The sequence below is a fragment of the Melanotaenia boesemani genome, chromosome 1 (genome assembly GCF_017639745.1).
Source record: "Melanotaenia boesemani isolate fMelBoe1 chromosome 1, fMelBoe1.pri, whole genome shotgun sequence".
Classification (NCBI taxonomy): Eukaryota; Metazoa; Chordata; class Actinopteri; order Atheriniformes; family Melanotaeniidae; genus Melanotaenia; species Melanotaenia boesemani.
In genome coordinates, this window is record NC_055682.1 from 43,717,728 (window position 1) to 43,789,816 (window position 72,089).

The 72,089-nt window shown below is 40.6% G+C and overlaps 1 protein-coding gene and 3 long non-coding RNA genes across 4 annotated transcripts; all 4 read left to right on the forward strand.

Moving 5' to 3' along the window:
• The first annotated feature begins 2,364 nt into the window (after positions 1-2,364).
• Positions 2,365-16,510, forward strand: LOC121639391. The gene is made up of 4 exons (XR_006010155.1): positions 2,365-2,598; positions 4,728-4,735; positions 12,273-12,274; positions 16,498-16,510. It is a non-coding gene; the product is annotated as an uncharacterized LOC121639391 (long non-coding RNA).
• A 2,944-nt stretch (positions 16,511-19,454) lies between these two features.
• Positions 19,455-22,162, forward strand: LOC121652911. The gene is made up of 5 exons (XM_042006079.1): positions 19,455-19,542; positions 20,360-20,507; positions 20,816-20,952; positions 21,210-21,303; positions 21,797-22,162. The coding sequence occupies exons 2-5, from the start codon at positions 20,466-20,468 to the stop codon at positions 22,160-22,162; spliced, it is 639 nt and encodes a 212-aa protein (XP_041862013.1). The 5' UTR covers positions 19,455-19,542; positions 20,360-20,465.
• Positions 22,163-22,270: 108 nt separating this feature from the next.
• LOC121643596 lies at positions 22,271-22,919 on the forward strand. The gene is made up of 3 exons (XR_006011132.1): positions 22,271-22,404; positions 22,644-22,768; positions 22,874-22,919. It is a non-coding gene; the product is annotated as an uncharacterized LOC121643596 (long non-coding RNA).
• Positions 22,920-37,347: 14,428 nt separating this feature from the next.
• Positions 37,348-42,096, forward strand: LOC121643606. The gene is made up of 3 exons (XR_006011139.1): positions 37,348-37,358; positions 39,845-39,849; positions 41,789-42,096. It is a non-coding gene; the product is annotated as an uncharacterized LOC121643606 (long non-coding RNA).
• Positions 42,097-72,089: the final 29,993 nt, after the last annotated feature.

The window sequence follows — 72,089 nt, forward strand, 5'->3', positions numbered from 1 at the left end:
GACCAGCAGCAGAACTTTAAAGTCTATCCTCTGACGGACCGGCAGCCAGTGTAAAGACCTCAGAGCTGGACTGATGTGGTCCACTTTCTTGGTCTTAGTGAGGACTGGAGCAGCAGAGTTCTGGATCAGCAGCAGGTGTTTGACTGATGTTTTAGGTAGAACCTGTAAAAACACTGTTACAATAATCAAGCCGACTAAAGATGGAAGCTGGACTAGTTTTTCCAGGACCTGCTGAGACATCAGATCTTTTACCCTTGATATGTTCTTAAGCTGATAGTAGTCTGACTTTGTGATTCCCAGGTAAGTGACGCTAATGCTGTAGGTGACGTAGTTCCGGGGAGACGGCAGATTCAAACATTTATTCTTTCATTCAATTGTATTTTGTGCCAGCCTAATCAAAATATTCTTTAAAGTAGTAAAATAGTGTCTTTATAAGGTTAACTCTGGAGCACAGCGGGGAGGATTTGGCCAACCTGACAGATTTTATAGATCGCTGTTATGACAGAATCGTCATGGGGAAACCAAACAACACCTCCACCCCCTCCACCTCATCTAAGTCCAAGAGACAGCGAAATGAGGATTCACCTGGAGCTGTTTCACCACCGAGGAATGACTCAACAGATGTTCTGATCTCTATAGATAAGAAACTCAGTAGTTTTGATGCACGTTTGAGCCTGGTAGAAATTCTCCACAAGGAGTTCCAGGCGCTATGTGAATCATTAGAATTCATCCAGAAGCAGGTGGAAACTCTGGCTGTAGAAAATGCTGGTCTCAGAGAGTCGGTAAAATCCCTCACCAAGGGCTTGACCCGTGTCTCGGAGGAAAATAAGAAGATGAAGGAAACGGTGATCGATCTGCAGGGACGGAGCATGAGAGAGAATCCCTCCTTCTTTCACTCCCTCTTCGCCTCTATGGTCACTCAGATAACACATTAATTATAGGAGGTGATTTTAACATTATACTGGACAAACAAAGCACCACAGGAGCTCATCGAGTCTGGAAATCCTCAGAAACTGTTAAACATGAAGGATTTTGGTCTTTGTGATGCTTGGCGCTCTCACCATCCCACACTAAGAGAATACACCTTCTTCTCTTCAGTTCACCATTCCTATTCTAGATTAGATTATTTCTTAACTAGCAGCTCGCTGATGAATGACATGTCAGAAATCAGAATCCATCCTATTAGCATTAGTGATCACGCACCAGTATCATTCACTCTGAGAAGTAAGAGCAATAAACCAGCAACTAGAAACTGGAGATTTAATACGTCATTACTTAAAGATCCTGAGTTTATCAGCTACTTTAAAAGAGAATGGTCCTTATATCTAGAAAATAACGACTTGCCAGAAACTTCAGCGTGTGTTCTTTGGGAAGCAGGAAAAGCAGTAATGAGAGGGAAAATAATTTCCTTCTCTTCTCATAAGAAAAGAAGGAAACTTTGAGAATTTCAAAGTTAGAACTCAGAATTAAATCCTTAGAGGAGCTTACCATGTCTCCCCAGAAGATCACACACTAAATGCTATAAGGAAAGCTAAACTTGAACTTAATGAAATAATAGATAAAAAGACGCAATTCTTGGTGCAAAGACTTCGCTTGGAGAATTTTGAGCATGGAAACAAATCCGGAAGGTTCCTGGCTAATCAGTTAAAAACAAATAAGGAGAAAACAACCATCTCCTCTGTCAGAGATCCAGAAGGAAACATCAGCCACGACCCTGACAAGATAAATAACACTTTCAAAGAATTCTATACAACATTATATACATCACATCTAACTACAACAGATGACAATATTGATAAATTTCTTAGTAACATTAATCTTCCACAATTTAGATGAGGAAATATTGTTGGCACATAGTCTGGACTTAGTGGGTTCTGGCTTTCTGCTCCTGATGAGACAGAGGTTTCAGTTAATATTACTCCACCTGTTTTCCAGGCAGCTACAATGAAGTAACCAGATGAATGAAATATCTTAAGTTGATCTAAGCACAATAAACTATCAACATTGACCTTCCACCCGAAGTTAACAGAAACTGAAAACTGTAAATGCTGCTAGTGCACAGAAGTGGCCATAAATAAAACAACAGGGAAACGATTAAAATATCCGCTGCTGTTTTACTGATCGTCAGTTATTATTAAGACAGCACAGACTGCAGAGGAGCGTCCTTTAGCAGCTTAGCTTGTTGTGGTGTAAGCTAACTTTTGTTGCTGTAGACCGATATGTAAGCTAAGCTAACAACTGCTATCTCTGTGGAAAGATCTTCATATGAAATGCTAATCAAATGCATTTGTTGCACAAAGGGTCTAATTGGATTTAATCTAATCACTTACTTCTCTAAAAAGTTTGTTTATCAAACCCCGCTAGCTAAAGCTAGCTCTCCTAGCTAGCATTGAAACTCACCTGATATGAAATGTACACTGCACAGACGGCTACTTGCAGTCGGCGTCCAGTTAACCCTCCTGATCGCTGAAAGCCATCTGTGACGACGTTCTTCTTCCTTTGGTAATCTATAAAAAGCTATATCTCAGTCTCCTTTCTTTTTGTCACACCCAACTGCACAGCATTTTGACGGCATCTCCGACTACCTGTGTGGTTCAGGTACTCAGCGCAGGTACTCAATATGGCGGCGGCAAGCATTCGAACGCAGTGGAACGCGTCTGTGACGTCAGCTCAAATGTATCAATACTTTGATGTTACATGTTCACTAGTGAGACTAAAAACCATGAACTAATTAACAAGTGAGGATCTAAATGGTTACTAGTTAAACAAGATAGTATCTTGTTTGATATTACTTGTTAACAAGTAACATAAACTGTCTTTTACTTGTAAACTAGTTCAGTGGAAAAAAAGTATCTACTTTACCAGTGAACCCAATGTGTGTCTTACTTGTTAACTAGTGCAGGGCATTTTTATCACTAGTCTGATTATTTTCAAACATGTAGGGCCTTAGGCTGAACATGTTGCTAATTGTTCTGACATGTTGGACTTTTACTTCAACTTGTTGCCTCTCATTAAGCACAAGTACACAACTATAACGACTAGTGAGAGTTTGTTTTCAACATGTGGGTTTTTTGTCTCACTAGTTGATTTTATAGATGAACTGGTTAACATGCATACCTTACTACTTCAATAAAACTGCTAACTAGTCAGCATGTACCAACAACTAGTCAACTAGCAAAGTGCTGCATGTGTTGCACATGTTAACAAGTGAAATGCTTGTACTTAAACTAGTTAACTGGTTGCAGCACATGTTGACTAGTGTGCACTTTTCTTTGACTGAGAAGATTTAAATATAAACTAGTGCAAAGGAAATGTTAAGAAGTGCAAAAAAAAATGCTAACATGTAAAAGAAATGTCTTACTAGTAGCATATACTTATCCACAAGTAACAAGAAATGAATAACTAGTTAATGCACAGATCTAACATGTAAGAAAAATGACCAACATGTCATGCCAGAGGCTTTACATGTTTGCCAAATAGTCTGGCTGGTAGGAGACAACACTCTCTACTTGTTTACGTGTGCAAAACAGAATAGGTGTCACTAGCTTACTAGTAACTGTTTTGGTAGCTTACGAGTTCACTAGTAAAATTGTAATTTTGTTACTTGTTAAAGAGTGAAATAACAAAAGTGGAACTCAAACAATTTGTGCCTCACAAGCTAACAAGTAAATCTTTATGTCTTACTTGTTAACTTGTAAAATAAAAAGTAAACCTTAGCTAGTCATCTAGTTGGCATTTTTGTCTTGATAAGTTGGCATGTAATGTCTTAAAACCTTATCATAATGCTAGATCAGTAAGAAAAGACCGTAGCTAGTGCAACTAGTAAGGATTTGGACCTATAGTTAACATGTAAACTGAAATTAGCTGCCCCTAGTTAACTTGCATAATCTTAAGGTCAGCAGGTTCACGTGTATATTGTATGTAAATTAAAGAGGTGGGAGAAGGATTCTGATTGGTCAGGGATCAAACTGTGTGCTTCAGAAACTTAAAGGGCCCTTTTCTAATAATGTGATATAATAATAATAATAATAATAATAATATTAATAATAATGATAATAATCATCATCATCATCATTATAACCAGTTGTTGTTTGTGTGCACTGTGACAGTGTGTGAGGGAGACTATCATTAATTTATTTTTTAAATGGCTACGTATGTATTTATGTGAAGGTTTCTTTTATTTTAATATGCATGAATTGCTTTTGTTCTTTATCTGTGAAGCACTTTGTGTTGCCTTCGCTGTGAAAAGCACTTTATAAGTAGAGCCTTGATTTGATCTGATTTGATTTGATTACAGGACCACACCTTGAGTAAGAAGCAGCTCACTTTGCTCCGTTGTTATGTCAAGATGGGGTCTTGCAATAGGCAGATGACTCAGTTATGAAATATTAAGATACCAAAAATAAATTAATCTCAATTTATTGCTGTGTTGTGATAGGACAGTTAACTTTTGCATTCACACTTGAAACCACTCTACCCATTGACCATAGAAAACATCTCCACAAAAACTGCACAGATTATGACAGGATGGGGTCCACACCATGACCATAGGAATGCAGTATGGTATCGGCCATGTCTGCCTTCAACTTCAACACTTGCTGTAGTTTACAAAAAAACAACAACTTTAACGCTGCATCAACGAGTAATGAAAAAAGTGGTTTCTTTCCTTGAACTCCGCTATTCCCACCTCTTGATGAACAAGTGCAGGAAATTTGAAACTGAACTAGTGTTACTAGTCATACTAGTGTTACTAGTTGCACTAGTGTGACTAGTTGCACTAGTTAAATTTAACAGGAAAAAGTTCTTACTAGTTTGCTCATAGGAAATTTATGCAGTTTTAACTGCACTAGTGTTATTAGTATACTAGTTTAAATTAAAGTAAATTCTTCACTTGTAAACTAGTAAAATGTTAAAACTTCACTGGTATTACTGATGTTATTTGTGGACAGCAGATGAATGACGTAAGGTGCTGTAACAAGTGTTTTGATTGGTCAAAACACAATTATTTAACAGTTTTCTGAGAACCTGCTTTTAACAGTTGGTCAAGACTGAAGCAATATGTTTGATAACATAATGAATAGACATCATTGTGAAGAACAACAGCCTGTCCGAAACATCACATCGAAACACACAGTTGAACCCTGCAAAGGTCTGTGATCATGGCCGGTCTGATCAGATCACGTGACATCTTTACAGCAAAGAATAAGGAAAAGAAAAAAAAAATAAATAAGAAAAATTGGTCACCTTGAAGCTGCTCTCAGTTGCACAAGAAAGTACAAATATGAAACTTATTCAGTTTTTTTTTTTTTTTTTTTAGATATGATGGACCAGTGTTGCATTTCTCTCTATATTAGTAATTTTTGCTATTTAACTTAACAAAATAAAATGATCTTTGAGTATTTTAATTGTAATAAGTAGTACATTTATTTTTAATTCAGATTTGATGATTTTCTACATTTTGAGACTAATGTTAGTAAAGAAAAGGACACCAAACATGTGTTTGTTAAACTTTTTTGGTAGTATAAAAATGTAAAGTCAACAGTATTCACAAAACCAAAATACAAATCAATATATATAAAAAACTATCTTGATTATGTGAACTTGGCTGTTTTTTTTCTGTTTCTTTTTTTATGTTTACATATGTAAATAAGAGATTACTTTGCCTTTGCCTGGTGATCTGTTAAGGTTGAACTCTTGCTCAGTGATAGCTGGGATAGTGATAGCACCATCATCTCTGCGGATGGATGGATGCATGGATGGTACTTTGCTAATATATTTCTAGTACAGACATCAGAACACCAGAGATGGTCAGGTTCAAAGATTTTATTTCTTGTTAACATGCTAGAGTCAAAGGTTTTGTTTTTGTTTTGTTTTGTTTTGTTTTGTTTTGTTTTGTTTTGTTTTTGTTTTGTTTTGTTTTGTTTTGTTTTGTTTTGTTTTGTTTTTTGTTTTGTTTTGTTTTTTTTTGTTTTTGTTTTTGTTTTTGTTTTTGTTTTGTTTTGTATTTGTATTTGTTTTTGTTTTTGTTTTGTTTTGTTTTGTTTTGTTTTGTTTTTGTTTTTGTTTTGTTTTGTTTTGTTTTGTTTTGTTTTTGTTTTTGTTTTGTTTTTGTTTTGTTTTTGTTTTGTTTTGTTTTGTTTTGGTTTGTTTTTGGTTTGGTTTGGTTTGGTTTTTGGTTTTGGTTTTGTTTTTGTTTTTGTTTTTGTTTTGTTTTGTTTTGTTTTGTTTTGTTTTTGGTTTTGTTTTGTTTTGTTTTGTTTTGTTTTGTTTTGTTTTGTTTTTGGTTTTGTTTTGTTTTGTTTTGTTTTGTTTTGTTTTGTTTTGTTTTGTTTTTGGTTTTGTCTTTGTTTTTGTTTTGTTTTGTTTTGTTTTGGTTTTGTTTTGTTTTGTTTTGTTTTGTTTTGTTTTGTTTTGTTTTTGTTTTTGTTTTGTTTTGTTTTGTCAATGTTAATGCAATTTTTGTTTATTCAGTTTTACAGAGAAAACTTGTTAAATAACATAAACATAACATGTTACCATCCTTTTTTTTAGTTATTAATCACATTGTGAATGAGAAATGACCAAGCTCCTTTCCAAAAGCTACTAGAACATAGACAATAAATTAAAACTAGAAAGATTTATGTGTGTAATAAAACTGAGTTTTTGATATATATGACGAAAGAATTCATTTAAAGAAAAGGGGTTTAAAGATTTGGATTGTCACATGACAGTTCCTGCTAATCATATTTGACTAAATTAATGAATAAATTAATAAGTAAATATAAAGTCTGAAATACATTTTAAAGTGACCAAACCAGCTAATTGAAGACTATTAATGCTGTTTGTAAGTGGATACAGTATGTTTTCAGGTAATGATGAATTAAGGGGCAACACTGCAGGTAGCAGAGTAAAAGTCCTACTAAAAGACAACACCCATAAACATCTCCAGTAAAACAGCTTTTTCTGCATTAAATTTGTAGATTTATCATTAGAAATTTAAATGATGTGAACACAGTCTTTGTTGTACGTTATGAACAAAGAAGCACAGCAAGCCATCATTACTTCACAAACTTTGTAAGTAGTATGTGATTATTGTTATTTGTGTTCTTACTTTGAATTAGACTATCATTATTTCCTTTCTAGATATTTTCATTGACAACATGTTTTTTGACCAAGTTAAAAGGGAACAAAGGGAAACTTATAGATGGTGAGCTGTTGTGTTTTTTCTGCTTATATCAGAAAACGATAAAACTGCTTTGTGTTTCAGTGTTTAAAACAACTAAAAATAACAACACAACAGTAACCCTTTTAAAGCCAAAAACCCTGTGACATGTTTTATTTGGCTGTGCTGAATAAAATAACGTTTTTTTTGTTCTACATGTTCCGTCAGACTTTCCTCTGCAAACACAGTGAAAATGTGTCGGGCTTTAACGGGTTAAATATCCACTGGGTGGAGCTCCAGCTGGAGATCCAATCAAATCATTCTGCTTACACTTCTTCCCGCCTCCTGATTAGCATTCAGTGCAACTAGTGTAACTAGTGACAGCTTAGATCTTTACTTGTCAACTAGTAAACATTTATGGTACATTCAAATAACTAGTAAGATCAAACCATGCTTTAACTAGATAACTAGTAAACATGTTGGACCTCTCTAGTTGACTAGTAGTGTTAGATTTTTATTTAACTTGTGTAACAAGTAGACATTTTGGATTTTACTAGTTAACAAGTAAGCATTTTTGTCACAACAAATAACTAGCTAGACCAAATAGGCTTTATCTAGTTAACTAGTAAACATTTTAACATCTACTAGTTGACAAGTAAGCTCCTATAACTTTACTTGTTAACTAGTAGGCATTGTCATGCTCACTAGTTAACTATCCCAGGAAATTATAAGTTAGTAGTTAACAAGTAAACAATTTTTTTTCTTGACCTGTGCACATGTTAGAGTTTTTGTATCTCACTAGTTAACAAGTATGACACACAAAGTTAATAGTTCAGCTCATGGGGCCACTAGTGCATAAAAAAGGCAACTAGTTTGTTTTTTTTAAGGAGCTTGTATGGAGCTTTGTTTTACTAGTACAGCTTCTGTTGTAACTAGTAAAACAAAGTGTCACTAGTTGTTGAAAAATTGTTACTTGTCAGATTTTGAGTTCCACTAGTCTATTAAAAATACCCATAAAATGTGAGCACATGTTAACTAGTTTATGCATAATGCAAACTAGTGAAGGAAACTGATGTTTGATATCAAGCATATGGAATAAATGCTCAAACGGCTTGCGATAGATTTCTGACATGTCATTCATCAGCGAGCTGCTAGGTAAGAAATAATCTAATCTAGAATAGGAATGGTGAACTGAAGAGAAGAAGGTGTATTCTCTTAGTGTGGGATGGTGAGAGCGCCAAGCATCACAGAGACCAAAATCCTTCATGTTTTACAGTTTCTGAGGATTTCCAGACTCGATGAGCTCCTGTGGTTCCATGTTTGTCCAAAATAATGTTAAAGTCACCTCCTATAATTAGTGTGTTATCTGAGTGACCACAGAGTGAGGTGAAGAGGGAGTGCCTGTTCTTACGTAAATGTATGACGTGAAGAATTTACACAATTTGCATTCGGCTTGCTGAGCCACCCAGAAGAACCACCCCACCTCCAGTTAGAAAGTTTCTAACTTTCAGATCAGTTGTTTGTTGATCCACTAAGTGCACTGAATGAATTATATGTGTATTAAAATATAATCTTGAACACTATCTGCACCGTCAGATCTCTAGAGCTCTATTTAGCTCCATACTGTCTACTTTTATCCTATAAAGTCTCGGGCGTCACTCTGTGGTGGACATGAGCACGTTGCAACCAAGAAAAATGTGAAATATCTGAATTTGGGCATGTTTCCGCCATAGAAGATATAAACCACTAGACTTGCTTCATGAACAGGGCAAACAGGAGCCACATTAGCAAAGCCCCACAGTTGGAATTTTAAAAATCAGAAGTCCAGGAGGAAAATTATGGCTGCTGCTTTTACACCAGGGGCCAATGTGGACCTCTGCCCAGCAAGCGAGGCTCATTTCAGGATGAAAATCATCACACCGGTGAACCACGGCTTCTCATGATGAAGACAACCAGGGGGGTGGGTGGACCACCTAATCGTCCTCATTTATGATGTATGAACGTTTTCTTCACCCCAAGTTCAGGTGACAGAGTGAGATAAAAAAAAAAAAAACATGAATTCAAATAGAAAACCTGATATTCGTTTAGATTTATCTTCCAACTTGATCATCAAGCTTTATTCAGGCTTTACTCAAGCTTTATGTGTGAATATACCAAGACAAAGAGGGCAAAGTTACAGATATATTTGCATGTCACAACCCATCCATTGTTAGGATGGGCACAAAATCAACTTTTCATCCTCATGGTTGTGCAATCTTTTGTAAAGTGAAGCAGCAAATCTATGAATGTGTATGATTGCTGTGGGTGGGAGCCAGAGTGATGCTTTGAACTATTTGGATAAATGCAGACACAGACATGTTGAGCAGACTGGACAATGTCTGCTGCACATTTACACAACACGCTCTCTCCTCAGGAGGCTTTAGCACTGCTGCAGGCCATGGATGAATGGGATTCTGATGGTGGAGAAGAAGTCACATTCATTCTTGAAGAGGACAGCTCAGATACAGAGGTATCCACGGATGATGACGCTGTGAGTGACACAGAGAAAAGCATGCGCCCCCTCAAAAGAAACCTCAGAAATCTGAGAGGTCCAAACCGACCGGACCAATTGTTGCCTGCTAAAGATGTTTGGACTGTTTGGATCCAGCAAGAAGTTGAGCATCTTCCTACATGTGGCTCAAAAGATCCAACGTTTAGCGACAGAGAAGAGCCTACGGAGTACGGCAAGCGTAAAATCACAAGCTGTCTCCAGAGTTTCTTGTGCTTGATCGACATCAAAATGAAACACCTGCAGTTTGATGACAAAGACAGGAGTGTGTGAAAAAGGACAAGTTTGCTGCTATCTTGACATTTGGCAATGTTTTATCAGGATCTGCATGTTGTCTTACAAGCCAGGATGACACATTACCGTCACCGAGGAGCTTTTCCCAACAAAGGTTCTCTGTCCTTTTACCCAATATACTGCATCCAAGCCTGACAAATTTGGAATCAAATTTTGGATCGCAGCAGATTTGGAGACCAAATTTATGTGTAATGCCATTCCATACTTAGGAAAAGACCCCACTCGTCCCACAGGAGAGCGACTGTCAGAGAAACTGGTCATGAAACTAATGGAGCCATTTCTGGATGTGGTCATGACTCTTACAACTGACAACTTTTTTACATCGCTGCCACTGGCTGACAGGCTCCTGCAAAGAAACACAACCATGAACAAGATGAGACAGGAAGTTCCACCCCCAGCCAAAGCTGCTTCACGATGGACGGAATCCTTCACGCAGGTGTTCACATCTGACAGTGTATGCACCCAAAAAGAGCAAATCTGTCTGTATTCTCAGCACCATGCACCAGAAAGTGAAGATTGAAGAAACACACAAAAGAAAAAAAAATAACAAAAGCGGCGAACACACATTCTTTGTACAAAGCATGTACAGGCAAATTTCTTCACCTTTTTTGAGGTTTTTGCAAGACAAGGCCCTGAAGGAAGAAACGAAGTTGCAGTTTCAACAAACCCCTAGACATTCCCTCAGAAAAAGCAGTGTCAGGTGCTGAAGAAGTGCAACAGGAAGCATGGTGCTGGAAAGTGTTCACAATGTGATAAATACACATGCCGCAAATGTAGGAAAGATAAACCATGGGTTTGTGTAGACTGCTGCTGAACTCACCTACTGATTCACCCTGCTTCATCCAGGACCCGCACAGCCGAACACCTGGACGCTACAGTCATCATCAGAGAACTCATCCTCTCTTTGTATACATTCTAAACTCACTCAAAATTACAAATTTTAATCCACAACCACTGTCAAATAAAAAAAGTCAGATATGGTTCAGTACATTGTGATGAAAAATATAAAAAATATATAAAAAATTAAAAATGGCACAGTAACAGATAGGTAGATAGATATATACTTTATTAATCCAGAGGGAAATTCAAGTGTGCAGCAGCTACATAAATAACTAGAAGGAATAAAAACCTTACAAAAACAAGTCATAATGGCACAAACCTGCATGGTATAGTGTGGTAAAATGTAGCACCTATGAGGAAATGTTTCTGGCTGGTGCATCTGCTCAATAACCTGTATATTTAGTTTTGCTGTGCATTCAAATATATTTGTGGTTATACAGTTTACTGTTGTCACCTGTAGGGGTCAGAGCAAAGCTTTTGTGACTCAGAGTATCAGACAGACCAAGAGAAAAAGAAAAAAGTAAGAGAAAAATGTTGTAGAGCCATGTTCCAGTGAAAAAAAGTGTGAGAATGTCTGCTCGCTATGCCAGTCTCCGTTGGTGAAAAATAAATGAAGTTTTCCGACATCCACCAGTCTGAGTGATGTAACAGTTTGGAGGTCCCACCGAGATTTAATCGCTGTCTATTAACGAGGAGAGGGGAAAAGAAGACCGGTGTGTGTCAGGAGCTAAGCAAGTAGCAATTAGCTAAGCGTCTGTAGCTAGCACGACACTGAATCGTTTTGTTGCCCCCCCCCCCCAAGAGTTGATCAGTGGAGATAGTCGGAAACAAGATGTCAGAGCACCGAGAAGACTGTCTTCTGGAGATTGAAAAGAAGTTGTTCAAACTGACAGTGGAAGAACTGCACGGTGTTTGTGAGTTCTGCAGAATTTCCGGAGATGACTGTGAGAACATTGAAAACAAAACTCGCCGTGCCCTCGTTAAGCACGTAATAAAGTTTTGTGAACATCAGGAACTGTTAGAGAAAGAGGATGAAGGCATGCCTCTGCTTATGGAACTTAATGACAAACTTGAGGATGTACTGCAGAGTCGGTCGACGGATAGCGACGCGGTCAGCAGCACGCGCAGGCGGAGGACAGCAGAAAGACCGCAAAGCATCGCTGCCATCGCTGGAGCAACTAATACCATGGGAAACCCCACAATCAATCAATCAATCAATCTTTATTTATAGAGCACTTTTCATACATGAATGCAGCACAAAGTGCTTTCCATGGTTAAAACAATCCCCCAAATCCCCCCCCCCACCCCCCACCCCCACACATAACCCCCTCTCTCCCCGCTTGTGTACAAGCAAGCATACACATACACACACACATACTTGCACATATTAAAAGACTAATGTGAGGTTGAGCACAGATGAGCCAGGTAAGGAAACACTATCACAGGGAGCCGTCTGCACCGGGAGCCGCCCACCGGCCACGACTGCCAGGACACCGACCCAGGGCACACGGCCAATTGAGAGGCAGAGGAGCCACCCAACCAGACAGAAAGAACCTGCAGGACAGAGCCGCAGCAGCCACAGCCGATGAAAAGCCCCCGGTGCAGAGAGCCCCCTCCGAGGAAACACTGGGAAAATACCCTAAAAATAATATAAATAGAATAAAGGCATAAAATAAATAAAAATGGGTTAACATAGAAAAATAAATAGGCTAGGGGAATAAAATAAATAAAATAAAATGAATAAATATTAAGTAAAAGCTAAATTAAAAAGGTGGGTCTTGAGCCTGCTCTTAAAAACATTAACATTCTCTGCAGCCCTGAGCTCCTCCGGCAGGCTGTTCCACAGACGAGGACCATACCACTGGAAAGCTGCCTCTCCGTGAGTATGTGTCCTGACTTTAGGTACAGTCAGGAGGCCAGTACCGGAAGACCTCAGGGGCCGCGAGGGTTCATAAGGTAAAAACAAATCTGAAAGATAAGAAGGCCCAAGACCATTAAGACATTTAAAAACCAGTAAGAGAACCTTAAAATCGATCCTGAAACACACGGGGAGCCAATGCAGTGATTCTAAAACCGGTGTAATGTGGGCCCGCCCTCTGGTCTTCGTCAGCACACGAGCAGCTGAGTTCTGTAGGAGTTGTAGAGGTGCAAAACTCTTTTTGGGAAGACCAGAGAGCAGGGCATTACAGTAGTCAATACGACTGGTGATAAAAGCATGCATCAGCATCTCCGTGTTGGCCCGAGAGAGAATGGGACGGACTCTGGCTATGTTTTTTAGGTGATAAAATCCTATTTTAGTAACATGTTTAATATGTGGAATAAAACCAAGCTCAGAGTCAAAAATAACGACCAGGTTTTTTACTTGTGATGATGGGTTTAATGCGGATGCCTCTAATTTAGTTAAAAGTTTCTCTCTCTGAGCCTCAGGACCAATGACTAAAACTTCAGTTTTGTCCTGGTTAAGCTGTAAAAAGTTTTCTGCCATCCAGGATTTGATATCTAAGATACAGTTGAAAAGGGCATCCATTGGTCTCGTGTCATCAGGAGACATGGAGATGTACAGCTGAGTATCATCAGCATAACTGTGGAAGTTTACTCCATGCCTCCTGATGACACTGCCAAGAGGGAGCATATACAAATTAAAAAGAACAGGGCCTAAAACTGACCCTTGAAGCACACCACATGTCATTTTATGGATCTTAGAGGAGCATGTATCCAAACTTACCATATAAGTTCTGTCTGTGAGATAGGAAGTGAACCAGTTGTGAACAGCACCAGAGAGGCCCACCGGGTGTTTTAGTCTGTTTAAAAGAATAGTGTGGTCTACTGTGTCAAATGCTGCGCTAAGATCCAGTAGCACCAAGACTGAGAGGTTCTGTGAGTCACGGTTAATCCTAAAATCATTTAAAACCTTCAAAACAACAAAGAGTTTGGAGATAGTGAGTTCTCAACCAACCAATACTATGCTGCTCCTCCTGGATTCAGAAAGGAATTCAGGATAAAGGGACATGTTGGTGAGTCAACTTCTACAGACACTCTCAGTTTCAGTAGCCTGGAGCACCAGACTGAAAGTGGTTTAAAGAAAAACTATCAAGAACTGGGAATTGTTGAGGCTGTAATACAAGCTGTGAGCCCTGGCCTGAAGTTAAGGAGCTACTTAGAAGGCAAACCGGATCTCACTTTAATGACTCTCAGACAGATACTAAGAGCTCATTATGCAGAGAAGGATGCAACTATGCTTTATCATCAGCTGACAAAAGCAGTGCAAGGACCGAGTGAGACAGCACTTGATTTCCTCATTCGTGTGCTTGATCTGCGTCAAAGAATCCTGTTTGCATCTAGTCGTGCACAATCTGGTCTGAAATACAACAAAGAGCTAGTCCAAAGCCAGTGCTTTCAGTCCATTATGACAGGTTTATCAAACGATAACATCAGAGCAGAGATGCGGATGTATCTACAGGATGAGAACAGTAGTGATGAGCAGCTGCTACAAAAGATGCAGATTGCTCAATACAATGAGAGTGAAAGAGCTCTAAAGATAAAGACCACAAACAAGGCCATGTATAAGGCGGGCCTAAACTCAGTGGAACAGAGCGGGGTTGAAAACAGCCCTCAAGTCACCCAAGTCTCAGAAAAGCCAAGTAAGACAATGAAGGAAAACCCCCTGTTTACAAAAATAGAGGAGAATAATACAGCAATAAGAGAGCTTTCAGGACAAGTAGCTTCATTGTTGCAAAGTGTCCATCGTGATAAAAAGATTTCAGATATTCATCAAACCAAAGCATGTGCAAATGTCTCTCAGAGACCAAAAAGACGGTGTGCAGCATGTCAACAAGATAAAATGGACTGTCAGCATTGTTTCAAGTGCGGCAGTGACACACATTGGGCAAAAGGGTGCAGAATGGGAAAAGAGCAGAAGCCATCGGGAAACTGACAGAGGTTGTGACTGAAGGACGCGTCACGACTAGAGAACCCCAGTCCCATAGTGACTCGAGCCCCAAACTTAACCCACTAACCAAACCCCTGAACTCAAATAAACAGCTGACGGAAGGAAATAAACCTACTGCCCATATTTCCTCCACATAGTCAAACTCAAGCGTCAAACAAAAAGACCAGCCAACTCGTTTGTGTAACTCCCATGCAAAACACTTGAGGGTTGCACATTTGATTGGTAAGAAATGCCTTGTCTGGTGCAAAATGAACAACATTAAGACTCAAGCCCTGTGGGATACAGGAGCACAAGTGACTATAATGAGTGAAGCATGGATGTCTCAAAACTTACCTGATGCAAAAATCCTTCCCATTAGTGACCTGCTGAAGGAAACTGAACTCCTGGACCTAAGAGCTGCCAATGGCTCAGAAATCCCTTTCCAGGGATGGGTTGAGATTAGTCTCAGTCTGTGTGGTCCAAAGACCAATTCTACAGGGTCAGATGAGGTTTTAGTCCCAGCCTTAGTTAGCAGGGACATTGTGCAGAGACCCATAATTGGGTTTAATGCTGTTGAAGAGATAATGAAAGTGAGAGAGGACCAGGCTCAGCCCAGCGATAGAATAGCTTTGCTCAGAAACTCTCTAAAACTAGGCACAAGAAAGGCAGAGACACTGTTAAACTTGATCCAGGAAGTTACAGATGAGAATGTAACTTATACAGTAAAGATGGGGTGCACACCTGTTGTCGTTCCAGGAGGTCAAACACAATGCATCCGCTGTCCTGTAAACACAGACTTCAAAGGGAATACTGAAATGCTGTTTGAGCCTGATGAGAACCTTTCTTTAGACGAGGGGCTCAAAATATCTTGCCAACTGATAAATATTTCACACTCAAAAAAAGTAAAAAAGCCTGGGGTATTAAACTGAGACCAGATAAATGTGACCTGTTTAAAAATGAGGTGCAGTATGTAGGGAAAGTGATTTTCAGTGACACAGCAGGATCTACTGCAGGCACAGTTAAGAGATCCCGCCATATCCCATATTCTGAGACTGAAGATGTCAGGAGAAAAACCAAACAGGAAAGACAGCACCTTACAGACAGAAAAAGTTAAGCAACTGTGGCATGAATGGAAAAAACTGTACATTTCTGAAGAGGGTTTGTTAAAGCGTAAAACAGCAACACATTCCCAAACTGTGCTGCCGGAGCAGTACAAAGAACTGGTGTACAAGTACCTTCACTCTGAGATAGGTCACCTAGGTATAGACAGGGTTTTACACCTGACTAGACAAAGGTTTTACTGGCCTAGAATGCAAACAGACATAGAGTTTTTCATAACTATGCCAACTATGCCAGTTGGTGAAAAATAAATTAAGTTTTTGGACATCCAACGCCATCAGTCTGAGTGATGTAACAAAAACATGTATCTAATGTAAACAGAAAAAAGATTCTATCATCTCTACAGATCTGAACTGAAGGAAAAGTGCATCTTGCACTTGTAATCTGGGTGGGGAAGCAACATGCAACATGTTGTTTTTCAAACAACAGGTCAGTAAGTGGATGATTTATCTATGGTAGGGGGAAGGGGACTGCAGGAGAAATTGAAAATGCTGGTATTTCTAATGTTAAAGCACCTACTAACACATCAGTAGAGCCACAGAGTGATATTCGGGTTGGGGTACAGCTGTCCGTTAATAAAATTATTTACCTGACACCATTATTTATCCACCATGATGACAGCGCGAGCACCTTTCAAGGGCCCAGCTCCCCTGTCTGGTTGCGCTGATGAATAGAAGCAGATTTACCACCATTTCAATGTAAATGAATTGATCAGATGTGATCATGATACTGAAGTCTTCACTTGGAAACTTTGTTGCAAATCTGTTGCAGTTTGCAGATCTGCAGCTCGGTCCTCTTGTGTGAGGGTGCCCAGGTATGCCTGCCAGTGCCGTCTCTGGAGGGCTTCCATCAAGAGTTTGTGTACTCGTGTGCTCCTGTTGTAGTGATGGTCTGAAATGACTCCATCAATACACTGGACGAAAAGTACCAAGACAGGGAGCGATCCGATACCGCTATCTGTCCGTAACTGTCACAAATACAGACAAGATAGGGGGAAATCACCGCCGTTTTTCTTTTTTGCTTAATTAAAGCACACAGTTTTATTTCAAATAAATGGATCTGATTCCTCTCAGCGGCTGCCTCTAGCTATATACGCCACTGGGCTCTCCGGTGCACCATCCTGGAGGACATCTTTTGTAGGTCAACGAGGTGGCGTTGACGCCTTGTGGTGAACAAACATGGGGGTAATATCACGGTGCAATAACGATCAACACCCGTGGGTGTTGATTGGAACATCCGGGCATTTGGAAGAATTATTTTACAGGCGCGAAGGAATTAGAAATCAGCCATTTTCTTTCACTCGCTTCAAGCATGCAGAGGAGTGGACGGTAGGTATTTACTAATTTTTGCTATTTGTTATATAGATACTTTAAATAAGTTTGTGCTCGCTAATTATCTCGAGTTTTGTGTACACAACGTGACTCTGTTGGTTTGTATAAATGTCACTTTAAGTGTTTAGACAAACTGAGATTTTAAAAAAAAATCGTTACTCGAAGACAAAAAGGCTAACGTTAAGCTATGTTAGATGTCTGTTTAAGTGACACAGATAGTTGCCACTAATTATAAATACAGGCGACACAACAACCTTAAGTTTGACTTTAAAAATGACGTTTGTCCTTGTAATAGATTAACTGTGTCGGGGTCAATCAAGATCAATTAAGACTTTTCTCCTGCTTATTTTGGCATTTGAATTTGTCGCAGCAGGTGTAATTGTGAAAGTTTAAGCTGTAATTTAAACCATTTTTGTTTTCGTAGCAAACACCAAGATCAAGAGATTAGCCATTCAGAGTCTCAAGATTCAGGTAAGTGTTTTTAGACACACTCCTTATATGTATTTGTGTGTGTGTGTGTGTGTGTGTGTGTCTCTCTCTGTCTCTCTCTCTCTCTCTCTCTCTCTCTATATATATATATATATATATATATATATATATATATATATTAGGGCTGGACACGTAACGTAACGCGTTAACTCATTACTTCATTAATTAACGCCATTAGTTCTTTTTAATAGTGCAGTAATGCAGGTGTTTTTTTTCTTCTTCTTTCGCCCAAACTTTGTGCTCACTGGCCACATGCGGAGACTGCACGTCTGGTCCTGCTGCAGCGCTGCGTCTAATCAGGAGAGAGGGGATTTATTAAAATGGAGTTTTCTGTCTTGCACTGAAATAAGATAAAAGAACGGACATTTCTTTGTCCAATAAAACCCATGCAAATGGGCAAAAAAAAATGTGATTTTTGGAGGACAAACTGTTCCCAAAAGACAATAAGAAACTTTTTACTAAATGTAGTTTTATCTTGGTGGATTTAAGTTTTGAGGCCAGACAACAATGGTAAAACATTTTTTGACTGTTTTCTTAACATGCAGCATAAATCGGGTCTTCTTCTACCTCTGGTTCGGTGAATCTTGGTCGTAGCGAGATGAAACTTCCAGCTGTGGAATCTTTGAGATGTGAGCTTTCAGTAGAGGAGTCGTTTGTTCGTGTTCATGGAGAGACATCATCTGTGTTTATGTATTTTTAGGACTTCGTGTACCTTTTCTTTTGAATTGTCTGTTGTCTTAACTGTGTGTGTTGGTGATAGAAATGGTTTTATTGAGCTGGTAGCTGAGATTCTGGACTTTCTGTGGATACCACACATGTTTATAGTTACATCTACAGACCTGACTCTACACCCGGAAACGAGATGTTAACCCTTAACTCCCGGTAGTGGAGGCTGCAGGTGCAGAGGTGAAGCTAAACAGTCAAGCTAAGAATGAAAGTTTAGAGAATTTATATCCAGAAATGTGGATAATGAAGCAGTGAAGGTGCATGGATGGAAGTTATTGTGCATATAGTGAATATTTCTCTCTCCTCACCATCTAGAAGCTGTGAGATTCTCATCCTGCTTTCTGTCTGTTCACCTGATGCTGATATTCATCACATGTTGTTCCTTCTGTGTTTAGAAGGATTTGGTGTTTGTAAACCAAAATTTACTGCATCATGCGCGTAATCGCGATTAAAACTTTTTATCATTGCCCAGCACTAATATTATATTTAATAACACAAATCTTGAGGTTTTCTCTCAAGACTGCAGACTGAGGACAAGGCACAATTCTGTGTGTGTGTCAGTACGTTTGTTTCACAGGATACAGAGATATCATACTCATCATAAGAGGTGTGAAGAGCAGTTTTCCAGACCTGTCAGGCAGAGAGGGAGAGTCTGCCTATCCATCAGTTTCAGTGCCAAAAAGTATATTTTAGTCCCTCATATAGCCTTTAAGTTTAGTGAATGTTTTAAGGTGCTTATTTTTCTTCAAATAGGATTGGCATTAAATGTCTTGTTCCTTTCTTCATAGGCTAGTGGAGAGGACAAAATGATTGTAAAGGTGCAGTATCAAAATCAAAGGAAGTATATCAAACTGCAGGCTGCTGATTTTAAAGAATTTGTTTATGAGGGTAAATGTTCCAAACGACAAGTAACTGAACATAATTGGAACTTCTTGTTTTAATAAAATAATACATGAATTTGCTTGTTAATTTGTTCATTATGTTTGTGATATAGTGAAAGACAAGTTCTCCATTCCAATGGACAGAATATGTGTGGAAGATGACTCTGGCACAGAGGTAGATGAAGCTGTGTTTGCTGAACTATGTGCAGTGGAGGGGATCTGCTTTGTCATTAAGAGTGGCCATGGTAAGTATAAAATAATTTTTTTTGCAGTTTTCAGAAATAAATATAAAATTATATATTTATATATATCATCACCCTTCTCTCCACTGATCATATATATGATCAGTGGAGAGAAGGGAGATGATTGCTTAACGTTATGTTACGTGACACAAACATTTCAGAGGTTGTGTGCAGCTCTTAGAGCTTGTGTGTGTCCGGAGGATGATGCAACATTTTATTTCAAACAGTCTAAGTCCACAGATAGTTTCCTATATCGTTCAATAAGCCTGCAGGCTGCTCTGATCTGGTGTCTGCTGCCCGGCATCTGAGTTTCATTGTCACGGTTACCAACTACCGTTTAGTCAGCGCAATAATTTACAACAATAAGTCTATTTGACCAGAACGTCTTTCATAGGTGTCCATTATCACTTTTAAATGGACACCTTCCAGCCAATCAGAATCGAGTATTCACCCAGTCACCCAGTATTATTGGCGTCACTGAATTGTATTGTATCAAGTTCTGGGGAACGTTTGCCATGAAAATAAAATTGTGTTGAAAAGACAGTTAACAAATAATCTTTTTTGTCAAGTATATTTCAGGTTTGTAAGGAACAGCATATTTTGTCTGGTATACAGCAAAGAAGTCCATTTGATGCAAGGTCTACCCACTACTAGTACTACTCTGCTACTCTGTTGTAGTATGTGTGTAACGCATATGTTTGTCTTAATGAGATTTCATTGTCTAAATAAAGAGAAAATAATATTTACAATTTCTAAAAAAGAAATGACCAATGTTTGAAATCCAACAACTATGCTACAAAAACATATTTTTACTTTTTAGATTCAGGCTCATCTGAGACATCACTTCCATCCACCTCTATCCTCCTCCAGTGGGAGCTTGCCATCTGTGTCCAGTGGTTGCAGTGGCCTATAAACAACCCAAGCGAATGAGAAGTGATGCTGCCATGGAGAGCTCGTCAGCCAGAGATGTAAGTTTTACTTATTAGCTCTAGTGTCATGTATAAAACATTAGTCATCTTAATATTTATGTGCCAAGTTTTTTTTTTTTTTTATTTGGGTTTTTAATTTGGCCAAAGCAAAAACGAACACTTTGAAAGCTAAATATTACATTTACTTAATACGTTTTTTAATCTTGATGTTTATGAGTTTGTAGCTTAACAAATTAAATTATTCTGATTCCTTTGCAAATGGATTCCTTTTGTACTAATTTTTCATATTGAAATAAATGTCAGATTGTTTTGTTTAAAACTATAACAGTTGACATTTAACTATTCAGCTGATAAAGGGGATACTTGAGGCAAAACCAGGAGGTTCAACAGTACTCCAAGAATATGATGAAACTGGGACACTGAGTGACAGCAGACGAAGGCAGATGGTCAACGTTCTTACAGCACACATGGTTGAGAGTGAAGGGTATGTTTTGGGAAAACCAACTAATTTTGTTCAAATTCATTGTTAGTTATCATTAAATATTTCATCTAGATTAGAAAAGGTAAAAGGCTTTGGGAATCAATTTGGGACTTTTAATCCATAGGACTGTTGCCAGACTAAAAATGGAACAGTGATAACTTTAATGAGCTTAGATGAAAGTATCAATTAATTAAATAATTTAATTGCTGCTTTTTTGTTTGTCTCCTAACCTTTATTTAAAAAGATCATTGTCTTTGCAGGAGAGTCCCTCAGCGAGTCACCAAAGAGAATTATGCACTTGGAATTGTCACCTTGTTCCCTTCATCAGGAGATCCTTTCTCCAGCAAAGGATATGTAAGTGCACCATTTGTCTTTATCATAACTTCTAAAATCAATTTGTAACCAGACATTTTGATTTGGCTATGATACTGTAATTAATCTGTGTTCCACAAAGATTCTATTATATACCATTGTTCATTCAACTTTTATTCTTTCACTTATTTTGGATGTTGTGTGCACTTCTTGTATGCTAAGAGGTATCTCTGACATTAAGTCTAACCTTATAATCTAATGAGGCAGGAACCAAAAGTTGGGTGTACCTCAAAATTTAACACAATACAGTTCTATGCTGTTACCAAATTCTGCACCCATAATGACCAAAATTTTATACATTTTTCTAACAGTTTGTAAAACACACGTGTTATGGTTAAGTCAGAATTTATTGTAAGCACTTGAATTATGACAATGTAGTTTTGGCTATTGTAGTCACTTCGTGTAGCAACTAGGTAAGGGACATGGTATCTTTCAAAGACTGAATTGAAACAAATATTTCTCTGTCCTTTGCAAGGAACATTTTTATGATGGACAAAGTGGCTCCGGATTTCTGGCATGGCGACTCAAGACGATTCAAAGGAAGACTAAGTTCATATTTAAGGAACCAAAAACACAGACAGCAGTTGGAGGTGATCCAGAACAGCAGAGAGACCTTCCTCAGATTGATGATCAGCTGGATGAAAGGCATTGTGAAGAGGCCATATCCTTGATGAACCACACCAATGACAAAAGGGTCATCTTCCAGAAGATGAAGGAGACCTTTGAGTATCGACAGTGCCTCATCCACAATCCCGATAGATCACATACTGTGCTATCAGTGTTTCCAAGGCTGCTGGATACTAAAGGACTGGTACATAGTAGCAAATGTTCTAGCAAATGAAACGTCAGAGCTGTAAGTTGAACCAAAATGTTTGTCAATTTCTCAATTGCTGCAGATACTTCAAGAATTTACTCTCCTATTTGGACCAGAAACGGCAGCTAAACTGCTTGAAAAATGGCAGACTTCCTTCAGAGGAAAGGTGATCAGAGAAGCAGAGAGCCTTACTACCACCCCGCTACTCCAGAGTTTGTTGATGTCTGCGAAGAGCCAATATACTGGGAAGTCTTCAGAGGATCACCAAGGTATTCCAATACAGCCTAAATTACTCTTAAATGTAAGATTCATTTGTCTTGTGCTCAAGATTATTGGTTGTTGAGTTACAAGGCAAGTAAGGAGTAAGTTTACCTGTTTAAGTCTGGAGTGAAATTAGACATTGTCTTATAGACCAAATGTACCGTAATACTTGTGTTAATTATATTCACTGACCGATAAATTGAATTTTAAAAGAAAATGGGAATTAAACAGGATTTTTTCATTGCAGAGTGGGACAGTGACATGTCATCTTTACTGCTACTCCTTCATATCCTACCACCTCAGCCTACCAGAAAGAAAACACAGAAAATCAGCGCAGCTCAGGCCATGGACCATCTGATTGTATTTCACAAGGTATGTACCAGTTCATGGCTTTCTGCTTTTGTGTTTTGTTAGTGAAATGTGTAATGGAGATGCAAAACTGTACAATGGTAAACTGATATGTAACTTTCCACACAGTCCTGTAGAAGCTTGGAAGAGTACCTACAGAAGGATAAACATTGCCAGCTGTACTTTCTGGCCTCTGGAACTTGCAAGCAAGCAGTCCGCACTTACAACATTGTGATGGACAAGAAACTCATTCCCTGCCAGGGAACTACGTCATTGGCAGCCTTTGATGAGCTCTTTAAAGTGCACATTACATTCAGTGTATGCTATGACAACTCTCTGAATAACATGTACATTCCTGCAGACAGCAGTCATGGGATTGATGTTGACAGCACGGAAGCAAGTCCCAGAGTGAAGGAGTTGAGAGCCAAGTTCATGAATGCGAGCTAAGAGCTACGTTTTTAAAATAATGTATACATGTGACAGCTTTAGGTTATTGCACATAGTGCATTTATTGAACTTTGTTTTTTCATTGTACAGATGTTCATGAAGAGAAACCAAAGCTAAAAGAGAAAGCTAAAAACCATCTTAAAAAATGTACAGGTGTCATGTTTGTAGATCATTGCATGATGCACCCAGTGCATCAATTCAACATTTAAAGTTTTTTCATGGGTTATATCTTGGCAAAAATTTTGTTCTTCTTTGTGCTCAAGAAGGGTGTTCATTGGAGTTTAAAAGTTTATGCAGGTTTTAGAAAGCATTTAAATAGTTGCCATAGTACAGGGAACATGGCCTCAGACAGTGAAGTTGATATGCAACTACCACATCCGTCAGAATTGAATGGACAAAACTCACATGAATACACTTCTGATATGGACTTGGCTCAGCCTTCAACATCTTCTATGTCAAATGATCATGCAAAAAATGTGTGTGCTTCAATTGTCGCAAAATTACAAGGTGATGGTGTTGCAAACAGTGTTGTGTTGTCAGTAGTTGAAAGCATGGAGGAGTATGTCAATGAAGTTCATTCCAATCTTAAAGAACAAGTACTGAGTGCAGTACCAGCTGATAATCCCAGCAGAAGTTCAGTGGAAGAAATATTTAATACTTTTAATCCTTTCAGTGAGTTGAACACAAACACGAAATGGACTAAATATTTTAGTGAAAAATGGGGTGTTGTTGAACCAGCTGAGATTCACTTAGGAGTAAGATATGATTTGAAAAGAAACAAAGTATCTGGAATATATGAGCAGGTACCAGTAAATGACACTTTCATTTATATACCACTCTTAAAAACTTTAGAGTTTATTTTCAAGAATGAATCTATATACTGCCACTTTAATAAACATAAACATTCAATTCTAGAATGCGCCGCTAGGTGGCAGCAGCAATTGTAGTAGCTCTGTTTTTAACTCGTGATTTTTTGCAATATAGCCGTCTTTTTTAAGACATCAGCTGTCAATCTGTGTCTGTTCGGGTTGATTTTTCACGCTGGTCAGAGGCTGTGCTATACGGGAGATTTTTCTGAATATTTTTCTGTTTTTGCAAGACTTGTTATTGTGAGTCTCCATGGCAACGAGACTTGTTTACCATCGGGATCAACTGATAAAACTCTCCAAACTCAAGATTATCAGTGAAACAACACTTCAAATCCCAACGGAGTTGAAAAGAAAGAGAAGAGGATGCAGGGCAGGAGCGAGGCAGAGAGAAAAACGGTGGCGATTCAAACCGTTTCTTCCAACGGTTGTTATGGGAAACGTGAGATCGCTAGCTAACAAAATTGATGAACTTCAGGTGCTAACCAGGTCTCTTAAAGAATACAGAGAGTGCAGTATTATGTGCTTCACCGAGACATGGCTGCATGAACACATCCCAGACTGTAATGCGTCTGTACACGGCTTCAGGACGGTCCGTGCAGACCGCAATAAACAACTCAGCGGGAAGTTGAAGGGAGGTGGAATTGCGGTGCTGGTAAACCAGCGCTGGTGTCATCCTGAACATGTCACTGTTAAAGAGAAGATCTGCACAAGAGACATTGAACTGCTAGCTGTGAGTCTCCGCCCGTATTATTTACCCAGAGAGTTCACATGCGTTATTCTGGTAGCGGTATATATATTACCTGGTACCGCTCCAGACGCAGCCTGTGATGTCATTAACTCTGTAGTGGCCAGGCTTCAAACACAACATCCAAACGCATTTGTGGCTATCTCTGGAGATTTTAACAACATCTCCCTCTCTGCAACTCTACCAACTTTCCAACAGTTTGTCAGCTGCTCCACCAGAGAAAACAAAACGTTGGACTTATTTTATGCAAATATTAAAAATGCATACAGCTCCTTTGCCCTGCCACCTTTAGGAAGATCAGACCATAACCTAGTTCTTCTCTCCTCCTCCTACAAGCCCATCGTTCAGCAACAACCAGTCATTAGAAAGGCTATTAGAACCTGGTCTAATGAAGCTGAAGATGCTCTGAGAGGATGCTTCGAGGCTACAGACTGGAACGTCCTATGTGAACCTCATGGAGATGACATCAACGCCTTGACTGAGTGTGTGACAGATTATATTAACTTCTGTGTGGACAGCACCGTTCCAACAAGAACAGTGAGGTGCTTCCCCAATAACAAACCCTGGATCACCAGTGACCTGAAAAAGCTGCTGAACATCAAAAAGAAAGCTTTTAGGGATGGAGACAGGGAGTTATTGAAGTCCACACAAAAACAACTTAAAACACAAATGAAGAAGTGCAAGGAGGACTACAGGAAGAAGTTGGAAAGTAAGCTTCAGAAAAACAATGTGAGGGATGTGTGGTCAGGAATGAAGAAGATCACTGGCTTCGGGATAAAGGAGGATCAGACCGATGGAGGTCTGGACAGAGCGAATGAACTGAACATGTTCTTCAATAGGTTTAGCTCATCTCCTGCTTCAACCCCAACTAGCCACACACCCTCCATGAGCCCACAGCTTTCCTGTCACACCTCCACTCTGTCACCCTGCAGCTCAGTCAAGGACCTGGACACAACCTCATCTCCCTCCACATCAGGACTTCCTGAAACCTCCTCTGCCTCCACCTCCACTCTGTCTGTCTCCTGTAACCAAGTCATGCAACAACTGGTGAAACTGAACCAGAACAAGGCTGCAGGTCCAGATGGTGTCAGTCCCAGAGTTCTCAAGACCTGCTCAAAACAGCTATGTCCGATTCTCCAGCACCTGTTCAACACCAGCCTGAGCCAGAAAAGAATCCCGGTGCTGTGGAAAACATCCTGCCTTGTTCCAGTGCCTAAAAAACCACAACCAGCTGAACCAAAAGACTACAGACCAGTCGCCCTGACATCTCACGTCATGAAAGTCCTGGAGAGACTCTTACTGGCTCACCTCAGCAAGCAGGTGAACACCTTTCAGGACCCATTACAGTTTGCATACCGTAATGGGCTTGGGGTTGAAGATGCCATCATATACCTGCTTCAGAGAGCCCACTCTCATCTGGACCAGTCAGGCAGCACTTTGAGGGTCATGTTCTTTGATTTCTCAAGTGCTTTTAATACAATTCAGCCTGCTCTGCTGTGTGAGAAGCTGCAGAAATTCCAGGTGGATCCCTCCACAACCACCTGGATTTACGACTACCTCACAAACAGACCACAGTTTGTGAGACTGAAAGGTTGTGTGTCTGAGATGGTGGTCAGCTGCACTGGAACACCACAAGGGACTGTACTTTCACCATTTCTATTCACGCTGTACACCTCAGACTTCCAGTACAACTCTGAGTTCTGTCATCTGCAGAAATACTCTGATGACTCAGCAGTTGTTGGGTGTATCAGTGATGGACAAGAAGCAGAGTACAGAGAACTGGTCGGTCAGTTTGTGAAATGGTGCGGTGACAATCATCTCATCTTGAATACCAAGAAAACAAAGGAGATGATTGTTGACTTCAGGAGGAACAAGAACACACATAGAAGTGTTTCCATCATGGGAGAGGAGGTGGAGGTGGTGGAGGAATACAAGTACCTTGGAGTTCAGCTGGACAACAGACTTGAGTGGAAAAGCAACACTGAGTACATTTACAAGAAAGGTCAGAGCAGACTCTACTTCTTAAGGAAGCTGAGATCTTTTAACGTCTGCACCAAAATGTTGCAAATGTTCTACAGGTCTGTTGTTGAAAGTGCAATCAGCTTTGCAGCAATCTGCTGGGGCAGCGGCATCAGAACCAGAGACTTGAAAAGAATTAACAAACTGATCAAGAAAGCCGGTTCTGTGCTTGGAGTAACTCTGGAGCCGCTGGAGTTGATCATCAAAAAAAGAATTCTGTACAAGCTGACGAAGATAATGGAAGATCCTTCACACCCTCTACACAACGCCGTGACGAAACAACAGAGTGTGTTCAGTGGGAGGCTTGTTCAAGTCCGATGCAAGACAGAGAGATACAGAAGATCCTTCCTTCCAGCAGCTATCAGGCTGAAGAACAAAGCCCTTAATTAATTAATGTGATTGTTAAAAAAAAAAAAAAAAAAAAAAAAAATTACTACTACTACAATATTGAATTTCCCTTTGGGATTAATAAAGTATTTTTCATTCATTCATTCATTTCATTCATTCATGATGCTCTAAGTAACTTGTATCAAGATTTTTGTGATGGAAAATACTATAAAAATCATCCGTTATATTCAAAATCAAAAGATGCATTGCAGATCCAAGTATATTACGATGATTTTGTCAAACCCACTAGGATCCAAACGAGGCATCCATAAACGTGGTTGTGTATATTTTTCCCTCCGCAATTTACTACCATGGGCAAACTCAGAACGTGTCTTATTAATGGTGCATCGGCTCAGTCAGTCTTCAGTGAAAATGATCCACGCGTTACACTGCGTACAAAAATAATCAGTGAGGAACATAATTACCTTGTTGACAATCCAAGGGAAAATTCTTGTTTTGGGGTTAAGCGCAATAATATATTCAATTGTCAGATAACCATGTCTTTAACATGATGCATTCGCAAAATTGGTCCTTTAGTACCTTTTTGGAATATGAGATATGAAGCCAAACATAAATTCTTAAGTCCAGCTTGAAAAACTTTAAGAATATAACAAAGTCCCCAAAAGCACCAGATGGCTGTTGTCTATCATTAGGAATCATTGTCTGCCATAGGTGTTGAGTGTGGGCCAATTAAATAAAAAAAAAAAAAAAAACTGACTGATATTGAAAATGGTGTTTTAATTTCTGAGTATTTTAGGATTGATATGTTAAGTGAAAAAAGTTTTACCACTTGGGTTAAACATAAAGGTGTTGAATATCATACTGGCCTTGTAGTTTGCACAGATCTTATTGATGAGATGCCAGTATTTTGTAGAATTGTTCAAATTTTTCTAAAGAATGAAACCTTTTTTTTGGTATCTCAAATGGAGACTGTATTTGTTGAGCATTTCCATGCTTTCCATGTTATTGATACTTATAACATGTCACTTGTCAGACCAGGTCACTTAAGATACTAAAAGTCTTTTGATGTCCAAATGTCTTGTGGTACAGACTTTTTTTCTTATGTTGTTCCAAATGGCTGTTTTGTGTAGGACAAATGTCATGCTACCTCACGTTTAAGCTCTATTGTGCAAGAGCATTTTGCATTTTTTTAAGTGCCCTTGTTATGTCATGGTAAAAATTAAAACCAGATTTTGTTTTTGCAGTACCTTTTGGACTAATTATTGCACATAGATTCCAGCAAGGACATATGCACAACAGTAATACATTTTGTGTGTGTGTGTGTGTGTGTGTGTGTGTGTGTGTGTGTGTGTGTGTGCACATATACACACACTTCTAAAAGTGTTGTTTTAACACTTAAACAGTATTAATCATTCACTCCATAATTTTTTTTTTTTTTTTTAACTTGTCCTGTCCAGCATCATAGCAGCAAAATGATAATCTGGTTGCTGTATCGTGCTGAACAAATTTACTCTGCCAAGGGGAGGCCTATGGGTAAGGCTCCTCTTGATAATGTGATTAATTTATTTATTTATTTACTTTGAATCACGGAATCAATGTAATCTTGCTGGACCTGACCGGAGGGGACAGAAAAAGATGGAAAATAGCAAAAAGAGCAAAAGGGAAAGAAGAAAGGAGACAAAAAGATCACAGACAGAAGGAAACAACCCTTCAATCCACACCATCACCAGACAACAAACTGTTACACCTGTACATGAACACACCAGAACATTTCCTACAACTTTTACAAAAGCAGAAACACACACACAGAAAAAAAAACAGGGCTGCTAGTCATTAAGAGTTATTAAATAATAACCAAATCAAAAAGACATAACAGCGACCAGATACTAACTCACAGGAAAAATACAAAAAAAAAAAAAAAAAAAAAACTTTAATAATTATCGCTTAGTATTAAAACCCACTGGACAACTCAGTGACTGTGTCAGCATGCAGAGCATGAGAAACAAGGAATGATCAGTGATGAAGAGTGGTGAGTGAGATCATGCAAATGCGACCTCGCCTCGGTCAGAGGCAGACCAGGGCCTGGGCCGGGCCCCCAGCAGCAGACCCGGAGCACCAACCCAAGCCGCCCCACCACAAAGACGACTGCAGCCCCACCCGAAGGGCGGCAGAGGAGAGCCCCAGCAAGAGCCCCCCACGGTCCCGGGGCACAGGCCCCAGTGAGCCAAGATCAGCAGCCGCCGGCCCCGGCAGGGACCGGCTACCCAGGGCAGCCCAAGCGAAGGGCCCAGGGCCCCAGGAGCCCAGAGGCGGCCGCCCCACCCCCCAAAGGCAGAGGGCCCGCAACATGCCTAGGAGGACCAGGCCCCCCCAGACAGCCACCCAGCGTAGGCCAGCACACACCCCAATGTTCCAGCCGCACACGCAGGGACCCAGGGTGCTATCGGCCCCCTCCCCCCACTCCCCACCTACTCCAATCCAATCACACCCTCCCCTGCACCGCACCCACAATCACTCACCACCACACAGTCACGCCACACACAACCCACCCACCATGCCCCGTGGGGGACACCCCAGGCGGACCAGCGGATAGCGAGCCCCAAGCACCCCCCCTCTGACCCAACCCCCACAGAGCCAGCAGCCCACCAGCGCAGCCACCTCGGGACCTGGCCCCGGGGCAACCACCGCCCCCCCCCAGCCACACACAGGGGGAGCAGGGGTGTGAGAGGTCCCCAATACCCTCTCCCTCCCCGCTCCTGACTGTTTATGTAGTGTGTGTTGTGTGCAATTAAAATTGAGGGGCTGTGACTGCAATGAGCCGGGAGCTGGGCCACCTAATTGGCCCCGCCCGCCATGCACCGCATGCCATACCCCCAGGTGTTGTTTGTGTGTTGTGTTTCTTCTGTTTTGGTGTCTCGGTGCAATTAAAACTGAGAGGCGAGCAGCCACGGGGTGCATCCAAGGAGACCACTGAATGGTCTTCTCCGTTCCACCCCGCATGGCTCCACGCCTCCCAACTCCCTACGTGTGTGTGTGTGAGACAGAGAGAGCGGGAAGTAAGAGGGGTCCGGGGATGTACGTCCAGAGGGAAGCAAACTTCCGTCTGGATGATGAGCGTTTAGTGGCATTAGGCACCCCTGCTCCCCAGGAGGCCCCCCAGGGCAAGACAGGCCAGGAGAGGCCGCCCCCCCACGACCGGGCCATTCAGGGACTGCAGCCAGTGAGCCGTCACCCACCCCAGAAAATACCCACCCTCCCACACCACTAACGGGGAATGAGAGGATGGGGACAGCGGCAGACCCACGGCCCACCACCCCCAGGCCCGCCCAGCCCCACCACAAGTGCACTTAACCCCGCCCCAACCACACACAGAAACACATGCACACACCTATTTCCTTGCACACTCCCACTCATCCTAACTCATATATGCCCTCTCAGCCCCACCCAAAAAATATAAACACTCACACAGCATCCAACCCTCCCACTCTCACTCCCCAGACACACCCCCACTCATCCTAACACATGCATACACACGCACACAAACATACCCCCCCATCCACACAAACATCCAAAGTATAGACACACACACACACAACATACAAGCATCCCTGTCTCACACCCCAGCAACTCCCCCTATAATCCCCCGAGTCCCACTCAGCCCTCCTTCTAACCCCTACACCCCCCCTGCCCCCGGGCCATACCCTGGATCCCAGGGTGTCAACCAGAGACCAGGGCATGCACCAACCCACACCACGGCAGCACATCCGGGCAGGCCCAGACCCCAGGCACATACGGAGCCCACCACCCCGGAGGGAGAAGGACCACCCCCGGGCACCAGAGCCCAGAACCCCCGCCCAGCCCACCCCGAAATAGCCCGGCCGCCCGACCGAGGACCGACGCCCACCAACCCAGGCACCACCAGTGGCCTCACCCCCCGCCACGAGGCGACTCCAACCGCTGGCCTCCACAGCCCCCGACGGGGCCAGACCCAGAGCCACCCCCACCGCAGAGCAGCCCGGTCCCACACCATGGGCAACCACAAAGAACCCGCAACCACCAGTCACTCCCGGCCATTTCTCAAACCCCCATAGCAACGAGGTCACAGTCCTCCACCTACACTAAGTGATGGAACTAAGCACAGGGGACCAGAGGGAATGAGATTCAGCCAAATAGTTCTTTAAGGAGGCAGACATTGTCTCACTACTGATGTGGTCAACTAAGAGATTCCTAAACTGCTGAATACACAGATTATTTTTGTTTTTCCAGTTCACAAGGATAGTTTTCTTTGCGATGCATAATGCTGTGCGTCTCATGTGTGCAGAGTTAATTACCATATTAATGTCACCCAAGTCACCTAGTAGACATAGTGCGGGGATTGTAGGAATATTACATTTAAACCATGTTGACATGTCCACACATACCTGAAGCCAGAACCTGCGGACAGGTGTGCAGGACCACAAGGCATGGAGATAGTTGTCTGGTGTGTTTTCATTGCAGTGTGTGCAGATGTTTGATTGTGACAGACCCAACCTGAACATCCTTTGTCCTGTATAATGAGTTCTATGCAGAATTTTAAATTGTATTAGTTGTATATTTGAATTCTTTGGCATTTTAAAGGTGTTTAAACATATTTGTGACCATTTATCTTTATTAAAGTTACTGGATAAGTCACCCTCCCATTTTGAAGTTGGAAGACAGATTGAGTCTTCTAGTTTAGATAATAGTCTATATGTTTTTGATAATAGCTTTGGGGCATTGAGATTCATGAATTCTGCTACCCTAGTAGGTAGCTGTAAGTTTAATTGATTAATGGTATGTTTTACATATAATAGATTTAAGCTGGTGATATTCTAAAAATGTTTTGCTACTGATTCCATATTGTGAAGTGAGAATATTAAATGATAAGAAGTTTCCATTTTCTATTATATGTTCTAACTGTTTTATTCCTTTATTTTTCCACTGAGTAAAATTGATAAGCTTTTTGTTTTGCAGGATGTCAGGGTTGTTCCAGAGGGGTGTAAACTTACATGGAAAAAGTGAGGATTGGTTATTTTTTAGAAAATCCCACCAAGCCACTAAGGAGGAACTGATATTGATGCTTTTAAAACACTTATGTGTCATGATGGTTGAGCTGATGAATGGCAGGTCAGAGATAAACAGATCCTCACACAATGCTTGCTCTACATCTAACCATGTTTCATCCAGACTGCTAGGTTTAAGCCATTTGGAGATATACTGCAGCTTGTTAGCTAAGAAAACATGATTAAAGTTGGGTAGCTCCAATCCGCCTCTATCTTTAGTCTGTTGTAAAGTTTTTAGACTGATACTTGATGGCTTAGTTTTCCATAAAAAATTTAGATATATGTGAGTCCAGTGACTTAAACCAGCTGGAGGATGGTTTAGTGGGTATCATTGAAAACGGGTAGTTTACTTTAGATAGAACCATCATTTTAACTGTGGCAACCCTCCCCATGAGTGATATGGGTAAGCACTTCCACTGTGAGAGATCATCCTCTATTGCTCTAAGTAGCTGGACATAATTTAGCTTTGTTAGTTCTGATAACCTGGGGGAAATGTTTATGCCTAGATATCTAATGTTTCCAGACTGTATTGTAGTTTTGGGTATGTTTTGTAGGTCACAGCTGATGGGCATAATAATAGTCTTAGACCAGTTAATAGAGTAGTCAGATATTGATGAGAATGTGTTAATGAGTGTGATTGTCTGGGGGAGAGACGTCGGTGAGTTCTGGAGGAAAAGTAATACGTCATCAGCATAAAGACTTATCTTGTGTTCTATATTTTTGGCATGGATTCCTTTAATCTCTTTATTTTGTCTTATGGCAGCAGCTAGGGGTTCAATAAAAATAGCAAAGAGTGATGGAGAAAGTGGGCAGCCCTGTCTGGTTCCTCTCTGCAAACAGACGCTTGGAGAGGTTTGATCATTGGTCTTCACACATGCATTTGGGTTGTTATATAATATTTTTATCCAATCTATGAAAGATGACCCAATCCCAAATTTGTTTAACGTTGCAAATAAAAATTTCCAGTTTACTCGGTCAAACGCTTTTTCTGCATCTAAAGAAATGACTGTGGATTCCAGATTATGTAGAGTAGAATAATCTATGATGTTAATTAATCTACGCATGTTAGTAGAGGAATGTCCACCTTTAATAAAGCCTGTTTGGTCAGGATGTATTATTAGAGGGGTTATTTTTTCTATTCTTCTGGCCAAAGCTTTGCTAATTATTTTGAGATCTACATTTATTAATGAAACTGGACGGTAACTGGATGGAAGTGTCGGGTCTTTACCTGGTTTTAATAGTAGAGTAATATTGACCAGGTTCATATTTGAAGGTATTTTTTGTTTTTCCCTTATTTCTAATATCATATTGTAGAAAGTGGGTGCCAGCATTGTCCAGAATTCTTTGTAGAATTCTGCTGGATAACCATCTGGACCTGGAGCTTTATTGTTGGACATATGCTGGAGAGCTTCTTGGAGTTCGCCGACTGAAAGGTGGGAATCCAAGACCATTTTATATTCATGTTTTAACTGTGGAAGATTAATGTTACTAAGAAATTTATCAATATTGTCATCTGTTGTAGTTAGTTGTGATGTATATAATGTTGTATAGAATTCTTTGAAAGTGTTATTTATCTTGTCAGGGTCGTGGCTGATGTTTCCTTCTGGATCTCTGACAGAGGAGATGGTTGTTTTCTCCTTGTTTGTTTTTAACTGATTAGCCAGGAACCTTCCAGATTTGTTGCCATGCTCAAAATTCTCCAAGCGAAGTCTTTGCACCAAGAATTACGTCTTTTTATCTATTATTTCATTAAGTTCAAGTTTAGCTTTCCTTATAGCATTTAGTGTGTGTTCTTCTGGGGAGACATGGTAAGCTCCTCTAAGGATTTAATTCTGAGTTCTAACTCTGAAATTCTCAAAGTTTCCTTCTTTTTCTTATGAGAAGAGAAGGAAATTATTTTCCCTCTCATTACTGCTTTTCCTGCTTCCCAAAGAACACACACTGAAGTTTCTGGCAAGTCGTTATTTTCTAGATATAAGGACCATTCTCTTTTAAAGTAGCTGATAAACTCAGGATCTTTAAGTAATGACGTATTAAATCTCCAGTTTCTAGTTGCTGGTTTATTGCTCTTATTTCTCAGAGTGAATGATACTGGTGCGTGATCACTAATGCTAATAGGATGGATTCTGATTTCTGACATGTCATTCATCAGCGAGCTGCTAGTTAAGAAATAATCTAATCTAGAATAGGAATGGTGAACTGAAGAGAAGAAGGTGTATTCTCTTAGTGTGGGATGGTGAGAGCGCCAAGCATCACAGAGACCAAAATCCTTCATGTTTAACAGTTTCTGAGGATTTCCAGACTCGATGAGCTCCTGTGGTTCTATGTTTGTCCAAAATAATGTTAAAATCACCTCCTATAATTAGTGTGTTATCTGAGTGACCATAGAGTGAGGCGAAGAGGGAGTGAAAGAAGGAGGATCATCTACATTTGGAATGAGCATTATTTTTAGAAGTAACCTTAGACCAATTTTAGAGCCATAACTTACTTCTGATCAAAGAGGTGTCATGTTCCTCTTCATCTGTAACTGGAGTTGTGCTCAGACGTGAACCTGCAGATTACATCACAAAAAACACAACAAAGCAGCATGAAACATACAAAACCTGCTCTGAAAATTTGTTGGTGACGATGTAAAATCAAAGTGCCATTATTTTTTTTTTATCTGAGTCAATTTAAGATGGACTAAAGCATCATTAGTCTGTGATCTGATGAATATATAACTACTGAAGGTGATGCTGCATAGAAAATACATATCTTGTAATCAACTTACAGACTACTAAATGGTATTAGATGTCTTACCTCTCATTTCCTCTGTATTTGTGCCCATCCTCCAGACTCCTGTGGATCCTTTTTACCTCACGCTAAAACAGCCAATATCACAAACAGATCAAATTTAGATCATGTGAGAAAAATATTTTGACAAACTTTTGAAACACCACATTACAGCGGCTTGTACAGCTGTTTTTTGTTTGTGTCTGTGTTTGCAGACATATTTTAACTAAGGCAGTGGTTTCATAAAGTTTAACATACAGCCTTACCATTTTTCCCTAAAATACCACCTATGTGTGTGGATATTTATCACAGTGTCTCTGAATGTTTAAAGCCTCCGGGTGGGGGGGTCCCGGGTCCCAGGTTGTAACAGTAGTAACAGTGTATGAAGATGCATGTTAGATCTGTTTTACTCACATCTATGAAAACAACAATAAAGGCTTAGTGAGTAACTTACAGATGGGTTGGAGGAATCTGCTGCAGAGTCACTGATGTTACTGCTCCTGCAGCCAATCTGTCTCCACGGCTTCAGTCAGTTCAACCAGTTTCTCCATCACCTTGTCAACTCTCAGGTGTGCACTGCACACACCCTAAAATATTTACAAGTGTGTTTTCCAACATATCAGTTTTTGATTGTAAACATTGGAACATCATTACAGAAATCAAAGCATATGAATCCCATGTTTCTAAGTCACTGAAGGGAACAATGAAGGGAACAAGGATAAGGAACAATGCTTGTTTCTACTGAGTTTTTCTCTTTTTTATTTTAATGGGACGTTGCATATTAATATGTATTTATTATGTAATTATGACTTTAGCAAAGCTAATTTCCATCTTTAGTCCCTTATTGTTTAAACCACTTCAGAAAAACATTTTCTTTGCATGAACATTAATTTCACTGCTGTCAACAAAAGACAAAAAGGACAAGATGGTGTTGATCAAACAATTAAGAGAACTTGGGAAAGCACGTCATCCCACGTGGTGCATTGTGGGACGTAGCCGTCATACTTGTATTCTGTACTGTATTGATTCTGTACTACCTGTAAGCTATATGTTTATACACACACACTTAGATACATACTGCTCATTGCACAACATACAGAAAACATTTTACCAAGTAACAGTTTTCTCTACCAAGCATAGTTGTACTGAGCTGCTTCAAATAGTGTTTTTTACGGTGGCCCAGAGGTGTCACAGCAAATAAAAGCCGCAACACAACAAAATAAGTCACAACATTACAAAATAAACCGCAACACAACACAATAAACCACAACACTACAAAATAAACCGCAACACAACACAATTAGGCACAACACTACAAAATAAACCGCAACACTACAAAATAAACCGCAACACAACACAATAAGCCACAACACTACAAAATAAACCACAACACTACAAAATAAACCGCAACACAACACAATTAGGCACAACACTACAAAATAAACCGCAACACTACAAAATAAACCGCAACACAACACAATAAGCCACAACACTACAAAATAAACCGCAACACAACACAATTAGGCACAACACTACAAAATAAACCGCAACACAACACAATTAGGCACAACACTACAAAATAAACCGCAACACTACAAAATAAACCGCAACACAACACAATAAGCCACAACACTACAAAATAAACCGCAACACAACACAATAAGCCACAACGGAAGTTGTCTTTTTTTTTTTTTTTTTTTTTAAGATTTTACCACCGGAAGTTAGCTACACCAAGTTTCAGTCCAAACAGATGGGAAGTTGGAGATTTTAGGAGGCAGCCGGAGAAGTAAGTAAAATACTGTTTGTTAATAACGTTTATTAATTTCGGCATGCGCTTTTATGAATGCTTTTAACTTTTTATGTGTAGATTAAGAGTCATTGCATGTTCGATGTATGCACACGGACGAGGTACAGTCCGTTGCGACAAAGCAAAGCTGCAAGACAGTGCTTTATTAAATGTAATTGTTAGTAACTTAAACCTCTGTTTCTCTCCCTCTTAAGATAAGTAAGGCCTTTCCGTTTGGTGTTTGTCTATTTATAAAGCACGTTAACGGGAAAAAAATATTTAAAACAAAAACACACCAAAAAGAGAGAGAGAGAAATATGTATTTATGCAGACTGATGCAAGCCCCCAGCACTGTCTTGCAGCTTTGCTTTGTCGCAACGGACTGTACCTCGTCCGTGTGCATACATCGAACATGCAATGACTCTTAATTTACACATAAAAGTTAAAAGCATTCATAAAAGCGCATGCCAAAATTAATAAACGTTATTAACAAACAGTATTTTACTTACTTCTCCGACTGCTTCCTAAAATCTCCAACTTCCCATCTGTTTGGACTGAAACTTGGTGTAGCTAACTTCCGGTGGTAAAATCTTAAAAAAAAAATAAAAGACAACTTCCGTTGTGGCTTATTGTGTTGTGTTGCGGTTTATTTTGTAGTGTTGTGGTTTATTGTGTTGTGTTGCGGTTTATTTTGTAGTGTTGTGGTTTATTGTGTTGTGTTGCGGTTTATTTTGTAGTGTTGTGGCTTATTGTGTTGTGTTGCGGTTTATTTTGTAGTGTTGTGGCTTATTGTGTTGTGTTGCGGTTTATTTTGTAGTGTTGTGGCTTATTGTGTTGTGTTGCGGTTTATTTTGTAGTGTTGTGGCTTATTGTGTTGTGTTGCGGTTTATTTTGTAGTGTTGTGCCTAATTGTGTTGTGTTGCAGTTTTTATTTGTAGTGTTGTGACTTATTTTGTTGTGTTGCGGTTTATTTTGTAGTGTTGTGGTTTATTGTGTTGTGTTGCGGTTTATGTTGTAGTGTTGTGACTTATTTTGTTGTGTTGCGGCTTTTATTTGCTGTGACACCTCTGGGCCACCGTAGTTTTTGGTGTGTACATACCCAACCACCTCAGGGTTTACAGGCATCCTGGGCTTCTCGCGATTCTCATCATGCTGACAGTTCTAGAAACTTTCTGTAAAAAGAGGAAGAAGGTCAATAAATAAATCTACACCTCATTACAGTGGTTAATAATTCTAAAATAAGTTGTTTCTGTGTGGTTGTGGACATATTTTATCTAAGGGAACTTCAGACTGATAACTCACCAGTAAACATGCAATATTTTCCCATATATATTCCACATGAGCAGCAACAACAACAAAAGGCTTAGTACACAGTGAAGTTTTAAAATATTCTTTGTTGGCTTTAAAAGATTTGTTCACCACCTGTAAATCAATCATCAGAAGGAAGAGTGTTCAAAAATCCACATTTTTAAAAGAAGGCAAAAACACCAGAGTTTGAGTAGAATTGACAATTCTTTGTTAAGCCAGTAATAAGAAAACAATACATATCTTCTCGAGAAGGAGGCCTGTTAGCTTAGCTTCTGGTCCACTAATACACGAAGTGTCAGGACCCTTCGGTTCAGCCAAAAGACCCGCCTACCTAAATTATCCTCCTCATTTATAGTGATACAATGCATTGTGGCTATGTGCGTGCATGTGGTGCGCATTCATGTGAATGTGTATTTTGCAAGGTGGTCCTTCCTTCTTCCGTCACTTTTCTTCCCAGGCTGTTTTCTTTTTTCCCACAGTCAGTTGGGTGAGATCTGCAAAACAAGTTTTATCCTCCCTATTTCTGCTTATTTGTTATCTTCTCAGTAGCTTTCTCTTGCTGGGCACCAGAACAATTTTCAAGGTCCCTTGCCACCCTCCCAGCACTGAACCCAGTAACCCTGTCTCCTGTTTATGTGAATGCTTTATCTGTAACCTGCAAAGCAATGATAACAATTAAGCTGTAGTTCTATTAATTAAAAGCAAAAACCTAATGCATGTTACTAAAATCTAAGGATAAAATGTAAATGAATAAATGAATAAGAATGCTTAAATGAGTAAATGAATAATAAATGAGTAAATGAATCAAAATGCTTGTAAAATATTTGCAACAACTCCCCCTGTTGGACTGAAGGAACCCTTCAGTCCACTAAACCATCCTCCTGTGTGGTTAACCCTTAAATAGCGACTGTACGAGAGATCCGTTGTCTCCCGGAGCTTCAAACCCTCATCAACCAACACAGTACGGTCTGTATCTTTAAGCAGGAAGTCAGCTGCAGAAGACATGGTTAAGGGGTCTCAAACCTCTGTGTCCTCCCCTGACAGTTCTCCATCCAGGGGGTCATCAGAGTCCAGCAGGGACTGGACCTCCAGAAGGGGAAACTGAGCTGAATAAGGCGGTGGAGGAGAATACTTTTTGTCAACCGCAGCCTGAATAGAACGCTCACAGAGAGAATGGATTAGTGTAATACAACAACAGCCACAGATCAATTTCATCTTAAAAATCGGCTATGAAAAAAGGAAAAGAAAAAACAAACATGGTTCAGTTCCAAATTGTGTCTTAAAATAAAACTTATGTCTGATATGATTTTAAAATCTGCTGAATTGTTTTCAGTGAGAACATGACTTCTCATCTGTTCAGAGTGTTAAATTAATGCCTTTGCTGTAAATACAACAGTGTCCAGGTTCATTATGTCATTTAAGGAATGTATGGAAATAAGACCTAATTTATTTATTTATTTATTTTTCTAAAGACAACTAAAATTAATAAAATAAGAAACTTGCCCTATAAGCCTAAACAGTGCTGCTTTATAATAAAAAATACAATACAATTTTAGAATATAAAAATATTAAATTTCATTAGCTCCCAAAAAGGTCTAAGAAAGGAAAAATTTAAATATCAAATGAATAGTAAACAGTAGTTTTTATAATCTCTGGTGATGCTCTCAATTCCTGTTTTTCTATTTCCTTCAGTCCCTCCTGGTCTGAGAGTAGCATCTGAAATAGCTGTGGTCGATAGCCAGTGACGTTTTTTGCTGCTTTATCTGCCGCTGCGTTTCCTCTGGCTTGCCTGTCCTGGCTTTTCGTGTGTGCTCTGACTTTAACAACTGCTACTTCTGTGGGTTCTAAGAGAGCCTGTGCCAAGTCCTTCATGAGTTTGGCATGTTTAATTGGTTTGTGAGTGGATGTCAGATATCCACCTTTTTCCCACTGTGGAAGTTCCATATGTACAGCATTTACAATGTAAGCAGAATCTGAAAAAATATTCACTCTTCTATGTTTTGCATATTTTAAGGCTGCAATGATAGCTTTTAGTTCAGCTTTTTGTGCTGACTTGTGTTCATCTGTAATGATTTCAGCTAGGACAGTTTCAAACTGTCCTTCTTTTCCCTGTGTATTTACATCTTGGACCACTGCAAATCCAGCCCTTAACTCCCCCTGTGCGCCCCTGAAACAACAACCATCTGTAAAGAGTGAGAGATCAGGATCAGAAAGAGGTGTGGCATACAGGCCAGGGCGAAAAGATGCCTGGTTTGGGGACAGGAAGAATAGGAGTGTTCCAGGGAGAAGAGGTAGGATAAATAACCTGTTTAGCTTTGAGATCAGCAATGACAGGTCTCAATCCAGCCATAGCTTTTTTTAGAAATGGGATATTGAGCTCGAAAGACAGGTTTGGGGGACTCATAGTCGAAGGTGACAGGAGACACTTTCATAGGGGCCCCCACATCACCAGGCCCATCAGCCCACAGGGAAGAGGGCAGAGTGGAGCAAAGAAAATCTTTATGTGGATGGTCAGTTTTTTCACGGCCATGCTGTCTGTCCAAAAGAAGAGTTTCAGGTGTAGCTTTGTCCTGAGTGAGGGAACAGATTTTGTACAGTGAAGTGGAGGGAGAAAACAAAACCTGGGGCAGCTGAGTGTTTACCCAGTCAGAAGCATCTGAGGCCTGCTTACACATAGGGCCTAAATCTTTAGCAGAATGAGCAGGACTGACTGCCAGAGTGACATGAGGTGCTGCAGAAGGAGACATTTCATAAAAGGATAATTGTTCAGGGGTTAAATCAATTAAAGCAGCCACACCTTGGGGGCCCAAAACAATGCCAGAGCCAGACAGGTCCCAGGTCCCCACAGCCTCATCTGTCCATCTGTGATAATAATCAGTGCTGGTGTCCCAGCGATCATATAACATAGTACAGTGAGGAGGGTCAGGAGGGGGGCCGTAGGGAGTGTGGTGATGGATCCAGGGGGACCATTGAGCATACAGGGTGAGCAGTGACTGTGGTGAAGGTGTGAGGTCATCCAAAAGAAGCCAGAATATACGTGCATGTTCAGTTTGCATGCTGGGTGCAGAAGCAGGAGGGGTGGAAAGAAGCCATTGTCCATGTGAGGCAGAATGAATGAGACCAGAGTTGCAGTCCACTATATTTCCATTAGGGAATCTGACAGTCACTCCATCTGGAGAACAAAGAATTTCTGCTCTCAGCTTAGTGAGGATGTCTCTGCCCATCAGTGGGACTGGGCAGTGTGGAGAGGAAACATAGCGATGTTCAAAATGATATCCAGCTGCCTCGGTGGGAAAAATGGCAGATGTTGAACAGTCCCAGAGAAGCCAGTGAGTGCCAAAGTATCAGTGGACCGAAGTTCAGGTGAGACAGAGGTTAAAGTGGACCATTTTGCCCCTGAATCTACAAAGCAAGTCACAAACTTTCCACCCACTCTGTCGGTCATCATGGGCTCTGCCTCCTCCCCCATGACTGGATAGGTTCCTTGTGGGCACCCCTATTCGCGGTCTTCCCCCGTCCCTGTTCCAGGAGGCGGTGCTGCAGAAGCATAGGGTGCCTGATGTGGGAGTGGCTGAAGGAAGGGACACTCCCTCTGCCAGTGTTCAGTCTGTCCACAACTGTAACAACCCTGACGCCCAGATCCACCCCTTCTCCGCCCACCCCGCCTAGTACAGCCCCCATTGGACCGTCCCTGAAAGCTACCCCGCCCTCTGGGAGGGCCAGAGTAGGTTGGATAATAGGACTGATGCATAGCTGGGGGAGGGGCCTGTGGAGCTACAGTCACCGGGGCCTGAAGTGGAGGGGTAGGGGGCGTGGCTACCATCTGTTTTTTAGCTTCTTTGGTCTTTTTGTCCTTATTAACTTCCTCTCTAAGTTTAGCAAGCTGTAGTTTAAGCACAGTGACTTCTATGTCTTCTTTCTGATGTTGCTGGTCCTTCTGCTTTTTGTCATACTGATTAAGATGATGCTTAGCAAACATGCAATAACGCTCAAAAGCTTCTGAAGGTAAAGGTCAGGCTGGTCCCCTAATTTGTTCTCACCCTCAATAGGGAGCCCAGGCTCAAACGCCTGCTTAAACCATGAACAGTGGACCTCACTACGGCTGGGGTGATGCCCCACCCTGTCAGTGTATGTAGTAATGCATCTCAGTACATAGTCCTCTGGTGTCTCTTTGTCATCTCTCTGGAAAGTCATTTTAGCTACATCACCCACAGGAGGGGGAAATGTTCTGTCAAGTGCAGCTGACCATGCAGTAGCATAAGGTCCCAAAGGGGTGTCATTAGGATGAGTAAAAGTTCCTGCCAAGTAATCAAGTTCTCTGAGAGTCAGAGTGGATGTACAAGAGGCAACCATCCCTCGCACATCTCCCAGAGCCAATTGAGTCCCTGCAGTAAGAGAAATCATTTTGTTCCACCACATCAGTCCCCCAGAAGTGAGAGCAGGTAACTTAGAAGTAAGAGAATGCATATCTGTCAAAGAATAAGGCTTGTAAACTGAGCCTCCAGCTTGGTGTTGCATCAGAGGAAAATTTCCTCCAAGTCGCTGTGGCATGTTCAGAAAGTATGGTGGGCCCAATTGTGGCTCGGTGAGAGGGCTCTGCGGTTCCACTGAAGAAATGTTTTCTGTGCTTTTAAAAGTAATCAAGTCAGAAGTGGCCATGCTGGCAGAGGGAGCGGGGTCCCGAGAAGAATGCCACAAAGAAGTGGAGTCATGTGTGACCTGTTGATGGTTCTGTCTAGAAATGTCCTCCATCTGCTGCAGAAAGGGGTTCGTGCTGGCTTTTACTGGAGTGGCACTCAAAACTCCTGCCACTGTCATAGAAAATGTTCCGTCTGAACCAGAAAGTGGTTCAGTCTGGGAGCAAGACGTGTGCTCAGTCTCCTGAGGGTGGTCTATAAGCTGACTAGTAACATTCCTTCTGCTAGAACTGTCCCTCTTATCCTGCTCCATTGATGTAGAATGGAGAAGTCCTGCAGGACTCAGTGATGGATACAAGGTAGTATGAGAAGTCAAAGAGTCTGCCCGAGCCTCCTCACAATCCAAAAATCCTCCTTTTACATTAAGGATGGGCGCCTGAAGAGCAGGGCTTGGAGAGGTCTGATAAGGAGGTGGATCAGGACGGGAGGGAGAAAAGCTCGACTCCCCGTGTCTGCTACGCTGGTGTCGCTGAAGTGCATACAATGCTGTTGCAGTAATATAGATATGATGAATAAAAGCTCTCCAATTCTCGGCTTCTTCAAATTTTTTCTTCTTCTTACCCTTATTAATCCTACTCGCATTTTCCATGTCTTTCTTAACAACCTCCTTAGCTCCTTCTGCCTCAGATCCTGCACATTTTAACCATGTCAAAACTTTCCGAGGGTCAGGGTTTACCACATTCACCTGGCTTGTCTGCATTCTAGTCACACAATCTGACCAAAAAGAATCAAACTCTTTTTCTTTGCCTGCAATGCCTGACTGGGCTTGATTTTTTACACGAGTTAAAAAGTTGTCTTTCTTGCCCTCCACAGGAGGGACTTGCTCTGCTGAAATAGACATGTTTTAAAATATGGACTCTGATGTATGTGAATGGATCGTGTCCCCGGGTTTGCTACCTTCACAGCACCTGCGAGATCACAGATCAACCTACTTCACCAGACCACTGGCTTATGTTAACACCGCTAGGTTTCCACCAGTGCGATGCTTCAGTCAAAATGTTCACTCAGCGTCCGGTGTGATATTCGCAAAACCCGGTTTTAATTCTCCACACAACAGAAGTCAACAATCAATACAGTTTTCCCCACAGAGCAGAAAAATTTATCCAGTAAAAGTTCTGCTGTCTCAATCCTCTACTGTCCGGAATTAAATGAAGACAGCAGAGAGTTTTTTTTTTTTTTTTTTTTTTTTCAAAACACTTAAAGCTCTGTGTTTAAAAGCCTCCCCACAATACAATTCTCCCACAATGCAGAAATATCACAATGCCACATGCAAAATCAGCATAGCAAAATCAATGAAGTTCTCAATGGAAAAATGTCACAATGTCACATGCAAAATTACCATAGCAAAATCACTAAAGCTTTGAATACACTCCTAATGCAAAAATGCCACAACGCTGCAGGCAAAAATCACCACAGAAAAATCTCTAAAGCTCTAATAACACTCACAATGCAAAGATGTCACAATACAGTATGCAAAATACCATAGGAAAATAACTGAAGCTCTGATTTACACTCACAATGCAGAAATATTACAATGCTTTAAGCAAAATCACCACAGCTTCTGAGCTGCTGCTGTCCGGTTCTAGAATAGGACAGTGCAATCCCACACTTTTAGGTTATTATCTTCAGTTGCTCTATGTTCTGTGTATCAAAGCCACCACAGTTTGCTCTACACACAATTTATATATATATATTTATTTTCTTCCCCACAATTATTGTTGTAATTATATATTTATATTAATATTTATATTTATATTTATATTTATAAATTATTATTCATAAGACATTAGACAAACATAAAACATACAACGGGGTACCCCAAAACTAGAAAGGGACTCAAACCCTTTTTACTCACAGGAGGACTCTAACCTCCTGCAGTGAGGACTGGCACCTCACTTTTACAGGGACTGAAACCCTGTTTACTTGTAGGGGACTGGCACCCCTATCCTTAAAGGGACTGAAATACCCTTTTTACTCACAGGAGGACTGAAACCTCCTGCGGTGAGGACTGGCACCTCACTTTTACAGGGACTGAAACCCTGTTTACTTGTAGGGGACTGGCACCCCTATCCTTAAAGGGACTGAAATACCCTTTAACTTTTTACCATATAATGAATTGCTTTCCTACAGACTGGCTTTGTACTCACCAGAGTGAGGGTTCAGGATGTCTGATAAATTTGGTTAAAATCAATCTGCAGTATTCAGTACATTAAGTACAACAGGTTACTGCTTACCTTTGTTGTGGTGGGCCCAGACTCAGACAACCCGAATCCTGCTCTGGATGCTCTCCGTTGCCGTTCTTAGTGGATCACGTCAGGGTCACCAATTGAAGTTTTAAAATATTAATTGTTGGTTTTAAAAGATTTGTTCACCACCTGTAAATAAATCATCAGAAGGAAGAGTGTTCAAAAATCCACATTTTTAAAAGAAGGCAAAAACACCAGAGTTTGAGTAGAATTGACAATTCTTTGTTAAGCCAGTAATAAGAAAACAATACATATCTTCTCGAGAAGGAGGCCTGTTAGCTTAGCTTCTGGTCCACTAATACACGAAGTGTCGGGACCCTTCGGTTCAGCCAAAAGACCCGCCTACCTAAATTATCCTCCTCATTTATAGTGATACAATGCATTGTGGCTATGTGCGTGCATGTGGTGCGCATTCATGTGAATGTGTATTTTGCAAGGTGGTCCTTCCTTCTTCCGTCACTTTTCTTCCCAGGCTGTTTTCTTCTTTCCCACAGTCAGTTGGGTGAGATCTGCAAAACAAGTTTTATCCTCCCTATTTCTGCTTATTTGTTATCTTCTCAGTAGCTTTCTCTTGCTGGGCACCAGAACAATTTTCAAGGTCCCTTGCCACCCTCCCAGCACTGAACCCAGTAACCCTGTCTCCTGTTTATGTGAATGCTTTATCTGTAACCTGCAAAGCAATGATAACAATTAAGCTGTAGTTCTATTAATTAAAAGCAGAGCCTAATGCATGTTACTAAAATCTAAGGATAAAATGTAAATGAATAAGAATGCTTAAATGAGTAAATGAATAATAAATGAGTAAATGAATCAAAATGCTTGTAAAATATTTGCAACAACAGCTTACAGATTGGCCGTAGGAAAATGTTGTGAAGTGTGTGGTTCCACAGCTCCTGCTGTTACTGCTACCACCACCAGTTCACCTCCAGTTCTCCAGCTATCTGACAAGCAAGGGGCCGTAACAAGCTTCACTCAGGTCCAGTTTCGCCATCATCTTGTCCATGTCTTGGTGTATACTGCACAGTGCCCTGAAACATGTTCACATATGTTGTGCAACACTTTAGGTATTGATTGTGAAAATTAGAACAAACTCCTTACAGAAACCAAGGCATGTAAATCCTATTTCTCCACTGACCTGCAGCCTTAGCAGAGGATCGGGAATGTTTGTTTCTATATTTGATTTTGAGGTTTTTTTTTTTTTTTTAAAGGGCACGGTGTATATTATTATACATTTATAATGTAAATATGCAGGATTTGAACAAAGCTTAATTCCATCCATAATTGGTTGCTCCCACAGAAAGACACAATCAATAAATTCCTTCCATCCTGTAAAGGGGTTTTTTTCAAAAACACGCATACAGCACTCCAGTTCTTTGGCATTTGCTAGCAAACAATTTAAAGTAGTATGTGTGTGTGTGTGTGTGTGTGTGTGTGTGTGTGTGTGTGTGTGTGTGTGTGGCTAATTTTTGTGATGTTGTTGAGGCAAAAAAAAAGTTACTCTGTCAAGAATGAGGAGTCTGGTTCTGAAGTGAAGAATGATTACAAGTTTATTCAAACAGAATTAAAATACAAAGAATAGAAAGAATAGGAAGAATTCCAGAGAGACAGCTCAGAGATCTGAACAGAATCTGATAAGAAACATACAGGCAGCATCTTTTAAGCAGAATGATCACGTCACAGCACATCATATATCTTGTAAGATAAAAACAAAGAGACTGTCTGTTCCTCACACAGGATTAGACACTTATTGAGCACATAAACAACCCCAGTGACATTAAGGCAGGATGCCCTGCTGGGTCATCCTGAGGCGTCTGGCTGGTATCAGATAAGTCACACAGGTCAGAGCGAACTGTTCTAAAGAATGCATCCACTTACGATAGCAACAGGCTACTCAGGATTAAACTCAATTACCAAGAACTTAAACAAGCTGTTTACCCTGAGAGTGATCAGTAGACACAATATAGTAAAGGGAATAATATAATAATAATATGAAATTTCCACAACAATGTCATGCTCATCATTTTGTCATGAAGTTGAAATGTGGAAAAAAAAAACTCACTTGACCTCAAATGTGGGAAATCAGTAATATTTATTCTGAGCAAACAGAGATACTTTGGTAGCTTTCGAATCAGACTGATTCACTTTACTTCTCTGAAAGTGATTGATACGAAATTTGTCATTTTATCAGTGAGTGTAAGCATGTAGCTTGATCTTTAAATTAGCATCAACGCCAATAGCGCTAGCTTAAAACCCGGCAAAAACCAACAAACATTAAACCCTCACTGGCAAGTCTCGAGGCGTGTCATTGGATAATAACTACAACTACATCATGCATGTCTGACCCGGGCATAGCTGACTGCTGGATTTGCCTGAGACAAAGTTACCAATAAACAAAAATGTGCAAGAGGTAACAGTGTCAACAATATGTATATATATATATATATATATATATATATATATATATATATTTTTTATTTTTTTTTTATTTATTTTTTTTTTTTCATTGTTGTTCACAAATAATGAGGTCCTCCCTCATTGGAGATCGTATAAATACACAAAATATTCCCTTGGCCCACTGCCTATCTCTGTCCAGGTCAAGTCCAGGATACGGAAACATTTGTTCCAAGGTGGTGGAACAAATGTAATCTCTCCCCCCACTGGAAACCAGTGTAAAGATGTTAAAACTGGTGTAATGTGTTCAGATCTCTTAGTCCTGGTTAAAACTCTAGCAGCAGCGTTTTGGATGAGCTGCAGATGTTTAATGCTTTTTTTAGGAAGTCCTGTTAAAGACCAGCACAGTAATCTAGTCTACCGGAGATGAATGCATGGATGAGTTTCTCTTGGTCTTTCTGGGAGACTAAACTTTTAATTCTGTTGATGTTTCTGGTAAAAAGCTTCTTAGTGAAGCTTTGATGTGTCTGCTGAAAGTCAGGTCTGAGTCTATCAACACTCCCAGGTTACGAACTTGGTCAGTGATTTTTAGAGCCCGAGTCTCCAGGTGTTTACCAATGCTGACCCTCTTCTCTTTGCTACCAAACAGAATAATCTCAGTTTTGTCTTCATTTAATTGTAGAAAATTCTCCTTCATCCAGGTGTTTATTTGCTCCAGACACTGACACAGTAAATGTGCTGGGCTGCAGTCATCTGGTGTGTTACGGCCCCTTTTTGTATCTAGGGGCTTAAAGGGACCAGCAACAAATATACCACAAAGAAAATGGTATCTTAGATAATAATTTAATTACAAAATTCTATATACAAACATAAGATGTCCTTTTCAGGTTAAACAATAAACAAAACAATGGAGCTTTATACAAAAACACAAAGGAAACTTAACCATGAAACAACTATGATAAGAATACAAACACTAAATCACTAAATCCTAATAACAAAAAGGGAGGAGATTCTCCTATTGACAATCCCCTAAAACCACAGTACTAAGTACAAACAAGAACAAATACTCGAAACGAAACGGATTTGCAACAACACAAACAAAACAAAGCAAAAACCTCTGTTGCACTTTCAGGAGGTAAAAAAGAAACCCGGAATACTGTGAACGCAAGTAAGGGATCCACTGATCCTAACGAAAATTCACAATCACCCAAAAATGTTACTCACTAACAGTCTAACACTAGCTACTCAGAGAACCACCAACAAAGGGAACTGTGCCCTAATGACACAGCCCGAGGAAAGGTGAAGTCCTCTATTTAGCTATGAGCAATCATCAGGATGAACAGCAGCTGTGGAGGGCAGGGGCAGGAGCAGCAGCAGCGAATCAGCGTGGCAGAAGAGGAGGGAGGAACGTCGTCGTCACAGGTCCACGTGAGTGACAGGCCCGGTGACCAATCCCAGACGGCTTGGGCCTCAACACCTCCACTTCCGCATGGCTGTGTGGAGTGACAGGCCCGACAGCCAATCACAGAAGGCTAGGGCCGTAACATGGTGACAGAGACACATAAAGTTGTGTATCATCTGCATAACTGTAATATTTAATGTTTTAGTTTGATCGTAACAAAATCACTCCGGCCTTCTAAATAGGACCTGAACCAGTTAAGAACCGCTCCAGAAAGTCCAACCCAGTTTTCCAGCCTGTGCAACAGGATTCTGTGATCTACAGCAGAGGTCCCCAACCCTGGTCCTCATGGCCCACTATCCTGCAGGTCTTAGATCTCTCCCTGTTGCAACACACCTTAATCAAATTAAAATGGTTCTCTGACAAGCTCTGCACAAGTCTGCCAATTAGCCATTCATTTGAATCAGGTGTGTTGCAACAGGGAGACATCTAAGATCTTCAGGATAGTGGGCCTTGAGGACCAGGGTTGGGGACCACTGATCTACAGTATCAAACGCAGCACTGAGATCCACCAGAACCAGGACTAATACTAGACCAGAACCAGGACTGATACTTGACCAGAATCAGTATTCAACCTAATGTCTGTGACCAGAGCTGTTTCAGGGCTGTGATGAGGTCAGAAGCCGGACTGAAATTTATCAAGATTTTCACTTTAATTTAAAAAGTCATGAATATTCATGGAAATAAAAAAGAGGTTAGAGACGGTCTATAGTTGTTCATTATAGAGGCGTCTAGAGTCCTTTTCTTTAGGAGGCTTAATAGCAGCTGTCTTTAGTGACTTGGGAAAAATGCCTGATGCCAGTGAGCTGTTAACTATCAGTAGGAGATCACTTTCTACTGAGGAAAAAACTGTTTTTAAAAAGTCAGATGGTATCATGTCCAGAGTTCATGTTGTTGATTTCAAATGCCAAACTGTTTCTTGTAGGATTTTTAAATCAACCATTTTAAATTGCGACATGACATCAGAATTATTTCTGGGTTTTAGACACAGACTAGTTTTCTTGTGTGACTGTGTGGAATTAATATTTTGCCTAATTGTTTTAATATTTTGGCTAAAAATGTTGGCAAATTGTTTGCATTTGTCAGTGGAAAGGAGCTCTGGGTTTATCTGTTTAGGAGGATTTGTAAGTTTTTCAATCATGACAAACAGCGTGCAACAATTGTTGACGTTCCTGTTAATGTCATAGGATGCAGAACACTGGAGTTTTTCAGTATGGTCAGGCAACTCCATATCAAATGATTTATATTGCTGTGCTCTACAAAGTGATGGACTTTATTAATTATTACTGTGTGATATGATTGTATGTCATGGGACTGTTGGACTGTTACCTGTATCAGGAACTGAAACAAAGCCACACGCTGCAGTTAGACACACCTGAACCTCATCACATCCGTGATTACAATCACAGATTGTTCTTCCCGCTCAATATATATTGAGATGCCAGAAACCTACTGAATAAAAACGCAGACGGGTCACTCCTGCCTCCCTCCTTTCGCTGCGGTTACCATCTTCTCAGATCAAGACCGGACTCCCACCCTTGACGCAGATCATCCCCTGGCTTGGTGACGCTGATCTCCTGGACTCCATTGTATTAACGCTTACTATCCATCACAGGAAGGAAAGTGATCACTTCTCCCCGGAGTTTGTGCGTGAGTCTCATCACATGAGCAGACTGATGTTGACGAAATTCCTTTTCGTGTGTTGAGGGATCTGGCACTGGCACCAGCAGAACAGCTGAGGTGGTGGGTCGGTTCTTTTACATGTTGCCACAAACCAAACATCCAATATTGAAGAAAATTCCTTCACATTACCATCCATCATGTTATCTATGTGAATGTTAAAATCCCCAGTTAAGATAAAAGGGTTAAAATCATTAGAGATAACCAACAATAATTCAGAAAATTCATCACTAAAATTTGTACAGTGTCCTGGACATCTGTAGATGATAAGAAATGGGATTTTATAAAATCCCCCTTAAAATAAAACTAAGATATTCAAAAGAAGTAAAATCACCAAATGAAATCTCTTTACACTGGAATGAATCTTTAAATAAGGCAGCTTCTCCTCCCCCTTTCCTCCCGTTTCCACATTTATTCATAAAACTAAAATGAGGGGGTGCTGTTTCATTAAGAACTGTAGTACTTGCGTCTTCTGTTCACCATGTTTCTGTCAGAAAAAGAAAATCTAAACTGTGAGAAATGATGAAGTCATTAACTAACAGTGATTGTTGGACAGAGATCTAACATTAAGTACAGCAGCTTTATGAAGTTTACTCTGGTCTCTGTTGTATTCTGAGTTATACAAGGTACAGTTAACAGATTAGATCCATTCACCCCACAAACTGACCGTGTTCGATTCCTTATTTTACTAACACAGGAATCCTACTGGGTCCAGGCTTGATCTCAGAACAGCCATCAGTAGTAGCAAAACTACAGCAAGGACCCTGAACGCATCATGGCATGTTATCTATGTTGTGAATTCTGCTGCTCTGTAAACCTCCTGCACCTCCTCCCGTGCCCTGGTCTGCCAGGACAGATGATCTAAGAGGAGGATGAGGAGGGGGAGCCCTGTTGTTCTTGGTAGATGGTGGTCGCTGGGGTCCAGTCCGGGATAGAGACATCCTTTGAAGACCTTGGGTGATGTGGAGAAGAGGGTCTGGTGAGGGGGGAGAGCTGGGATTTGATCTCCTCTCTGCTGTGTCCTTCGCTCTTATCTGTACATCATGTTTGGGTTTGCCGTCCCAACAGCATGACGCAAGTGTGCACCAAGTAATCTGCATCCAGTTAGATTTGGATGCACACCATCAGGTCTGAATCGCTCCTTACAGTTCCACAAGATACTGAAGTTATCAATGAACTTTATCCCATGGGTGATACATGCGTTTGATAACCATGTGTTCAGGCCAAGAAGTCTACTGAAAAGTTCAGTTCCTTTACCCGCTGCAGGAATGGGTCCTGAAATGTAAACATGGTGTGCTCCAAACTGACACAGTCTCTCCAACAGCAGAGAAAAGTCTTTCTTCAGGATCAGAGCCAGTTTTCCTCCTCAGAATATCCAAAGAATCTTCATACCATCTGGATGTGACAACAGAATGGTCTAAAAATCTCTGTCAGTTCCCTGACTGATGGATCAGAACATGTTAGATGTTCCGTATTTGCCATTATCCCATGCTGTTATAGAGTCCCCAATCAGAACTGAGTCTGTTTTTGGTGTGGAGGCGCTGATAGCTTCTCTAGTCCTCCTGTTTGTGGAATTTTGGCCTCTCCTCCTGGTCTGGTTAGCCCTGGGCTGAGTTTTAGGGCTACTTCTTGAGTTTTTATAGATCCTTGCATTACATTCATTGTCATTCATTTTAATATGAGTCAACACATCATATTTATTATGCAGTGAGACTTCAGGTGGTGGAGTGAGTGCTGGAGCTTTAAATTTCCTGCTGGATTTACCTCTGCGACAAACAACATCAGACCAGGTTCTGGCCGGGGTTGATGACTTTGGTCTGGCACCAACACTGTTCCAGTAGGAGATCAGTCTGATGGTCCAGGTTGGGATTTTCCTCAGCTATTCCAGTGTCATTTGAACACATCCAAGGAAGGGTATCAGCCAGGTCTGTAGCGGGAGACTCCACATTCGACATGCCTTCACGTATGAAGATTTGACTCAATCCATTTGACCACTCAGTAGCTTGTACAGAAGCTACTACAGAGTCAATAAATTCTTCATTCACACGAATGTCTTGCAGTGTTTCAATCCTCCTCTCCAACTGTGTTATCCTCAAAGAAAGTTGCTCACACTCAGTGCAGCTCACTGATGCTGCAGGGTTAGGAGACATCATTCCACTAGTTCTCCGATGGCAATCAACTAAATTTATCAAAAAATATATTCGTTCCAGTGATTTATAAGTGACCAGGAGTCCATGTTCCTAAATATCCTACCTTTAAAGATAAGAAAAAATAAGAAAAATGCAAGCAGAAGGGAGAGCAAAGCAGGAAGTGATTAGACTGGTAAATAAAATGGCTGCAGATACCTATCATACCCTGCGTGATGACTATCAGCACTTCCCATCTGGCAGACACTTCACGCTGCCTTCCTGCAGGAGGAATAAATATAAACATTCATTTGATCCACACTCCATCACACTTCCTAATAACATGGTGCTGATTTTCTATCTGGAAGCTCTGATGGATTTTAATGGGTCTTTGAATGATTGCTGTCTTGTCTGTAATGATTGTTAATATGGTACTGCAGCACAATTTTCCAAGCAAGTGGACAAAGAAATATTATTTTAGAACCTCCAGTTATCTGACCATCTCTGTGGAACCATCTCCCAGTCTGGCTTCAGGTATCAGACCCCCTCTCTACCTTCAGATCATCTTCAAACTTTCCTTCCTAATAAATCTTCACCAAGCAGGTCTGGCTTGGTGATCCTAATCAATCCTTTAGTCCTGCTGCAATAGGCTGAGGCTGCTGGGGGATGTCCCATGATGCACTTGGCTCCTCTCTGCAAAGGGATGTCCCATGATGCACTTGGCTCCTCTCTGCAAAGGGACGTCCCATGATGCACTGGGCTCCTCTCTGCTCTCTTTACTGTCCATGTAGACCCATGTGACATCGTTGTCATTCATGTGTTTCTCTTCTTCTTTCTCAGCAGGAATCCCTGGATTAGAGTTCTGCTGCTGGTTCACCCCTCGTTCCTGTCCTCTCCACCCCCAACTGGTCCTGGAAGATGGCCATCTTTCCTGGTTCTGGTCATGGTGGAGGTTTTCCTTCATGGTTCTGGTCCTGATGGTGCAGTTCAGGAGAAAGGATTGAATCAAAGAGAAAAACTGATCTTTGGTTTCCTTATCTAGGTCATTATTTTGATGAACTGGTTAATAAGAACACAATAATTAAAAACTGGACTGATGTGGATCATTTTAATTAGATGGGTGTATTTTAATTAGATTATAAATGGACTACAGTGAATTAGATTGAATAATTCTGTGCCTGTAAAGGTGCTTTGAGATGACTGTGTTGTGAAATGATGCTGTATAAATACATCTGCAAACTAAAATTGAATATTTATGTGATTATACAGAAGAATAAATAAAAGTTCGACCTAAGCAACTCCATGACATCCACTGTTTTGTGATCTGCAGTCAAAGAGGAAGAGCTGAAGGTTCATCTTTTGAATCTTAAGTGGACAAAGTCATCTTTGTCCTTCATTGTGTGCTTCCTTTTAAAAAACGGACATCCTAAATAAAACATTGAAAATGATATAATGTAATAAAACACTAATGTTTCCTACATGCTTTGCTTTTCAGTCCTGCTAAAATGTTGACAGAAGCTTTTAACTGAACTGGACATACTGTCCTGTTTGACTGAGGAGCATTCCTGCTGTTCAGACAAAAAACAGCAGTAAACATGAGAAACAGAATTTAAACTTTGACTTGGTTAAAATTCTTGTTGTGACCTGTTCTTCATAAGATTAACAGCATTTTTCTGTTACATAACGCGAAGGAATGAAACTGATTTAGTGAGCTGATGAACCATCAAAACATCAGGAGACAAGTCACATCATTTGACCTGAAATTCTCGCGTTCTCTTCTTCTTTTTTATTTATATTTAATAAATATTATAGCGGTGCTAAATTGAGCCAACGTCAGTTTTGTGTTGTTGTTGTATTAGTTTAGTTCTTAGTCAGATTTTGTATTTTAATATAAGTAAAGTTTTTCTTTTTTTATTTTTAGACACGCAAAGAAAGATACGGTGTGCATTTAGCTGGCAGCTGTATCAGATGCACACTGAAGCTGCCAGTGCAGTCACATTGCAAACGTCTGTCTTGGACCACCTTTTCCAATTAGGAAATCTTTCCATCCCGAGTGTCCACTCCATCTCCCGCACAAACCAGATGATCCTCTGCTCATCCTTGTCTATTTTAAGCACTGCAGTTTGAATAAATGCCTTCCTGACTTTTATAAGTATGTTCAGTATGGCACCAGAAACAATGAGCCCCTTTATAAGTGCTATGGGAACATCAAAGATACTAACAGAGCTAGGCCTCCCTTTGGTAATACAGGTCACAATTTCCCCACCTACAGATCTGCTTTCAAGTCCAGCAAACCTGAAGTTCATTCTGTGGAAGTGTATTCAGCTAATAACTCAGGAACTGAAAGGATACTGTCAGATTGGGACATCTCTTCCAGAATGCAGATATTAACGCCATTACAGAATCAGTCACTGGATGCATCTGCCATCAGAATAATAAACGTTATCATCGCCTCAGCTTAAATACCAGGACGGGACGGAACAAAATCTTTCCAAGTCTAACACCAGAGGCCTCATTTAGCAAACTGTTCATAGCAAAGCAAACTACAGGTGGGGTTTGTGGCACAAAAAGCAAATGTTGCGCACTTCTACTTTCAGATTTATAAAAGCGTGCGGACGCACGTCCTACACTTGTTTCTGTTTATAAATCAGAATCAACTCTTAAGCGGGCGCACGTGAGGGACACCTTGCCCCGCCCTCATGGTGGCTATAAATGGTCAGGTGGACGCTTGTAATAAATATTCATCACATCATTTCCATGATGGCTCGGGAGGGAAAAAGAGGGAAGAAGAGGAATTTTTTTGGGGTGTGAGACAGAGATCCTGATGGACCACATTGGAAAACATAAAAATGTTTAATTGGTGGACACGGCGTGGACGTTACTGGTGTCAGAAAGACAGAATAGTGGCAGCAGGTGGAGATGCTGTCGTTACAGTGTCAGAAGAGAAGACACACCAGAGGCATCGCAACGTCTGGCTGGATGTCTCAGTCAGTAGAACATCCGTCTGCCATGCAGGAGGCTGAAGTTTGATTCCCAGAGTGGTGAAAAGTATCTGCTAGATGACAGTAATGATACAGGTAATTTGTTTGAATTTATGAAATAAATATGTACATATACATCTGAGGTTGGTAGCAGTTTATTTAGTGTTAATAATATTTCTTTCTAGTTGCTGGGTGCTCCAGCTGGGTGGGCAATGCAGAAGGACACAATCACAACTATTAACCAGGTGGACAAGGAGCTGCAGGGAATAAAGACCGTCTGGACAGAAATTAGGACAACAATAAAAAAAAAAAAAAAAAACATTGTGTAAGAATAAATAAAGGAAATCCTCCTCTTGTGTGTTTCGTTAGCATAGCATCACTTCTAGACCTCCAGCCTCCAGTCTGGTCCCGCTCTGCTGGAATGAAGGACCAAAGCTACTTTCCACACTGATGCTACATGCTGGCAGCAGACTGTCACCTTATTTATCTGGATGGTTTTATAACATGAAGTTTTGTTTTACAACGACAGAACATGTTTTAGTGGTTGAGCTTCTTATTAACATCATATCCCTTTTCCTGGAAATCCTGTTTTCCCGAGTGTGGCTCTTAGGAGGATTAATATGGAATGTGTCTTTATTCATGTCTACAAACAGCTTTAATATCTAACGTGGTAATAGTGGATTGTACACAAATGTCTCACATTTCACAGCATTTCCTTGATTTTATTCTGGACCATTGGTTTCCTGTTTCTCTAGATTATGTGCGTACACCTGGGTCAGAGTTGCCATGGCGGTAGGAACATTTTCAAGTTTGGTTTTTGTAAATCCCAAAAGTTGACTATACTTGGGGTATGCCGGTTTCTGTTCTTATACAGGCTTTATAAAGGAGGCCCCTGGAGAGTGTGGGCCTTTGCCCACAGTGTGAGAAAATCAATACTTGCAAATGTTGAGATTGCTAGAGCCAATCAAATAAATAATTTTTATTTGTGATCTGAAAATGATAATCAGCGGGAATGCAACAAAATTCTAGAAGGTGTTAAATGTAATGGCCATGGAGGCGGACTTTGAATTGACCTACAATCAGTCATTCAGGTTATTAAATCAATGCACATTAAAAAACATTTGCAGAAAAACTCTCACCAGTTTGGCATCAAATCTATCAGCTCTTTACTGACACTCATCTAGTACCAGACTTCTGGAAACAATCACTTATTATCACTGTCCATCAGAAAGTGTGCCCCCAGGTGAACAATACTTTTAGAACAGTGTACATTTCCAGTGTAATGGAAAAATGTTCATTCAGGAGCATTGTATGGAGGAGGAGATCAGTATCAAGATCAATATCAATTTGCACAACATAGGAATCAAAGTATGAGTGATGCCATGTAACTATAACACACCTAGTTTTATAACACCTGGAAAATCCCTCTGCATATGCACAAAAAGTTTTTCTTTTACTTTAACATGGCTTTTAATTGTATTTAGCTTAAGTAAGTAAATGTTTTTTTAAATAGCACCTTTCAAGATAAAAATCACAAAGTGCTTAACAATAAGATAAAACACTAAATAACAGTAATACAGAGAGAATAAAAACAAATAAAACTAAGTAAAAGCAAGTTTAAAAAGATGTGTTTTCAGCTGCTTTTTAAAAGAGATCATGGAGTCCACAGATCTCAGGCTTAGAGGAAGGAGTTCCAGAGGACAGGAGCCACTGCTGTAAAGGCTCTGTCACCCTTAGTCCTCAGCCGTGTTGGTTTAACAACCAGCAGATCTTGATGACTCGATCAGGGACCTGCTGGGCACGTAGAGCTTTAGGAGATCCCTGATGTATTCAGGTGCCTGGTCATGTAGGGCTTGATAGGTAAAAACCAGAATTTTAAAATGCACCCTGTAATAGATGGGCAGCCAGTGCAGCTGGATTAGTAGAGGAGTGACATGGGTGAATTTGGGGGATTTAGTTATCAGCCTTGCAGCAGCGTTCTGAACCAGCTGGAGACGGTCAAGCGATTTTTTGTTTAAACATGGGAAGAGGGAATTACAGTAATCCAGTCTGGATGAGATGAAGGCATGAACGATCATCTCCATCTCAGATGGTGAAACAACTGGGCGCAGCTTAGCAATGATTTTGAGGTGATAGAAACGAGCAAACAAGTGATTTTACATGAGCATCTAAAGACAGTGCAGGGTCAATGGTTACACCAAGGTTCCTGACCGAGGGCTTAATGCATGAGGCAAGTAGGCTGAGACTCTGAGCTATCTCAGGGAAAAATCTGAAATATATTTAAAAGAGCCTATAATGTGCTGCAGAAGCAGCAAATATAAAATAAACAATAAAGGACCCAGAACAGACCCCTGTTGAACACCAAAATCAAGAGCTGAAGAAGAGGATTTAAACTTTGCAGCAGCCACAGAAACTAATCTCCCAGAGAGATAAGAGGAGAACCATTTAAAAGCAGATCCTGAAACCCCCACCCAGTGTTTCAGCCTGTCCAGCAGGATGCGATGATCTACAGTGTCAAAAGCTGAGGTCAGGTCCAGTAACAATAACACAGAACAATGACCTGCATCGCTCTGTATCAGGATGTCATTGGAGACTCTAAGCAGGGCTGTTTCAGTGGAGTGAGCCCTGCGAAAGCCAGACTGAAAATGATCAAGGATATGATGCGTCTCTAAAGCAGCTGTAAGCTGCTTAGCAACAATTTTTTCTAAAATTTTAGAGATAAATGGCAAATGTGAAATAGGCCTATAGCTGCTAAAGAGGGAGGGATCGAGCTTGGGTTTTTTTAAGAGTGGATGAATGACAGCATTCTTGAAATAGTCAGGAACTTGACCAAGCAGAAGAGAGGAGTTAATTATTGTGAGGACACAGGGACCAATAGCCAGGAAGACATCTTTAAAAAGGGATGTAGGTAGAACATCAAGAGAGCAGGAAGATGCCTTCATTGAGCCAACTAATGTCACCAGCTCGGATGAAGAAACAGGTGAAAATTTATCTATAATCACAGGCCGAGATGGACTGGGAGCAGACACACAGCTGATGGAGACAAAGAGCTTCTCACCGTTTTTACTTTATCAGAAAAAAAGGCTAGGAATTTTTCATAATCCTCATTAGAAGCAATAGGCACAGCAAGAGCAGTAGGAGTAATTAATTTAGTAATGGTGTTAAATAATACTTTAGGTTTACCATGACATTTTGAGATCAAATCTGAGAAATAGGCAGCCCCTGCATCTTTAACAGCATCATTAAAGGAAGCCAGGAGATCCTTCAAGTAAAGCAGGTAAACATGCAAACCAGTTAAATTCCATAAATGCTCGGCTTTTTTACAACAGCGTTTTAGACAGTGAGTGCTGTCATTTAACCAAGGGGATAACTTGGCAACAGAAGCAAATCTGGTTTTAACAGGACAAACTTTATCTAAAATGGAAAGACTAAAATCATTAAATAGATCAATGGAGCGATCAAGGTCGTCATCAGAGGATAAGACTAAATGAAAAGCATCAGAAAAAACACCAGCAGTAGAGGAGTCGATGATACGAGAGCTCACCTCTCTCCGAGCAGGAGAGATCGACACAGGAAAGGACAAGTTAAAAAAAATACAGAGGTGATCAGAAATAAAAATGTCCTCAGAAAAAAGACAATCAATATCCAACCCCAAAGTAAAAACAAGGTCTAATGTGTGGCCTTTGGCATGTGTGGGCACAGACACATGCTGGGTAAAATTAAAAGAATCCATGACACTGATGAAACCTCTGGCAAAGAGGTCAGAGTCATCATTAACATGTATGTTAAAATCACCAACTATAACCAGGCTGGACAGCTTCAAAGTGGAGGATAAAAAACCACTAAATTCAACTAAAAACCAACTGTTTGGACCAGGTGGACGGTAGACAATAGCGCAGTAAAAGGGGTTTTTATCACCCACTTTAATCAGTTGCAGTTCAAACGAAGCAAAGTGTCCGACGTTCACTGATCGACATGCAAAACGGGTCCTAAAAACCGCAGCAACTCCGCCTCCACGGCCAGATGTCCGAGGCTGACCGATGAAGGAGTAACCAGCTGGGCAGAGTTCAATGAGAGATGAAAAGTCCAAGGAATGCTGCCAGGTTTCAGTCAGAAGCAGGAAATCAAGATGTTTAGCAAGAATTAAATCGTTCAACAAAAAGTTTTATTTGATGCAGATCGGGCATTAAGGAGAGCCATGTTCAGAGGGGCAGAAGCCTGTTTTTTTACAGAGACATCCCGAGTCAAGTGCCGCAGGAACTGTGGATTGACTCCTTGATTCTCTGGTAATCCGCTCACAACGGGAAAATGAGACCAAGCAAACGAAGAGTTTGGATGAACACTCCAAAGATAGCAAGGCCTCAGAAGTCCAGGCCCTGCATGTCCAGGCAGGGACGCGGAGGAAAAACTCTCACCCATGGAAAACGACCGAGCACAGCTGATCATGAACGCTCGACGTCGCTTACCGGACACTCTACGCTTCCAGAACAGCCTGATCATCACCTGGACACCAGCTCTTTCTCCTCTTCTCCGCGGTCTGCGTGATCCAGAGACGCCAGATGAGAAACCAGCCTCCGGGAGTAGAGATGTCAATCCATTTTTAGTCCACTGGCACCACCATCCTGTCGGCACAGGCCACAAGTAAAATTGATTTATTTAATGTTGCATTAAGAAGCATAGGAGCCACGAGGTCAAGTAGAACTAGACAGGAAGTACAAGAGGTCAGCTAGAACTGGACAGGAAGTCCATGTAGTCAGGTAGAACTGTTCAAGAAGTTCACAAGATCAGGTAGAACTGGACATGGAGTGTATGAGGTAAAGTAGAACCTTACTGGAAGTGCACGAGCTCAGGTAGAATGTGACAGGAAGTCCACAAGGTCAGCTAGAACCAGACAAGAAGTGCATGAGGTCAGGCAGAACTGGAATTGCAAAAACTCAGGTACAACTGGACAGGATGTGCACGAGGTCAGGTAGAACCAGACAGGAAGTCCACAAGTTCATCTAGAACCAGGTCAGGAAGAACCAGACAGGAAGTACACAAGGTGAGCTAGATCCAGGCAGGACGTCTACAAAGTCAGGCAGAACCAGACAAGAATGCATGAGGTCAGGTAGAACAGGACGGGAGGTCTGGTAGAACCCAACAGGAAGTGCTCGAGATCAGGAAAAACCAGACAGGATGTCCGCAAGATCAGCTGGAACCAGCCAGGAATTTCATGACATCAGGTAGAACTGGACAGGAAGTCCACAAGGTCAGCTAGAACCAGACAATAAGTGCACGAGGTCAGGTAGAACCGGACAGGAAGTCCACAAGGTCAGCTAGAACCAGACAATAAGTGCGCGAGGTCAGGTAGAACCGGACAGAAAGTCCACAAGGTCAGCTAGAACCGGACAGGAAGTCCACAAGTTCAGCTAGAACCGGTCAGGAAGTCTACAAGTTCAGCTAGAACCAGACAGAAGGTCTGCTAGAAGCAGACAGGAAGAGCATGAGGTCAGGTAGAACTGGACAGGAAGTCCACAAGGTCAGCTATAACTGGGCAGCAAATCTACAAGGTCAGCTAGAAACGGACAGGAAGTCCACATGTTCAGCTAGAACCGGACAGGAAGTCTACAAGGTCAGGTAGAACCAGACAAGAAGTCTGGTAGAACAGACAGGAACTTCATAAACTCAGCTAGAAGCAGACGGCAAGTCTACAAGGTCAGCTAGAGCCAGACAGAAGGTCTGCTAGGAGAAGACAGGAAGTGCATGAGGTCAGCTAGAACCGGACAGGAATTCAACAAGGTCAACTAGAATCGGACAGCAAGTCTACAAGGTCAGATAGAACCAGACAGGAAGTCTACAAGGTCAGCTAGAACAGGACATGAAGCCCACAAGTTCAGCTAGAACCGGACAGGAAGTCCACAAGATCAGCTAGAACCAGACAGAACGTCTGGTAGAAGCAGACAGTTAGTCCACAAGGTCAGCTAGACCTTGACAGGAAGTTCACAAGGTCAGCTAGAACCGGACAGCAAGTCTAAAAGTCAGCTAGAACCAGACAGGAAGTCTACAAGGTCAGCTAGAACTAGACAGGAAGTATACAAGGTCAGCTAGAACCAGACAGAAGGTCTGGTAGAAGCAGACGGGAAGTCTACAAGGTCAGGTAGAACTGGACAGGAAGTTCACAAGATCAGCTAGAACTGGACAGGAATTCCACAAGTTCAGCTAGAACTGGACAGGAAGTATACAAGGTCAGCTAGAACCAGACAGAAGGTCTGGTAGAAGCAGACAGGAAGTCCACAAGGTCAGCTCGAACCAGACAGGAAGTCCACAAGGTCAGCTCGAACCGGACAGGAAGTCTACAAGGTCAGCTAGAACCAGACAGAAGGTCTGGTAGAAGCAGACAGTTAGTGTACAAGGTCAGGTAGAACCGGACAGTAATTGTGTGATGTCATGTAGAACCAGACAATAAGTGCACAAAGTCAGGTACAACTGGACAGGATGTGCACGAGTTCAGGTAGAACCAGACAGTTAGTCCACAAGGTCAGCTAGAACCAGGTCAGGAAGAACCAGACAGGAAGTACACGAGATCAGGAACAACCGGACAGAAAGTCCACAAAGTCAGCTAGATCCAGGTCAGGAAGAACTAGACGGGAAGTACACAAGGTGAGCTAGATCCGGACAGGACGTCTACAAAGTCAGGCAGAACTGAAGAAGAGGTGCATGACATCAAGTACACCTGGTCAGGTAGAAATGAACCGGATGTGCACAAAGTTAGGCAGAACCAGACAAGAAGTGCGTGATGTCAGGTAGAACCAGACAGGAGGTCTGGTAGCACTCAACAGGAAGTGCACGAAATCAGGAAAAACCAGACAGGAATCCCTTTTTTCCCTTTAATCTAGCCCTTTCTCTTGTATATTTCTCACATCCCTTGTGTGTCTGTTGTATTTGACTTTCTCTGTAAGCTTGTTGAATACTATTCTGTTTGTAATTAAAAAAACTTTCATTAAAAAAAAAGGTCTGGTAGAACTGGACAGGAAGTCTACAAGGTCAGTTAGAACCAGACAGAAGGTCTGGTAGGAGCAGACAGGAAGTGCATGAGGTCAGGTAGAACTAGAAGCTATATCTAACAACCCACAGCTCTGTATTGGTCCTTTTTAATCACTAATGCTGTATTCGGACATTTATTGATACTGATTTTTGTCTTGTTTATTTAATGTTTTTATGTTTACTTTTTATGGATGTTTATTCATTCATTATGGGTATGTAAGTGTAAGTGTTGTCAAAGAGAAATTTCTTTCAAGGAAGTGAAGATAAATTGACGTTTAAACCTGCTGTAACATTTAACATTTACATTTCACACGTTTCCAACACAGGAACATTTTCTAGAAGGATCTTTCATTAAATGTAAGCATCTGGATAATGTGCTTATATGTCTTTGTGTCAAAACAAAGGAAAAATTGTGGAGTTTTAATATTCTTGGGTTATTATGCTGTTATTTTACTGGTCCAACTCACTGGAGACCAAATTGTTCTGATTGTGGAACCTGGACTGAGATGAGCTGGACCCTCCTCATCTCATCTATCCATCTTTTCTGCATCATGAACTCTGAATCATTTTGGGTTTGGGTTATACATTAGAAATATACTTCTTTGTTCTCTTAGCATATCAGATCCATTACTTTTCAGTTTTTTTTTTTTTTTTTAAACTCATCCTTTGTCTGAAGCATCATATTTCCACTGAACATGAGTGTCCATGCTCTGGCACAAAGTTGCATCCAGTCCAGGCCAAATGAAGTCCAGCATGGGTTTTTAGTAACTCAGTCGCTCACTTGTGTTTGCCAGGTATTCACAGGTAAAATCCTCTGATCAGTTCATTTCTGGCCTCATGCTGTGGATTACATCTATGTAGCGATGTGATATGCAGACAGGAGTTAAATCTCTTTGACTCGTGTGGACTGGGTGAGAATTTTCTGCTCTTTCTGAGTCTACAGTGTGGTCAATCAAGCAATTTTATAGTACTGTTCCCTTCACTTTCATTTACTTTATTGTAAACGTAAACTGGCCACGTGGTACATCAAAGCATCAGTTAAGAAAGAGCATCATGGGTAGTGGCCTAGAGCTAGCAGCTAGGAATCCAACTGAGTGTGCTAACGCTAACACCTACACTCTGAGGAGGAAAAACCCAAATTTAATTACTGCAACAGTCACTAATGTCCTGCTGTTGTCCAGGCTTTATGAAGAAGATTGTTGACAGACCCAGACAGAAGGTGAGTATTTCTGGAGCTGCCCCTGAATGCAAAGTCATGGAATTGCTTAGTAACCTTGAATAATCCTATGAAATAATCATCTCAATCTTCATGGATGTGTTTACTGTGATGCTGGGGTAAATGCAGTGAATGCATCCTCTGAGTCCATGCTTGATCCATTTGTAAAGAACTAGATGTATGAACTGGTCCTCAGAAGTTTTTCTAGACACAGAAAAAGAATAAATTAGACCTTGTAATCAGAGATGGGAATAACAACGTTATTGGGTGATCTAATTACAACCCTGTGACTGTTAGTGAGGATAAAACGTTACTGACCGCATGTTACTGTGGTAAGATGAGACTCATTTTTGTTCTGGGTGAACAGAAGTTTCATATTTGGTGGGAATATATTGTGGTGAGGAGACAGAGTGACATGTAGTTTGGGAATGTGACATCACACCACAAAGCATTATGGGATCTCAGCTAACAAGTACAGTCACAACTGGTTAATGGTGATCTTCTTTCAGATATATTTTCTAACTATGATGAGGGCTTGTTGTGGTTTAAACTGACACAAACGTTCTCTCGACCGACATGGCAAACACTGCAAAATGGTATCAGTTTTTCTCTTAGTGTTCCAGCCTAGGAACAAAAACTCGGCGCACACATTTCCGATTTTACCAGGTGTCAATTCAACATTTCATGAAGTCTGCTTATTTGTTTGAGACATTTTCCAAGTAGTAAGTTATCATTGATCATACGTAAAGGTGGAGTAATTGATGACTAGTTAGCTTTCTTTTCTTTCTGCTACTTCTGTTAGCTACATTTTCCAATAAAAAAAAAATCAGGTTAAAAAAAGGAATGGAGTAATAATTTTTCCAGCATAATATTAGGCTGAGCTAAGGCAGGACTTCCGAGACAAGTGAAAGTTTAACAATTTTATTCCAAGACAGGCTTGGATTCGGATCAGGTTGTCAAGCAAAGACGGCACATGGAACATGAATTAACAATCTGGCAATGGGTTAAGGAAAACACACAGAATATATACAGACAGGAGGAAATAAATCCCAGGTGAAATCAGTGCGGTCCGACACAAAGGCAGGAAGGACAAGATACCTGAAACGAGATGAGAGTTGGAACGTCAAAATAAAAACACACAAACCAAGACCGGAAATAAAGTAGACAACAGCAAACTTAAACATGACGGGACACAACACTTAATTACTTATTTTTTATAAAGCTGTAATTCTGTTAATAACTCAGTTACTTTTAGGGAGAAATACTGTAACTAGTTAGTGACTTTTTTAAAGTAACATGCCCCACACTGGCTGCAAGCTCGGTAACGACGAGATGTCTGCAACACACATGCTAATGTAATATTTTCAGAAAAAGAATCAGCTCAGTCTGAACTCAGTTCACACAGTTAATTTAATTCATTTAGAAGTTAATAACACATTTCTGTGCTTATATCATTATATGATTAATTTATAGCATCTCATTGTATTGAACCAGTCAAACTTCTTTCTCTGTAACTGTTGCTTCTAGCTGTGGCTCTCTGTAGCTCTTGAATTTCATCTTCATTTATCAGGGAATAATTGGGAGATGTTCCACCTTTCAGAGGCTTGCAGGAGCAAAGGGAGCCTACTTTCACTCTTTCTGTCCCATATAACTTACTGAGTCTCTCAATTCAGTGTCCCAAAACTAAGCATTACAGTAGGGGGATGTAAAGACAGCTTTGTCAAATCAAATCAAATCAAATAAAAGCTAATCAAATCAAATTTATAAAGCACGTTTCATATCAGTGTTATTTTTGGCAGGCATCTCAGTTTTAGTCTTAGTTTTAGTCGTCATAGTGAAAATGTTTATTAGTTTTAGTCATGTCTAAGTTTGATAGTTTTAGTCTAGTTTTAGTCGACGAAAACTCAGAAAGGTTTTAGTCTAGTTTAAGTCAAATAAAATAAAATAAAATAAAATAGTATTAGCTTTTAACAAATTAATTTAGGTCAATAATACTTATTAAAAACTGGAATGAAGGTTGACAGGTTATAACAAGTAATTAATAAAACAAGTTAACCTTATTGCTTTTACATAATAACCAGACCCTTTACCAGACCGACAGCTTTAGCCGAGACTTTACCATCAACAGGGATGAAATGCTGCCGTGTTACTTAACTGCTGTTGGGCAGAAACTTTTATTTCTATATTTCAGCTTTTTTCATGAATTGATGCCCGACTTCATCATACAAACATGTCACACAAGAAAACAGCAGATCTATAAGGTCAACATATAACAACACATTGTGAGCTTGTTGTTTGGTTAATTTCATCAATAATTACTAAATTAAAAGGAATGTTTTTAGACTTAGAAGGTTTTCAACCAACAGCAGATACTTTCTGATCTTCTTAGGGTGATGCTTTACACAGATAAAGTTCTAACTGTGGAATCAGTTTCTCCTAAAAAGCAAAGAGCAACAACATCCTGACTTTGGTAACTGTGGTTTTATTTCTGAGAATTTTCTGAAGTGTAAAACTCCACCCTGAACACACACATGTCCAAAATATGAGCAAAGGATGAGGAACACATGCTCAACGTGACCTGGTCTGCCAGAGAAATTATGATGGATTATAGTTAAAATATGTACATATATCGTTTCATGGCTTCCACCAAACCCCTTCATCCACGCTGTCGTCATGGTTCATCTATGTGTTATGGGATGTGTCTAACTGCTGTGTGTTTGGTTCAGCCAGCTCAGTGCATGTGTGAGCGTAAGTGAACATGTACGTAGATGGAAACACGCATCGGGAGTGAAGAGAGCGGAGAAGTGGTGTAAAAGGTATGAAATAGGTCTTGTAATAAAGCCGTTTCTAAGTGCAGCCGCTGCCTTCCTTTCCTTGTGTTTCACCCTGTTAACAAGTGTAGAGAGGAGCGTAGGGAGTTAACCCCGAAGAGACTGCTACTTTGGTCCTGGAGAAGAAGGATCTCCCCTGTTTCTTGCGACCACGGTCAGAAGAGGAAAACGGGAAAGGTTAAGATATGAATGAATAAACTGCTTGTCTGTGTGCGAGCAGTCTGGTGGTGGGTGTGGCCAAGGTGCAGCAGCATTGCTGACTGACAGATTGCGCTCACAAAGCAGAAATATCGTGTTTTCAATGTCGGACAATCAGCCCTTGAACATGTTTGTCTCGTCTTGTCTACGAAATCTCACAACTGTCTTGTCTCGTTTTTGTCATCAGAGAACCATTTTTAATTTGTCACCGTCTTGTTATTGTCATGGAAAAAAGGTTTGTCAATGAAATAAATTCGTCATCGTCATTGTTGACGAAAACAACACTCTTTCAAATGTAAGTAGCACAGAATGCTACTTTGTAGAATCCAACAGATTCCTCTGGATATGAGAAATCCTCCAACTACAGATTAGTTCAGAGGAACTTTTTATACATTGGAAGCAGAGGATATGAATTTATATATGTAAAATTGTGAAATTGTTCTTACTTTTGTCCAGAACCCTCCGGTTGCAGTCCGATGTAGTTTTCATAAGAAAAAGGATGCCAGGGAACACATCCCCAAGTCCCTCTACTTGTATTTATATAACAGGAGACTTGTTTGAAAGAAAAGACCACGGTGAAAAACTTATTCCAAACTCACCTGAAGCTCAGGGAGGAAACTATGAAAAACATCTCCTTTCACAGAGTCCATCGTCTGGGTGGAAGGAAACCAGTGTACAGCAGATCGGTGAAGAGTCCTGTTTTCCATCAGGAGGAAATCCATCGCCGAAGGCGCTCCTGCTGTTATCGCAGTGGATAAATGATTTATTAACGGACAGCTGTACTGTGACCCAAACATCAAACCGTGAACATCAGGAAGATCAGACCCTACCTGACTGAACACACAGCACAGCTCCTGGTCCAGGCTCTGGTCAGTGAGCCTCTGTCTGCCCAAGTTACCGCGCATGCATGGCATTTTTGCTCCTACCGGTGAGTTGTTTTGATGAATCTGACCGTTTTTAATGTTTTTACAGATTTTTACAGATCTTTTACTTGTTTTTACCAGCACCAAAGTCTTTTTAAAGCATTGCATTTTAAGCTTGCATTACTTTTAAATGCAATTTTAATTCAGAAAAAGGTTTTATCTGGTTCGAGTCCTTGACTGATCTGAAATGGCTGCCTCAGCACCTGTTCATTGTGACAGACAGCTGTAGCTCAGGAGGAAGAGCAGTCTCTTTTGAACGGAAGTTAGGCGGATCGATTCCAGGCTTCCACTGACTACATGCCTAAGTGTCCTTGGGCAAGACACTTAACCCCGATGTGCCTATCGGGGTGTGAATGTGATAAGAAGTGTAAAGCGCTTAGAGTGGTCAAACTGACTGAAAAAGTCTATTTACCATTTACATGGAATCTACAAACACTGACAAGCAAATTACTTACCTCAAAGAAGATATCCACAAGCTCACTGATGAACTTCGATCAAAAAATTAGCTGCTTGATAGTTTACCGGATCTGCCCCACCAACAGCGCTCCATACATATTGCCTCATTAAAGGCGGCTCTCCAGGATACAGTGCAATGGGATCTAAACACATCACCACATCCCTCTTTGAGCTCCACACCAAAACATCAACTTTGGTCCGAGGTAGTCTGCCACAGAAAGAACAGAGGTGGACTTGCTCTCTCCAACCACTTTGACAATCTGTCAGCACTCACATCAAAGGAAGGGCTGATCGCTCCTCCACCCAGCGGTGATCCAGTGAAAGCCAGGAATGGGGATGCGAGGCAGGGTGGCTTTCAGCAGGTGGCTGCTTCTGTTGCCACCAGTAACGATGGAGAATCCCGGCGCTCATCTTCAAAGCTCCTGATAGACGCAGTGAGTGGTCATACCGGGTCCCGTCGCCGTTCAGACAGAGGCCGTGCTCCTGCGGGGGCTGGAGCCGCTACATTTCCAACTGTAGTTGCTGCAGCGGAGATTTCCACCTCCAGTCCGGTTGTCAGTACAACGGAGAAAATCACCTCCACCCGAGCAGCAGGAAATTCAACCGCAACTCCGGCCATTGTATCAAGGAGTAACACCGCCTCCATTCCAGCAGTCACTCATGCGGGGTCCTCAGCCTCCACTCCCACCGTCGATCCGACGAGGACCGCCTCCTCCACTGCCGCTCCTACAAAGACCTCCGCCTCACCCTGTGGCACTATGGGCATGAAAGAACGGACGCTCTCAGTGCCTGGAGCTGCCCCCCCCCCCCCCCATGCTCATCATGGGAGACTCTAGTCCGACATGTCCGCATAAACAGGTGCCTCACATCTTCTCATTCGGGTGCAACTGTTACAAACATCATTAACTCCGCCCACCATCTATTCCATCAACACTCCTCAGCTTCCACTGTAATACATGCAGGTACAAATGGTCTCAAGTATCAACATCATCAACAGCATCAAACAGGTAAATAAACACTGCATCTTCTCTGGTCCACTTCCTTCACCCCACTACAGAGACATCAAGTTCAGCCACATCCGCCAACTTCATATCTGGTTAAAAGGTCACTCCATCAGTGTTCCATACAACCACAACTTCACTACGTCCTACAATAGACCTCACCCTTTCAAATCAGATGGCTTACATCCAAATCACACAGGTTCTCATCTTCTCACCATGAACATTGATCTCAACCTCCAATCCTGCAAAGCTTTCTCAGATTGACGGTCCAGCTACACTGAAAAAAATAACTCATAAGATTTACTTAAAAAAGTAGTATTTGCACGCAAATAATTTAAGTAAAATTTAATGCTGCAATATCAAGTAATATTTACTTGCCAGTATCAAGTAAAGTTAACTTACCATAAATCATAACAGTTGTGAAGATATTAAGTAACATTTACTTGATAACATCCAAGTTTTAAGTTATATTTATTCAAACAAATTAATTTAAGTCTACTTGTTTTTCATTGACAGGAAACATTTCTTCCTCAAAAATTTGAGTAAATTTTATATATCTGTAGTATTTGCTGTTATGAAATAATTTAGTAGATTTTATTATTTTCTCGTGCTTGTCATTTCAATTTACTTGGTTGCATTACGGTACATTACTCAATAAAATGAGGTAATCATTGCAAGTTTTCTTTTGATAAATGTTACTAAATAAATTTACTCTATGCGTTTAGTATACAATTATCACATATAACACAACTAAATTACAATGCAATTTAAATGTTTATTTTTCAGTTCAAACAGTTCAACAAACAAGTACTGTCAAAGTAAATCCACTACCATTGTAGATTGAATTGCCCAATCTTTTATGGGGCAGCTATTGAACAGACAGTATTACACAGACACTACATCCAAATATTAGGTAAAATATTAGAAACACTGTCGACACTGTTACTGTTAATAACATTAGATTGTGCAGGTTTCACAATACTTTTGTAGATACAGTACAGATCTGGAATAGTACTTTTCAAATATGCAGTGAAAAACTTGCGACGCTCTGAAACAGCGTTTAAACATTCATTACAGAAATATAGTACTCGGGTGGTGTGATGGCTGCATCTACAGCCACACAGGAGTGGTAATCTGCAGTAGACAGTACTACACTGTCTCTGCCCGTCTCTCTACCATGGGGAGCAGAGCCTTCAGTCGCTCTGCTCCCCAGCTCTGGAACTCACTTCCATCCGAGATTAGGAACATCAGCTCCCTTCCATCATTCACATCTGCACTCAAAACCCACCTGTTTAAACTGGCATACTCCCTATAACCCATGTATACTGACTGTTTTGTGTAATTTTTATATCAATGTCCGTTATCTCTTTTAACTCTTATGTAATTTATGTGTTTATTGTCTTTTTATTTATTTTTTAATTTTGTGTACGGTGACCTTGGGTGTTTGAAAGGCGCCAAGAAATAAAATGCATTATTATTATTATTATTACACACACATTTATATATTTCATATTAGATTTAATTTACATTATAGCATTATAGTATTTGGTTGGACATTAGTTTAATTTCATAAGTGACAGCACGTATATTCTAGAACTGGCGCGCATTCTGGATTATATTGTGGTGTTACAATTTATATTCTTTAGTTGTTTCAGTGGCTCCAGTCCTTTGGCATGGGAACCAGCAGGTGGCCACGGGGTGGAGCCAACTAATTGGACCAGATCACACACCCGCATCGAGAGGGGGGGAAATTGGGTTTTCCTTTGTTAGCTTAGTTAGGTTTTTGTGTGTTACCCCTTTGTGTCTTTTGTTTGGGCTGATCAGCCACTTTAAGTTTACCCTTGTGTCTCAGTTGTCAGGTCAGTTTGTTTCATTTGTTTGGTCGGTTTGTTTGAGTTATTTTTGCCACAAGTTATTTAAGTAGAGTTATGTTATGTTGACCTCTTTTATGGGCTAGATTATTCATTGATTTAATAATTGTTTGGATGACTTTTTTTGGGTGAAAATAAAACCCTCTTTTTTTGAACTTTAAATCTATGCCTGATTGTCCTTCACTGCTCGGTCCATCACAGATGGTCAAGAACATTTAACACACAAACATGCTCAAAACAACTTTTAGGGTAAGGATACAAACAGCCTCATAATCCTCTATGTATACTCCTATTTAAATGGAGAAAAAAAAGAATGTACACATATTGCATTAATAGCAAAAGTTCTTGCATGACCATCTCATATCACAAGGGGCCTACCCTTTCTCCCTGATGAATTTCTCCTCCTACCTAGACCTCAACTCCAACTGTCCACAAAGCCCACTGGCTCCTCCAAAGGGCACCTGAAAATGAAGAGACACAATTTGTGTTATTAAAACAATAGTCTAAAACATTCAGCCACAATTTGAACATTATATTATGATGGATGAATAAGAGAAAATAACAAAACATTATATCATGCATACATGTTTTTCTTATCAGCCTAAATGATGAGAATAATGTTCTGTTCTGCTATGTTTACTGTTAATAGATAGAAAAAAAATAAATAGGAGTTATAGGAATGTACATGAATTTGGGGGAATTTCCTGGAAACTGGGGGGCAATTTAAATGATCTGCATCATGAACACACACACAGACACCCAATATCCCTGCAGTAAGCTGTGCTGTGTGCATATCATTGAAGGAATAACCTTTTTAAAAAAGGTACAGCTGACATAAGTAGTAGATCACATGACAGTTTTTAAAAAAAGA

Coding starts and splice junctions, on each gene's coding strand:
- LOC121652911 (XM_042006079.1), top strand. CDS start 20,466: ATGAGAAGTGATGCTGCCATGGAGAGCTCGTCAGCCAGAGAT. Junction 20,953..21,209: donor CACATGGTTGAGAGTGAAGG/GTATGTTTTGGG, acceptor TTGTCTTTGCAG/GAGAGTCCCTCAGCGAGTCA. Junction 21,304..21,796: donor CTTTCTCCAGCAAAGGATAT/GTAAGTGCACCA, acceptor GTCCTTTGCAAG/GAACATTTTTATGATGGACA.